Genomic DNA, 72,089 nt, shown 5'->3' with positions numbered 1-72,089 from the left:
CAATGGGCTGTGAGGTCAGTTTTTTAACTTAAAAAAGTAAACATAGTTCAGTAGAGTCATGCTTGCCACAACAGAGAATGTTACACGCAAATAAATGTCAGATTTAATGAAAGAAAATATAGGTACATGTCTTATCAATGCAAGTTCTTACTGATAATGTGAGTTTTACTAAATTAACCCTGTAATACCCAACCCATCAAAAAATAGCCAGCAAATTCTTTTTTTTTTGGAACTGAGATGTTTATTAACCCTTATAACAAAATCCACATTTTTTGGTATATCATTTTGTGTATGATATAGTTTTATTGTATATTTATTATATATTTTTTGTATCACATTTGATACATTGGGCGTTTTTGGCAAGTTTTTGTTAACAACAATGTTAATTTTAGACAAAAAAAGAGTTTTGTCCATAACATGGCAAGTATTGATCATATTGATGAGATAGAGGTCTCAGAAACTCATGTATCAAATATGATACAAAGGGCGTTATAGGGTTAAAGAACATAAAATTGGTCTTCATAACAGGATATAATGCTTTAAGACCCCTCAAGGAAATTTCTTGTTTTAAACAGATTGACTCAAATGGGGGTGCAGAAGACCAGAGTTGGGTTTAAGCTACCAAAAGATATTAATTTGATCCAGGGGAGCATGTGGTTGTGTTGACAGGCAAGCAAGAGTAGAAGGGCTGGCAGACTGGACAGGATCAGTAGATAGTGGGCCCAGAAAAGGGAATCTGGAGTCCAAACAAAATAAGAGAGCACTGGCAAATACAGGCTTTGAGTGTGACGCATGAAAAATTAGCAGACTTCTCACAGTTTTAGTTGAAGTCTTACCATTAAGAGTCTTCTTGATTTCAAAGGGCCTAATATACAGGGAGAACTTTTTTTGGAATTAGTTTTAAATGTAGGGTTGTTTTTTTGACTTGATAACTACTTCTTGTCCATTGTTCAGTAGTGGTTGGAAAATGTTTTATTACTGTTGGCAGTGTGGAGCAGAGCGACTCTGGTTTTCCAGAACTCTGAGCAGCAGAGGATGATGTTGTGCGGCTGAAGGTCTGCTTAAGCGTACATTAAACTCTATTAGAGACACTGACTGCTGAAGACCCAACGGCCAAATACTCATTCCTGTTCTGCTTCCTTGACATCTACTTGATATCCGTCATCCGTGTAGTTGGTACATTGTAATTTAAATTCTGTGGCTACACTTGATGTACACCTAATGGGCTCTGGGTTTGTTTGCTAACATGGGTTTATCATGCTAACAGTCTGATGACAAAATTTATATGACTGGGATCTGAGCTGACCTAGGGGACTGTGGATGTGGAAAGTATATATGCTTTAATTTGACCAGGCTGAGTGCAGGAAGCTTCCGAAAGGCAACCAAGTGAGCAACTTCAGAAGAGTGGTCAAAATGGATAAAAATAGTCATATCGGTGTCCAAGGGAGGAAAGTACACACACACACACACACACACACACACACACACACACACACACACACACACACACACACACACACACAGCTCTACTGAAAAAGTGATCTGTGCTAGATCACATGAACCACAGTGAGTGTGTGTAAGATCTAATTACTGTAGCACAGCCACAGAAACTAATGCTATTTCCTGTCTTTTATGTCTGACTGTTTGCACATTTATTTATTACAATGGAAATGGTTTAACAGTGAAGATTAAAGGATTTAGAGACTTTCCTGTGACCTTTTTTCCCCCTTCAAAGTGCTCGGACACACCGACATCCTTCATGTATGAGCAGCAGATAAGCGAGTTAGTAACACAATATAATGGATTCAATGCTAATGATCAGATTTTATTTTTATGTCAGCGTTTGTGTCACTGACAACATGCTGACAACAAGCTCTGCAGGTTTATTTTGAAAGGTCAAAGTAAGCAACTATGAGTCACACACACACACACACACACGCACACAGATATTCCTTTGGGGCAAACCGCAGAGAGCTTTATAAACTAACAGAAGAATTTTAAAGGGAATTCTGTATCAAACTGGGAGCTGGTGACAAGACTTCAATGTTGGGGTAATATGTTCAGTAAATGTAGTAAATGTCAGAACTCTGGCTGTTGCATTCTGAACAAACTGAAGTCGTCCTACTGAATGCTCAACAACAAATACAGAAAATAAAAAATCAGAGACGTAATTACTTCATAAATATCAGCATATATTTAATTTGAAACCTGTTTTTCTTTTTGTGACGCTTTTTGTGACGCTAAACTCAGTTTTCAAAATTTTGTAAGTGCTTAGCTGGTCACTATAATGCATCTTTTACTGCAAGGATCTTAAAGTTAAAACAGGCTGAATTCAAGTATGTAAGTTAGTAGCAAGATCAGACATATCTGCTCTGAGGACATCGGAGAATGCAGGGCGGGCTGAGGTCTTATTGGGATTACCTCTACAAACGTTGGTCATGTTTAATATTAAACACATAATATGCCCATTTGATTTAAATGGCCATAAACTAAAAACATTAGTTTGTTTTGTTAGAATTCCTGAGCTTTTAGTTTTTTAGTTCATTTTTTACAGTGCAGTCTGAGCACCTTTAACTGTTATGTTTCCTCTTCATAAAGATCTGTGCAGCACATGCAACGACTAACTCATCTCACTCACTCGGTTTGATTCAACAAATTCAACAAAGAGTTTTGACCTTTGGCACACACACGCACACACACACACACACACACACACACACACACACACACACGCACACACAAACCTGGGCTACACAAGTCTGTAATGATTTCATCATGTAGCAGGATATCCTACCACCATTATATAAACACTCCAAGAAGGTGCAGAGGTCTCCTCTTACTTCCCTACCCTTCCTCACCCCTCTGTATCCCACTCTCCTCATTCACTCTCTCCACATATCCCTTACCTCCTGAACCCAGACCTTTTGGGGGAGGTGGCAGCACGGCAGCAGTAGCTGTCTGGTACCTTTGTTTCTTCATTTTGGTTACACAAGGTGATGTTTTACTTTAGTCCAAATGGGTGAGGAAATTCCAACATCTCTTGACACCACTTTACTGTTTCCTTTACAGCTTCCATTGTCATGCAGTAAATAGTTTTTTTTAAAACTTAAACCCTGTAACGTAATGTAATAAGACCTCTACATCATCAGTGTGTTTTTTTTCCTGAACAACCTGAATAAATTGCATGATACATTTTCACGCAATAAATTACAGAAAAAAGATACAAATTAAAAGTCACATGTACAAATTAAGATTTAATTTCTTTCAACGAATTGTCAAAAGGTTCATCAACAGCTCAGTTAAAACAATTAAAATTTTCTGGAAATTATTTTATGGTTCAGGTTTTTCAGGGTTTGGGAGTTTTTTTTGTTTTCTCCCAGTCACCAAGTAGTGACTGGTGGTCACAAAAACAGTAGATTTCTATAAGAAAAAAGATCTCAGCTTATATGATGGGATCTCTAATGAGGTTATGTTCTTGGTCACTAGAGTCTTTTTTTTTTTTTTTTTTTTATAAAACTTGATGTTCATTCAGTAATTAATAATTAAGAACTCAGTTCACAATCAGAATAAAACAGGCATTAACCTCCTAAGACCTGAACTCTTCCACAGCATGCATTTTTAATTTCTCTTTGATATTCGGGCATATTGGGGCCCGATGAATGTAAAAACAAAGAATTACCAGATTCTTTTTTTTTTTACCTTATTTTTGTTTTTAAGAAAAATAAGAGCCACATATGAGGATATTTGTTTAAAATTTTTCATAGAACAGTAGCAGTATAATGTCCTTGTAAGTGGATATCAGGCCCCTGTAGAGCAAAATTGAGTATTTTGGTCTAAATAACCCAAAATGTGATGTCCACATATGTGGACGCCAGGTCCTAGGATTGAGATTGAGATTGTTTTTAACTAACAGAAGTTAGTTAAAAACAATTACGAGATTGGAGGTGCAGTGTTTTATATAATAAGATGAAATGTGATTTAGCAAGCCTAGCTTGTGTAGGAGCCACTGATTTTCGATTTGAGTTGGATGTTGACATGAACTGTGATTTATAAACCGTGCTGGATGAATCTAAGTTGCAGATAAAGTAAAGCTAGCATTAGCAAGCTTGCAGTTATTTTTATAGGCATATGCTTGCGCCAACTAAAAGGTGAAAATGAAACAAAATTGGTTCACATTAATAGCGATGTTGGTCTCAAAGCTACTGTAATTGTATTTATGAGGACTATTTTTAATGCTTTTTGGTTGGAGCATCTCATTGGTTGCTGTAACAGCTGTGTAACTAACAAAACTTAAATGTATATTAAAGTGAAAGGAATTCTGCCTGCAACAATATATGTGTCCAAGCCATCAAATCATTATTTTCTCACCTAAACAGAATGGCAATGGCAGTTTTATTTATTAGCACATTTGCTTACATGCAAACTCAATGTGCTTATCACAGAAGATAAAAACATTAAAACCAGTCTAGATTTAAATTACTTTAAGGCACAGTTTGCATATTCTTCGGCAAAGGGCTGAGATGTAAATTCCACACATTTGTGGGCAGTGAATGGTTCTTACAAATTTCAGGTCTTAGTGTAGTTCTTGGTGTGTAGGATCACAGACTTGTTGCATGCTTAGATCTAACAGTGTAATGTTAGGAGATGGTTTGTATTGGCCAACAGTGTGAATAAATTACTAAGTGGTCCCATTCCTTGAAGAGAATCATCTTCCACTCTGCCAGACAGAGAGGGCCTCACACACTTCCTTTGTGTGAGTGTGTGTCCCTCTTGGCTTAACACCTCCAGGCAGAGACAGGATATTGATGTCAGTTTCATTTTTTAAAGATTGACAGTCTGTTTCTTTTCTTTTTTTTTGTGTGTGTGTTTGTGACAGCTGGTGTGATTTTTAGCATTTGATTTTGGAAATAACAGCGATAAAATTCTGTCTTAAAGAGTGGAAAAACTGTAAATACAAGTGCAAATAATATGTTTAATGTAACAGTAAAATGTTCTGGTCTTCCTGGACCTGGAAAAGGCATTCGATCTGGTCCCTCACGAGCTGATTTGGCAATCGCTACAAACCCACGGTGCCCCAGAAGCTTATGTGAAACGGACTCAACTGCTCTATTGCAACGTTACAAGCGTGGTCCCATGATCGCCAGCCTTCCCAATCACCGTCAGCATCCACCAGGCCTCGGCCCTCTCACCCCTATTGTTCATCTTCTGTATGGACACTGCGATGGCCGACTTGCAATCACCACACCCATGGAGCCTCCTTTATGCAGATGACGTGAGCCTATTGGAAACAGAAGACCACCCAGTCCTGCAAACTCGAAGTGTGGAAAGATCGGCTCTCCAAAAACGGCATGCACCTGAACATCAAGAAGACTGAGTACCTCGAATGCGGCCTCCAGACTGACGGCACTATCACCATCAAGGGCGAGCCACTGACCAAAGTCACCAATTCAAATACCTTGGGTCCCTCATCACCTCGGTCTGCGAAACTTTACCAGACGCAGCATGGATGAAGTGGTGTCAGGTCACTGGAGTCCTGTGTGACAAGGGAATGCCAATCTACCTCAAGGGGAAAGTCAACAAATCGATCGTGCGCCCAGTGGCACTCTACGGCTCAGAGTGCTGGCCAGCGATGACCAAGCACGGGCAAGTTCTTCGCACCATGGAGATGAAGATGCAGAGGTGGCCCCTGGGTCTCACATGACTCGACCGAGTGATGAACGAAGACGTCAGGATTTTTTAGAAATGAATATTGTCTGTATGGACTTCCCCCCCAAAGAAAGTGCACATGTAAAACTGCAGTGACAAGCGATGCGGTTGAAAAATTTGAGTGCGCCTAACTTTTGTGCCGGTACGCCTAAATTTTTAAAGTTAGGCGTACCGGTGCGCCCATTTCAAAAAGTTAGTCTAGAGCCCTGAACATCATTAATCAGGGTGGTCTGAGGGATTGAGGTCACAGTTTTACATTTCACTCTCGTGGCCTTGTTGAAAAACAATGGATAGTTTGACGAGAAAGCAAAAATGTGTGACTGTTTAAATAAATGTTACCATTTATCTGAACTGAGACTATCTAGCCCAGAAGAACAGATGAAACTTCTTGCCGTGGCTTTGCTGTGAGCACTGCTAGTACATGTTGTCTGCTTCTCTTTATCTTCAGCATCTCCACTAACTCTCCATCTCTGAGAGCACCCAGCCATAACATGGAGACGTCCCACATGAAAAGTATGTTTTTGTGTGGTTGCTAGAGTGTGCGTGTACACACAGAATGCTTATTGCACAGACAGCCGTACCACACACACATAAAATTACACACGTGACCCCTATTTACCTTTCAAATGTAGCAGTTTGACTTCTGAGCCTGCAGATTGACTTTATCATCACCAGAACAGGATGGCAGGTCAACAAATGCAACGGAAATCTGGGGAAAAAATAACAACAAAAACCAAAAAGATGAGGTAAGCAGGTAACTGTCTCTTATTTAATAATAGTAATAATAATAAATAGATTAGGGGCCGATCCCAGCTGCTACTGTGAGGTCAAACTACAGAAACAACAGCAACCCCTACCTGCTATGTTCTTTGATCCAGCATCCTGTGAAAGAAAAGCAGACTGCCACATACGTAACCTGAAGATTTTTTTAAATATATAATTTAGTTGTGCATGTAAGAAACTATCTTTTTGTACATGAACTCCCTTATATTAGCATTCATCTATAATATCAAGTTTTATTTTAACCACTTTGGTGGCTTGGATAAAATCCTTTTTACAAAAAGTTACAGTTAGTGAAATTAAACGACCACCACAAAACAGCACTGAAGTATTAATTGTACAGGAAATGATTTTGTTTTTTTGTTTTTGTTGTTGTCTTGTTTAAGTTTGTTATAAGTAATCAGGTTTACATGGATGCCCTTCCTGACACCAGGCCAAAGGGATTTGGGTATCTGGCTGGAACCAGCGACCTTTCACTTGGCAAGTAAACATGTAAACACGGCACTATAAACCACTCTGCAGTAGTCTCTAATAACCATCATTAAGAACTAGGAACTAAGAACTAAGGCTAAAATGTGACAAGTTGGGAGTGAGACTAGTTTCACTAAAGGAAACTAGTCAAAGCTGTTGGTGTGTCTGCATATCCCTGACACACCAACAGTTTTGACTGAATGGACTCATCGATCACGAATCAATAAGCTGAAATACCATACATAATACCATATATACTTTTTAACACAATTACTTTTTTGTTTCACAAACTACTACTACTAATAACAATAGCTAATAAGTACAATATTACTACTCATTTGTAAACATATTATTTATAAATGTAGCATAATTGTTTAAATATGTTCTAAGGTTTAAATGACGACCAATTTAGTGGTAAATGGTAAATTGGTTGAAGATAAATTATTAGCCTACAATCCTTAATTGCCTTTTCAAATAGAATCTGGTTGATTAGATTATTTATCCTTGGAATATCAAAGTCAATAAGTAAACCTTATTACCGGGTCCTTAGTCTGACCTTTCCACATTTTTGAACTTTGAGAACTATTAATAAAAATTAAATGAAAAATTACATTGCCAGTTTGGACAAGGTGATTCACTAAAGTGTTTTGCTATGATATGAAAATAAGAATTTTGCAGTTAGTTGTGGAACAGTAGACTAGATTCATTTAGTTTGTGTGAGTTTTCTGGCCCACCAGACAATCCGGACTGTGTCACTGCCCAACCAGAACCTACTGGCCTATTGTTTGTATACCACCCAGCCAACTGACCGGACGTTTACCTCCATTACCTCGAGATGTTTACCTCCACAGTCGGACCAGAATAACCTGTCACTCAGCACTTACTATTCACCCATTTCCTCCAATAGCGTGACTCTGTCCTAAGAAGGGGGGGGGGACTGGATTAAAACAGGATAGAACGAGGAAAACAAGATGTGACAGAGAGGAGGGTTTCACAAAGGACAGGAAACACAAAGACATGTCAGAGAGAGCAGGATGGAGAGATGGAAGGACAGATAGAAAGAGGATGGCTGAGAGGGAAATAAGGGAGAAATGGTGAATGTGGGCTTAAGGAGGGAAATGTATGAGACAGAGGTAGAATATAAGAGAGGAGGAGGAAGGAAACTAGAAGGACAGATCAAGAAAAAAGAGGAAGAAGGTCCAGATGGTTTAATGAAGAAAGAAATAAAGAAAGGATAAAGGCAGCCAAAAATATTTCCCTACAGCTTTGAAGTCCACTTTTAGTTCCAAAGCGGTTTGTTGTGATTATGATATGATTCGATAAACAGCGGTGGCTTGCGGTGCGTGCCCCGGCAGATAAAGCGATGAAAGTTTTCTAAAACAGAAGTGACTCAGAGGTTATGGTTTTTAGCAGCGTTAGTCAGCAGACTGACAGACGCAGCTTTGATCAGCATCCAGGTCTGATGAAAAACGTCAGAATATTACACCCTTAAAAAACAACTGGAAGTAAACAAATGTGTCATTATCTGAATATTTCTTTAGAAGAATTAAAAAGAAAATAATAATTTAAAGATTTGACTTTTGACTTTAGGATTTTGTAGATGTATGTTTCATAGTAAGTATAAAAGGCAAGCAGGTTCACTGTATGAAAAGAGAATTTATTTAAAATATAACCAACAAAAGACAAACGAAAAACATTGTCTCAATGATGTTTTGTGACTGATACCCTGCTAGTGTCTTAGTAAGGTGCGTCTGTGTTCTTTCTCTTTGATTCTTACTGATTTTTCTCATTGTTTATAATAGTGATGGACGTAACTGATTTTGGGGGTTTCTTTCATCATCTTTATGACTGAAGTACAATTGGGTTGTAAGGATAAGTAAACAATTATTTCTGCATGATCTGGTCTCACTATAAATTTGAAAACATGGGAGATCACTGCCCAAGACAATGTTCCAAAAATCAGACATTCGGTGAGCCCGAGTGCTCTACTGATGGGGGCGACTGTCATCCCAGGAGAGAACAGTTCCATAAAGATAGGAATGCTTCATCACAGAGGTCACTGAGACCTGACAGCAAAACGCCCTGCACAGTGTTCTTTTCCTTTATTCTGTCACACTGCAGAACCATCTGATCTGCAACACTGGAGTGGCCCCCAGAGTGGCCACAAATATCAAAAAAATAAAACACTTAAACTGAACTTATTACACCAATTTTCATCTCTATATTTCTTGTTCTCGGACTCTACTACAGTAGTTGTGCGTTTCTTATACTGTGCCTTGGTGCAGGCGTTCAGTTCATTCTCTTTAGCTCCTATTCCTGTATGATAGTTTCATTTCACAAACTTTCTCCTCGTGGCTGGCACTCACAAACAGAAGGTGTGGACAGTGTTGGAATTTTATTGGAATTCCACATGAAAGACCAATACAAAGTGGTGTACACGTGAGAAGTGGAACGAAAATCATACATGATTCCAAACATTTTTTACAAATAAATAACTGAAAAGTGGGGTGTGCGTAATTATTCAGCCCCCTTAGTCAATACTTTGTAGAACCACCTTTTGCTGCAATTCCAGCTGCCAGTCTTTTAGGGTCTGTCTCTACCAGCTTTGCACATCTAGAGACTGAAATCTTTGCTCATTCTTCTTTGCAAAACAGCTCCAGCTCAGTCAGATTAGATGGACAGCGTTTGTGAACAGCAGTTTTCAGATCTTGCCACAGATTCTCGATTGGATTTAGATTTGGACTTTGACTGGGCCATTCTAACACATGGATATTTGTTTTAAACCATTCCATTGTTGCCCTGGCTTTATGTTTAGGGTCGTTGTCCTGCTGGAAGGTGAACCTCCGTCCCAGTCTCAAGTCTTTTGCAGAATCTTGGAAGAGGTTTTCTTCCAAGATTGCCCTGTATTTGGCTCCATCCATCTTCCCATCAACTCTGACTAGCTTCCCTGTCCCTGCTGAAGAGAAGCACCCCCAGAGCATGATGCTGCCACCACCATATTTGACAGTGGGGATGGTGTGTTCAGAGTGATGTGCAGTGTTAGTTTTCCGCCACAGGGTGGGCCATTTATATGGATACACCGTAATAACGTGGGAATGGTTGGTGATATTAAAGTCCTGTTTGTGGCACATTATTATATGTGAGGGGGCAAACTCCTCAAGATGGTTGGTGACCATGGTGACCATTTAGAAGTCGGCCATCTTGGATACAACTTTTGGTTTTTTCAATAGGAAGAGGGCCACGTGACACATCAAACTTATTGGTAATGTCACAAGAAAAACAATGGTGTGCTTGGTTTCAACGTAACGTTATTCTTTCATGACTTATTTACAAGTTTCTCTTTGTTCACAGCCATTGACATGTCGAAGAGGTTAACACATGAGGAGCGGATCGAAATTGTGTTGATATCTGGTGAACGCAGTAACCGGGTCATTGCAGCAGATTTCAATGCACGACACCCTACGAGACCACCCACCTCCCATGCTACAGTTAGCAAACTGCTTGCTAAGTTTCGCGAAACTGGTTCAGTGTTGGATTTGCCAAAATGTGGATGCAAGAAAACTGTCACTAATAAAGAAACATCAGTGGCTGTCCTAGCTTCATTCAGCAAGAGCCCACAGCGTAGCACTCGCCGTATGTCACTGGAGAGTGGCATTAGTCGAACATCCCTTTGGTGGATATTAGCTACTCACAAATGGCATCCTTACAAACTCCAGCTACTGCAGCATCTCAATGAGGATGACCCAGATCGGCGCACAGAATTTGCAGAATGGGCAAAACAAAAATTGGAACGGGACCCTCAGTTCATGCAGAAGATTTTGTTCAGTGATGAAGCAAAGTTTTATGTGAATGGTGAAGTTAACAAACAAAACCACCGCTATTGGTCTGACACTAACCCACATTGGATGGATCCCTCCAAGACTGTTGGAACAACAAAAGTGATGGTTTGATGTGGTATATGGGGTACAACGATAGTGGGTCCATTCTTCATCAATGGAAACCTCAAGGCCACTGGATATTTGAAATTGCTACATGATGATGTGTTTCCCTCTTTATGCACTGAAGCTGGCACGTTCCCTGAGTTTTTCCAGCAAGATGGTGCACCACCACATTATGGGTGCCAGGTACGAGCATTCCTAGATGAACAGTTTCCTGGAAAGTGGATTGGTCATTGTGGGCCAGTTGAATGGCCCCCAAGGTCTCCCGATCTGACCCCCTTAGACTTTTATCTTTGGAGTCATCTGAAGGCAATTGTCTATGGTGTGAAGATACGAGATGTGGAGCACCTGAAACTACGGATACTGGATGCCTGTGCTGGCATTTCTCCTGCGGTGTTGCTATAAGTGTGTGAAGAGTGGGAGAAGAGGGTTGCATTGACAATCCAACACAATGGGCAGCACATTGAACACATTTTATAAGTGTTCAGAAACTTGTAAATAACTCATGAAAGAATAAAGTTACGTTAAAACCAAGCACACCATTGTTTTTCTTGTGACATTACCAATAAGTTTGATGTGTCACATGGCCCTCTTCCTATTGAAAAAACAAAAGTTGCATCCAAGATGGCCGACTTCTAAATGGCCACCATGGTCACCACCCATCTTGAGGAGTTTGTCACCCTCCCTACCCCGGATCCAACGCCACCTCCAATGCTTACCTCCCCTCTGATGTGGACATCGGGTCAGTTGAAAGATTGCAGCGGTCCCAGATCAGATGTACACACTGGAACACTTTCCCATGTTGCTTGTCTGTGTTTATTGTGCTATGGTGTGTTGATATCTGTGCATTCCTGTATTATCCTTTTGTGTTACACATTTCGATGTTTTTTTCCTTGCTACCTAGCCTGACCTGTCTCCCCAATGTGATGTTTGTGTATTGTATGTATGGTCGGCAAGGTCTGTCATCTCGGTTGTGGGCAAAAGACCTGCAACTGACAAATAAAGGCTATCTCTTTCTAATGTGCCACAAACAGGACTTTAATATCACCAACCAACCATTCCCATTTTATTACGGTGTATCCATATAAATGGCCCATACTGGCCCACCCAGTATATACTGTGTATATATATATATATATATATATATATATATATTTATATATACATATATATACACATTAGGGGTGCAACGATACACAAAATTCACGGTTCGGTTCAGTTCGGTTCGATACTTTGGTGTCACGGGTCGATATTTTTTCGATACAAAAAAATGTTCATGCTTTTTTAATTTGTCATTTATTAAAATTATAAATATATATTTTAACTCAAACGTACAGTTTTTAAATTTAATGTTGCTGAAACAACAAAGGGATAAAATAATAAATCTGATTGAGAAATCACTCATCTTTGGAACAGAGAGTTTATTACAGAGAAATGGCTCTTTCCAAAATAAAAGCTATACTATACGCTTCTTCTGGGCTATATTCTCAGCAGCATATTAAACATATCAGGTCCCCATAAGGAGAATCATGTGCTAACGGCTGTCTAAATGACTCGGGTAAAGTTTGTAGCATGCGTGCTTGTTGTTTTTGTCTGCTTCCACTTGTCTTTGCACTAGGATGATGTCGGAGTAAATGTGCAGTGATATTCGTTGTGTTCCCACTAGTGCTGTCAGCGTTAATCTGAAATGACGTTAATGCCACAACACGGCAAATCTCCGTTAACGAGCTACCGCGGATCGCCCCGTGCTTGGGGCTGGACGGCGTCAACACGTTAACGAGCAAACTGCGCTAACACACTAGTTCCCACCCATGTAATTGAGCATTGCGTGGCACATCCGACATACTGTTTTACTTTTGTCCATGACGCGCTTACCTTCAGGGTCATACTTCACATGAAGACCAAAATAGTTCCAAAGCCCAGATCTGAATGAGGGTGGGGGGGGGGTTCAATTTGCCATGTTGCAACGAGCTTAGCTTCTGTCTTGCTAGCTTGCGCTGTGCTCAGTGGATCTGTGCTCGACAGTGCAGCCTAGGCGGAGTAGTCAAACGCAGATCCACTGAGCTCTCAACACAGACAGCATCATCAGAAGAAAAGTTGATAAAATAAATTAAAAATTTTGTATTGTTCGATACATATGCGTACCGAACCAAAAGCACTGTATCAAACGGTTCAATATCGATATTGAACCGTTGCACCCCTAATATATATATATATACCATTTAGTTTTGCATTGGAGCCTTTGCAGATGTATTAAATAAAGTGTGAGTGATAAGAAGTGCCTGTTTTAGATCCTCCAACATAGCTTGATAGGAATCCAACATTCTGTCCAACATACGCACACACAGCAGGGTGTTTTACTCGAAACGCTTCACAGCAACATATCTGTGTGTGCCAGTGGAGGGATACAGAAATGGGATGAAAATGTTCTGTCAGCACCAGCAATAGGCTTTCAGTGAGTTTGGAGTTTGTTTGTTCGCTGTGTCAGCCAATCAGCTGACAGACAGAGCTTTGAAGCTGAGGTTTCAGCTCTCAGCATCAGAGTTAGGCCTCAAGACAGACTTGGAAAGAGAGCTGAGAAAACTTGTGCTGCTTTGCGTTTTACTTGAAGTAAAGACTGTTTTGTCTAATATTGGCTTGAAAAGGACACCCTGTGACCACAGGTACACTGTAAACTCAACAAATACAGCAAGATTCTGGGTTTTAGTTCAAGGTAACAGCAATAACCTTTAAAGTGGGCAAATTGTGGAATAAAACGGTGACAGGAGTAGTACAGTGTTAAAATGTACTGTAATAATATTAATCATATGAATTATTATTAATATTATTATTATAGTAAGATATGCAAATGAGATTTCAATATTATTAATATGCTAACCACGCATGAAAATCTTTTTTATTTAGAGGTGTACAAGTAGAAAATAATAGTCACTGTGCAATAGCAATGTGAATAAATGTACTGTTATACTGGTCAGGACCTGTAATAAAAATATGAAAAATAATGGATAAAGTGTGGTGTTTAAACTTTAAGGACCTATATGAACCCTTTAGCTCAATAAAATGCATCCAGATGTTTGCAGTAGTTTGCCATTTAGTCCTTGAACTTATCAGTAAATGTGGTGCATATCTTGCTGTCGCCACACACTATGCATGTTCACAGTGCTGCATGCAGAAATGTTCAGCATATGCAGGTGATGATGGTAGTGCAGGTTACCATCATCAGGTAAAAAGCAGGGAACAGCAGACGGAGACACAGTGGCACAGAAATAGTAAAAGAAAGGAAGGGGGAAGACAGACCACAGGAGAAGACAAGGATACAAAACGCAGTGGAGCAGGAAGGAGAAAAAAAAATACTTTTAACCATGAAGGACCTTTAAACACCTTAATAAATAATATAGACTGTTGGAATTACTAAACAAACAAACAAACCCTTTCTCAAATATAAGAAGCAGTTTGCACCCAAAAGGCTCACAAACACAGCAAACATTTTAGTAAATCTTTTACTGGAAATCTAACATCACAGTAAGAGCCGAAAACTGAAACTCCAGCTTCACAAAACAGATGGTTGATGGCCAGAGTGAGCTGTGAGGTTATTTTAGAAAAAGCACAACTGGTAGCTTATCTTGTGTAGTACAAAACTCATTGTATTACAGTCCAGTGACATGCATCTGAGGTTAACAGGTGATTCTAAATGGTTGTCTATCTCTGCGTGTCACAGACTGACACACTGTGTACCCTGCCTCACAACTGCTGGGCGACACTCCAGTCTTCATTCCTAAAAACAACAGACAACTTTTTACAGTCTGTAGTTGTGACCTTAATATTTTTTTTGTGTTTTTTAATACAAAACATTTATTTAATGCCTATATATAATCCATCAAAAATATGATGATGGACATGCTTCAGTTTAACCTTACACTTCATAAATATGTAGACTGCTGTGTCTAAACTGGCAACAAATAAAATAAAATAAAAATAAAAATGCAGCTCTAGCATATAAAAACACTCTGGGGCAAAAATACTTTTTTTTTTTTTACACACAAAGCCTGGTAAAACTTTACTAATGCAGTAGTGTAGTAATGCAGAACTTCTTTCAGTTCTTAACCTTTTAACCAAATGCATCTGGGGGATCAGGAGGAGACAGTTCAGCTAGAAATTTAATATTTTCTTCCATTTGTTCTTTATTCTGATCTGTGCTTTTTAATTAAATATTGGATAATTTTTCTTCTTCTGACTTCAGAGAAAGGCATTGAAATGTGCTGTTTACATTGCAGACATCTGACAAATGACAGTGGAAAACCAACCACAGATGTGATGTTTGTCATTGAGCAACACCCCAAAATATTCATACCTGCTTGTTTAATCTTCAGAAATAACAAGAATTTTATAGGGTTATTTAAAATCTGACGAAGCAGGTAGTACTCATAGTGTAGTGGTTTAAACTCAACAAGCATAAAATCCCTGGTTTGCTTCCAGAAGGAGATACAAATCTCTAACCCTAACCCCATAAGGAAGTGTCAAAATCTGCCAAATAAATTTGCTGAGTTAGCCACCACAGTGATCCCAACACAGTGAATAAGGGAGCAGCCAAAAGAAACTTTAAAAAGCACAGTAACTATTTGCTGCTGCAGAAAATGCAGTGATGAGGGTAGTGCTCTAAAGTAAAGCGAATCAACGAGTATGTGAAAATTCTTCTTAAGTACATTTTGAATAACAAGCTAATGTTACTTTGTTTCTGCTATTCGTTTTTGCTTTTGGCCAGAACCATGTTTACCACTATGTAGCATCCTGTTATCTATACAGCAGTCAAAATAAGTTTAAAAAGACAGCACAGTCACAAAATTGCAAGTAAGACAACACAACTTTTGTGAATCACTCCTATTAGCGCTATTTGGGGATTGCTCTCACTTGCCATTTTGCCCTGTTTAGGAAATCTGGCCCATTGTGCGGATGGCAGCATGTATTTACCTTTCAGCACTGGTGATAAAATATTACACATTATTTTCAGCCTATAGTACCACTTAGCCTTCTGGCCTTTTGTTGTCCCTGTCCCAACTTTTGAGATATGTTGCTGCCATCAAATTCAAAATTTGTAATAACATGTTTCAGTTTAAACACTTCTATGTAGTATTGTATATAAAATATTGGTTTTATGAAATTTGCAAGTCATTGCATTGTTTTTTTTAACATTTTACACACTGCCCATTTTCACAGGTTGTTGGTGTGTTGTTACAGAGGGATACTATAAAAACAAAGAATTCAGGTCTTTTTAACCTCCCCAGATGCATTACAGCATTTTCCATTTCAATATGTGAGTGCCGACATCAAAGAGACTGTTGTTCGTTTCCACTGCAATACAGCCACTGAAAATCAGAGGCGACGACTGACTGCACTAATCTCAGTAGAGCACTAGCACGTTAGCTAGCCTCTGAGGAGAGCACACTGTTTCCTTTGGAGCAGAATGGGGAGCTTTGAAAACTCCACAGGGTGAAACGGAGATTCAGTGAGCTTGATGTGAATGACGGGTAAGCAAAACATCTCAGCTAAACTGAAGCCAAGAGAACACATGCAGACTCACGCTTGTAACACAGCAGGAGACAAAGTTAACCTCTTAATTCAGTCCGTTGCATTGTTTTCATCTCCTTTTTGCCACCTGAGAACTTTAGACTGGTAATTATCAATTTTATCAACATCTCTGTACAGTGTTCAGCACAACATCACTCCCTTTCAGCTAAAGATAGTGTACTGAACTGGAATACAGCAGCATAATGAATTGTATGCATCCATCCTCTTCCACTTATCCAGTTCTCATTTGCAGAGTGTGGGGGCTAGAGCCTATCCCAGCTGACGTAGGCTGAAAGGCGGGGTACCCCCTGGACAGGTTGCCACAGAGATTTATAAAATTTTTATCTTGTTAATTTTAATAACAAACAAAACTATAGAAAGACTTGATGAGAATAAGAAATTCTTCGATTGTTACATTAGTCTTTAAAATATTTTCAGTCTCACAATTGAGAACAAGCTGCAACACAAACCTTACAACCACATCAATATTCAGGCCAGTCTTCTTCCTCCCTAGCAGTTCATATCCCGCGAAGCAGGGTCCGCTGTTTTGCATGCCTTCCTCCACTTCTTCCTATCCAGGGCGGGTTCTGGTGTAACATTCGCAGCCTTCATATCATCTTTGATTTGGTCCATCCAGCACTTTTTTGGTCTTCCTCATGGCCTGTTGCCACCCAGATCTAATTGCTGGGCTGTCTTTGCGATGGAGTTCTTATCGCTACGGGCAACATGGCCATACCATCGGAGCCTCGCCTCCCGCATCTTGTCTGTGATCGGTGTCACTCCCCATCGTTTCCTGACATCTTCGTTCCTTGCTCGGTCTAGTCGTGTGAGACCCAGAGGCCACCTCAGCATCTTCATCTCCATGGTGTGAAGGGCTCGTTCGTGCTTGGTCGTCGCTGGCCAGCACTCTGACCCGTAGAGTGCCACTGGGCGCACAATCGACTTATAAACTTTTGCCTTAAGATAGATTGGCATTCTCTTGTCACATAAGACTCCACTGACCTGACGCCACTTCATCCACGCTGCGTTGACTCGGAGTCTGGCGTCTGGTCGAGTTTCGCAGTGATGGTACTGTTGGTCTGGGGGCCCCATTCAAGGTACTCAGTCTTCTTGATGTTCAGGCGCATGCCGTTTTTGGAGAGCCGATCTTTCCACGCTTCTGTTTGGGTTTGCAGGGCTATCAACATTCAGACCAGTACTCCCTAGAATGTACTTAGAGCCCTTGCACATGCAATCTGTCTACATAAAAACACCTGCATCGTGGTTGGCTCAGTCAGATATACTCGCGATCCTTACAACATGATCACATACACTACCACCCAAATGTTTTGGGACCTTTTTTTCCTCTTATCACTAAAGTGATAAAAAAATGAGTGTTAGAATTGTCAATTCAATTTTATTTATACAGCGCCAAATCACAACAACAGTCACCTCAAGGTGCTTTATATTGTAAGGTAGACCCTACAATAATATATACAGAGAAAAAGCCAACAATCATATGACCCCCTATGAGCAAGCACTTTGGCGACAGTGGGAAGAAAAAAGTCCCTTTTAATAGGAAGAAACCTCCAGCAGAACCAGGCTCAGGGAGGGGCGGGCCAATCCTAAATCCCCTTAATGATTAATTTGTCTGTGTACGTCCTTTTTCAGCATCTATTAATTGTGTTCTGTTACCAAATTTGTCCTGGTAAAGGACTGAAGGATCATTAGAAAATATTTTTCCGCCTTAGTGTCTGGTACCTCAGCCCTTGAGAATTAGTTTAAAGGCAAAAGAAAAAAAGAAAAGTTGAACTTGTCTTAAACTCATGTGAATATTCTTGTACATTGCAGCTCTTCCTTGTGGGAAATTGTAAAACAAAAAATCAACAACAAACAGACCAACAAACAAACAGACACACAGGACAAGTAGCTCAGGCTTTTAGAGAAACAGATGCCTTGTAGCTCCTCCACAGGCAGCTGCGGTATCCATACATCAGACTGTGCTAGTCTTTGAAGTGAAGTGATGCAAGAAAGCAGCTCATCATGCTTGTGTCAATGTTACTTTACTTTACCCATGTCTAGAAAGTTCTAATGCATTTCCTACAATGTTCTCTTTACACAATTTAACTTTTTACAGATACTGTAATTTAAATCTGCAATCTCATACATTTCCATTTTTGAAAGGGAATACATGAAGGAGGAAGAAAATAGCAAAATGATGAACGAGAGGAGGAGCATTCATTCATTCACACATTTATGCACACATTTGATCCTCTGAAATACAAGAAATACAACAAGGACCTAGCTCAGGACTGCAGTGAGACTCTCTTTACTGTATCAGTTAATGACAATCCCAATAAAATGAAACTTAATGAAATGCCTCTAGACCAGAAATGGCTCCCCGAGGCCCAGGAATCATCATCATTTCTCTGTATGATGTCATTTCCCTCTGTCAGAATACACCTCTACCCAGCCCCAAGCTGTGTCGCCCGGCAGAATACAACTCATCTGTCACTAGATAATGAGGCCCAGATGTGGTACTCCTCTGGTTACCTCGGCCCCTACCAACTTATCCTTGTTAGAGCAATACAGTACCCAGAATCGTGCTGTTTATTGTACTTGTCCCAGTGTCCTGGAGATTTTTTGGAGCTGAAATAAAATAAGAGAAGGTAATGATGTAGAGATGGACAAACATTATTTGCTTATAGACTATATGGCTGGCTGTGACTTACATTAGCTGGCAGTAGGGCTGGGCCATATCATACCGTTCACGGTAATACCAGTATAATGTTCGGCAACGATAGAAAAATGAAATATTGTGATAGAATATGGGTAAAATGCACATGTGCAGTGCCTTTGTTTTCATACGCACACGGCGGAAAAAGCATGGCGGTGAAAGCAGATCGTTGAATGAAGCGGATGAACCAGAATCGGTTTGTAAAAATGCTGCAAATTCAGTGGTGTGGAACTGGTTTAGCTTTCGTCCGTCAGATACACAACAAAGCACTATTTTTGGTAGAGCATGCTAGCGGGCCGTCGTTATTACTGTGTTTTTTGGAAAATATGGCACACTTAAAATCAATCCTTTGATTTTTCTGAAAATTGACAGTGCCCCTTATAATCCAATGGGCCTTATGTATGAATTCTGGTTGTGTTTACTGACCTCGAAACGATTTTATGTACACGGCGCTTGAAAATCTGTCAAATGTTTTAGTACGACTTTGCTAAGCTACGAACCTGCACCGCTTGATGGATTGTCGGAGCATTACAGCTATCGTAGGCAGGAGCCTCGCAGAGTGATACGTACTGTGCTTCAACATAATATTACCGTATGGTGTGTGTATAACCTCTTTTTAAGTTTTGTGGATATTATACATGGTTATGCTGAGGATATGTCGGCCAGTTTCCACTGGAAATGCCTTTTGGTTAAACTGTCAGCAAGGAATTTGCATTTGCACTGTTAAATTTTTATATAACTTTAATGCACATAAAAAACAGCTGCTTGTTTAAGTAAAAATACATTGATGTTTTTTGGGGTTTTTTGCACTAATAAAGTTGTGGAGTTGTAAAGTATTTTGTCTAGTGTCAATTATATCGTCAGTTATATCGTTATCGCAAATTTTTAAATGTATATCATGATAAATATTTTTGGTCATATCGCCCTGCTCTAGCTGGCAGTCTGTATTACTAAATTGCTTTATCCTATCATGTTTTTTTGTTATCATTTTGCATTCTCCCGTCAGTGCCGGTTGGAGCATTTTTAGTGGAATTACCTGGAAAATAAAAAATCTGGCTTGCTATGTGGAGCAGACATTTCAGACATTTGGTCCAAAAGTAAAAAAGTGGACTTGAGACATTTGGAGAAAATCGTATAGTGATGTTCACACTAAATGACAAGCAAAGTTTCACCACCTATTACTGATTTGAATACAGTCATGTTGGAAACCCATGAATATTCAGCTCAGTAATGTATTTGTTTTAACTTATGATGAATCCTATTATTCTGCTCACTTCTCTCTAACCCCCACCTGGAGAGCTACGCAAATTTTTCACCCAAGTTGAAAAGGTTTGACACGCACAAATTTGTGTCATACTAATAAGCCATATTTCACAGACTGTGTATGCAATCACGTGTCACAAAAACTTTGCATTTGGTGAACATACCAAGAACCTTGTGCTCTGAACGTTAGGTAGCTGTTGTGTGGCTTCAAAACTATCACATCACTTGTTAATTTCATACTGTTAATGTATGTCAGCGACCTTACCCCCATGCTTACTGTTTTTCATGGAAACATGACAAAACATCAATGCTTGTGGGGAAGAGAAGAGTAGACATACGGACACATTTTGCATTTGATGTCAAGGAAAATAAGAGGCTTTGTAAACACTACATATTTAAGTAAACTGAATCAACTTTAGATTTAGTCAACAATAATCTTGTGATACTAAATCAACTAAAACTTAAAGAATTTAAAAACCAACGTCAGCCATTGCCCTAAACTAAACTAAAATGTTCAAAACCTCTCAGCGCATCAAAATGAGAACATATTTCTCCCGTTCTATCGCCGCATTCTCTTCATAGGCTCTCTGTTAAATCCAGAATTGAATTTAAAATCCTTCTCAATGCATACTAGGTCTGGAATAATCGTGCCCCATCTTATCTTAAAGACCTAATATTATCATATTGATCAAATAAAGCACTTCACTCTCAGACTGCGGCTTTACTTGTTGTTCCTAGAATATTTACCAAGCTGTGCGTTTGTAGCTAGCAAGCTGTGCGTTTGGTGTATTTGCAGTTAGTGAGCTGCTTTATTGACCAACGCTTGAGTTTTGTTTGTTTTCCTTAAATGGTGATAGCGGCTTGTCCGTCTCTTTTAGTTGAGCTACTTTAATAAAACTATTTAATTTAACCCTTTTGCCTCCTTGACTCCTTTTCCTGACCCGGACACTTTTTGTTACTTCCCCCTCACCGCCTAGACCCCTCAGGGGAACGTAACAGTCTTTATCTTAAAATATAAAGCGCCTTGAGGCAACTGTTGCTGTCACTCTCTGTCTCACACACACACACTCGTTTTTATATCTTAGTGAGGATATGTAATTGACATAATGCTTATCCTAACCATCAAAAATAAAGGATTAACTCTAACCCTTAGCCTAAACCATAACCTAACTGTAACCCTGACACTAAAACCACATTTTGACTTTCAAAAATGCCTTCAAACTCACGAGGACAGGCACTTTTGTCCTCAAAGTGACCTTTGGTCCCCACAAGTATAGTAACATTCCAGTTTTTGGTCCCCACAAAGATTTCTAAAGAGGTATACACACACACATATATATCCACGCACACACAAAGTGCTGCCCTGCCTAATTGTAACCGTCTGTAGAGTTTCCAGTGTACAGAATGAAAGGACCACCGTCTTCCAGTCATGTTCTTCCATCCATACCTGTCACAACACTTCCTGCCAGGGGTCAGATAACCTATGGAAACCTAGCAGTTGGCGAGGAAGGTGGTCTCCTCTCTCAAGCACACGTTCAGTGAGCAGACATGATGCACGCAGTCCCAACCGATCTTTCAGCAGCAACTCTCTGACATTCAGCTAAATCATCTCAGATAAACTTGCACACAAACACACAAAGATGTACAGAGACACACCCGTACTGAGAAAACTTCCAAGTAGCGAGATAAGCCATAGCATGTCACAGGCAAATTAAAAGCAAAAGCTGCCTTAAACCAAAAATAACTGTGTGTTTTTATGATGCTGGGATGTTTATGACCAAAGAGGGAAACCAAGCCCATTGACAAACACTGCCACTGCTCACGAACTCTGACTTAATGACAGTAAACTTGCCACTGTGTAGGGGAGGGGGACAGGGCACTGGGCTTCTGCTCCTGCACAGAGGCCAGTAGTTATTAGAATATTTTACAGTGACATTAAGACAAATAAAACATTTGCTTGCATAGTGTTGATGCAGTTTTGCAGTAAATCATTGTATGTATGAGTATAAATGTTTGAGAACATCTCACATGTCCTCAACTGGAAGCTTCATTGACATGAGATTAATGCATATTGCTGCAAATAAAATAAATAAAGCCTGAAGAAAGCTGTAGTAGGTGCAGGGGGTAACTCTTTTGCAAAAACAGTGTTTTCTGTTTAAGAATGATAGCCATTCATGGCTTTGACTTAGCATGGAACACACTGTAGTTTTACTAAATGTTCATTAGCCTGAGCTTATTTTGGCAGAACATTTAAAGTGGATATTTAAAGTGAAAGGAAAGAAAAGCAAGATCAAACTAATTCTGCTACAAAGATTTTATTAGAGTTACCACATGTTGACTGTCCGACTATTAATTTTCAAATTTAATGTCAGATGTCATGCAAATGCAAACAGGGCAGTTTTTGGTTTGTTTTTTGAAGGAGCTGAACCATTCAGTTCCATTCAGATTTGTAGAGAAGAAGCAAGTAAGGGTTTGCATGTCTGTAATCAGCATCACTGGGAGATAAACATCCTCTTACATCAGCTTCAGTGTGTGTGTTTAAGAGAGAGAGATGAGTTACAGTAGAGTTATGTTTGCCCAAGGGAAACTACATCTTAGAGAGGCATTTTGGGTCTCTACATTGGGTGCTGATAGGGAGGTTAGGCCATTTTTCAAGAGTTTGTCCAATTACAATTACTCCCAGAGATTTTCTGGTAAAATTTAAAATCTTTTTATGTAAAACTCCATGAATATTCTAGACACAAAAAGACAGGAACTTTATTAGATTTAACCTTTTACAACATTATCTGTCATTTTGGTGTACTCTGAAGTTATAATGATAAGTTCCATCCATCCATCCAGGCTGGAGGCTGTCTCCGTTACCATAGGGCGAGAGGCAGGGTACAGCCTGGAGAGGTCAGTCTGTCAAAGGGCTAACACAGTCACACTCACATTCACACCTATGGGCAATTTAGAATCACCAATTAGCTCTGCCTCCCATTCAACTTTTTGGTTGATTTGGAATGTGTGAGGAAGCCAGACCACCTGGATGGAACCCACTCAGACACGGGGAGAGCAGGCAAAGTCCACACAGAAAGGGCCCAGTCACATGGTGGATTTGAACCTTCTTGCTGAGAGACAAGAGTGCTAACCACTGCACAAATGTTACTCGCCATTCCTCCAGTAGGGCAAAAAAATATCAGAAATGCCTGTTTCACTGAAAAAGTTATGTTCATTTTAATGACAGTACCATCTTATGACAAAGATACAATACTCCGTCTGTTAGACAGTTTAACAAGTTTATGTTCCTAGAAAGTGCTGACAAAGACCGTTCCATTTAATATGTTCATACATTCTTATAGCTATTTCAGAAAAAGTCCAGATGACATCCATTAATAACTGAATGTTTTGTGGTGCTGCTACTTTCATATTTCACATTATAGTTTTTAAAGCAGACTTTTCTGTTCAGGGTTAAGCACACATCAAGCCATTAAATTCCACGTCAAAGATACAATTTTAGAAGTCTGAGGGGGCTGCGGTATTGGGTTGCATATGCAGATAAGACCCGAAGGAATTCTTGACCTGCCTCTTGATTCTCCATTCAGAAAGTGCCCTCTGAGAATGTTTTCATTCATGCTTTTTCGACCCCAATCTTTGGTCAGCCTTCATCTTTACTTAATGTCTCATAGGGTAATCGTCAAAGAATGGATGTGTGTATGTGGGGGGGCACATCTCTTTTTTAAAGGGGACAATAAAAGGTACATGAAAAGTCATGAAAGTGTTGTGATAATATTGCAATAAATAGCTTAACTTTCAATATTTATTTGTAGTTATAAATATAGACACACTGTATTTCAATGCTGCACAGCAAAAGAACAGCAGGGTCACTTAATTTAATTCATTAAAACTGTTGTTCTAATGTACTGTGAGCAGTTTTGAAGGATTAAATCAACAACTTTAGCTGCTGCTCAGATGGTGTGGATGTCTAAATAAATATAATTCAGCGCCCAAACACAACCTGTGATGTTTTCTTTAGGTCCCTAATGACAAGGAAGGAAAAGATGAAGAGTGGTGATAAAGTCCGGCTGGGCTTAACTGAACCTATAAGTGTCTCTCACAAGAAAAGATTTATGAAGGTTCATTTTTGTAAGAAGATTTTCTCGAAGTGATGCAGCATGTTTTTTTCCAGGTTATGAGAAATAAACTAAATGATATAAACCGAAATCTTGTGATTCCATATAAAATCCTGGGTTAGATGTTTTCGACTGAAAAGCTGTCTGCTGTAAATTCCCTTTCTACACTGTCAGCGTGCAATTATTAACATTTTTCCCAAGTACAATACTGTAAAGTCGTTTTCCAGTAAATAACTGTATATTACATTGCGTCATGGGAATTTTCCAAATCAAATTCGTTTTACTGGACCTATTGCTATATTTTAAGCAAAAATGGGGGAAAAAAATGTCTTCTAAAAATTAAATTTTGGCTCATTTCTTTGTAATTTCAGTCAACAATTTGTAAATTTTCACTGACTGACATTGATATCTAAAGTTTTGAGGCCTTAAAGCTCACGATTCATCAATATCAATATAAGTATTTTTGTTCTTAATTTAACAATAACGATTTAAACCAATCTACCCGAAATGGAGTTCTTGCTACAGCGGGCGGTCTCAGACTAACGCAGTGGGAGGTGCGCCGGTCTTTCTCTGTCGGGTTTTTTTTTTTTTTTTTTGCAACAAGTGGTAAGAAGAGAAACAAACCTCTGACCGTCACAATAAAGCAGGCGAGTCGGCAGAAGCGCGGTGGACTAATAAAACAAGGAGGGTAAAACAGCGAACCGCTGCTGCTGTGAACATCTGGCTGAACGGGGATGCTTCATGAAAATGTTTAACTGTGTGTCCAACAGCGTGGTGAGTACAAATCTATCATTAAGTCACATTCTGTAAGTTAATCACAGGTAAAACAAACTTCGTACGAGCTTATAGTTATTTATTATTATTATCATCATCATTATTATTATTATGTTTATTTCGGAAAATGAGTTACATAATATTTTCAAACAGACTCGTTACATTTCAGCTGCCCTGTATCCCAGTGCTCATTTACAACGAACAATTGACGAATGTGGGCCAGCAACCTAAATTAGCTTAGTGAAATTTTAAGATACCCCAAATATAATGCAATATTTGAAGTTAGAGGGTTCAGCGAGCTTTTTGCCGGTAAAATATTTTGTTTTCGATAAAGTCAGGTACAGGCTTCTAAAAAAGTGACACATTTTCTTCTATTTGCATAAGTTCCGCATCACAGTACATAAATAAAATAAAATAAAACGAAATATAAATATTTATTCATGCAGACGTTAGCAATATAAATACAAAATAAAGACGGGCACCTTCACGTTTCATATTTTCGTAGCCTACGCCATGTAGCTACACTTTCAAAAAGGTAATAGAAAGGGGGGGGAGCCTGATTTGTGACCTGACTCTGAAAGACTGTTGCCAAGTGCAGACTGTAGCGTGACAAGCATACAGTGGTCTTTAGCCTGTGCACGTGCGTTACTAAACACACAATTAGTCAGAATTAAATTCAGCTGTGCGCGAGGCCGCTCTACATGCGGTCCCACGAGCTGCTAATTGAACATATACGTCCTCTTTTCCCCACAATGCTAATAGAATATTTTAAGTCATGTGTGGGCTTCCGTAATAAAAATAATATTTAGCTCGACACCATGACTGGACCCATGTCTACTTAAATAAAATAAATGCACACTCATACCTATAGAAAGCGAAGGCTAATCTCGATGGTTGTCATATGAGGACGACATAACTTTTACTAGGTGCCAGTCAGGCTAGTGCGTCACTCCAGACTTATGGCTGACACCATGTCAGAAGAAGAAAGGCCATCGACGGAGGTTGTTTTCACTCAGCTACAACAAGGACATATTTATAGCGACACAGTAGGTGTTTCACTGTCAAATTAACTGCGTTTTCTTTTTCCCGTGGGGATAACAGCTTGAGACAGACACAGAAATTGCAAGGAGCACGCGTGAGTGTACGCATTTGAGTAGCAAATGTACATAAAACAAACGCAATTAATTTTTAAATTGACTTATGCTCCTAAATTTCGTGACACATTTGAGGATATTTTTAAAAGTGTAAAGTTCTTTTTTTGCTGTCCCTTTTTAATCATTTTGATTTATATTTATTTTTTACTCTGGGGACTGTTATTTCTAATAGGGCTCCTCTGGTCCCGATGATATTTTTGATGAGGACTCTTACTCTCCGTCCTCCCTTTCCTCGTCCTCTTCGTCTGCGGTCCCCACCGAGGTCTGTGTGCAGGGGAAACCGGTGTGCACCTCCTGCGGCCTGGAGATAGTGGACAGATACCTCCTGAAGGTCAAACTAACATACTGTGTCTGGCCAAAATATCACTGACAACACTTCCAAACTAGGCCAGTTTTAATACAAAGCAGTCCAGTTATCATTCTTAGAAAAGGGGGGAAAAAGTAGTTCAGATATTTTCAGCACTTGTCAGCTTTCTTTTAATAGAGTTGTACAGCAAAGTTGCCTCTCTTTATAGCTAAATGTGGATTTGATTGTCCTACAAGAGGAATTAAATCATTTTGAGGGTTTATTAATTTTGAAAACTGATATAAATATATGAGCTAGCCTAAGCAGAACAAGTATTTCTGCAATTTCACACAGCACATTAATGCTTCGTACTAATCTTCACCCTCAGAAAATAAAGTATTTAATTTTGCCCGTAGGTTTATGATCGCCTTGTCATTGGGGTCACAGTTCTTAAGGTACAGCTGTTGAACCCTTGGCATGGGGTCCTCTTTGTGCTTTAGAGGGCAGTACTGATACATTGACTTTTTTTTTTATTTTTATATTTGTGTTTGTAAAATTAAGATGCATAAATCTCATTGTATCTGTACTGTCCTTTAAAGTACTCCAATGTACATTTGGTATTATTTTGGAATTGGAATCACACCACAAAAGGCTTATTAATTATCAAATGAGAACAATAATATCTCATTGCATTCAGAAAAATAAAAGCATTACCAATAATTCCAGGAGCCTCTATGGTCTTTAGTAATGATGATAGAATATACTTTGGAAGGGTATTGAAATAATTCTAAACTCTGTCAAAATTTGAAATCCTAGGTCAATAATCTGTGCTGGCACGTGCGCTGCCTCTCATGCAGTGTGTGTAAGACTTCGCTGGGCCGACACGTGAGCTGTTACATCAGAGACAAAGAGGTTTTCTGCAAACTCGACTACTTCAGGTACATCACACACGCACACCACCTGTGTCCTATATATGCAGTTAGTTCTATTCTAAATGTGAATTGTATAAAATGTCAGACTGTGGGAATCTGGGACTCAAGAATAGTTTAACATTATTGGTATATGATTTTTTTTTTCTGTCAAGCAGTCAAAGGACACACAGGTTTGCTATTCAAAATGTAATAATAATAATAATAATAATAATAATAATAATGGATTGCATTTGTATAGCGCTTTTCGGGGCCCTCAAAGCGCTTTACAATTACAAAAATGTAGCTTTCACTTCACCCCAAAAGATCATAAAGATTTTATCCAAAACATGAAGGAATGGAAAATGAGCTTAAACAAAACAATTTGGCTAGAAGAACAAGAACACTATAACAAACTGACCTAACCAAATGCTTATCCTAACAGAGGAAACCATTCTGAATGCAAAGAGGTGGGGACTATGCCCCCAGGTAATTTTTTAATATAATTTAATGTAAGATTTTGTTGCATATATAATATTCATATTTTTATAGTACACATCTAGTCTTTAAGTAATGATATCAAAGAGCATAAAACTATCTGATCTGTGTGTTACGTGCATGAATTAATTTTAGTCAGAATCGACTGACTGGTGAAAATATTTAGCACCTCGCAATTGGGCTGCCTTTTGCTTTCAGTTGTTTAGAAACTTCCTGTCATTTCCATCCTGTTTAAATTTTGACTAATAGTTAATATTTGGCAGAGGGAGACTATTCCAACTGACTAAAACATGACTCTTAAGGAAGTCCAAATAACGTATGACACATCAACTTCTCTTGTTAGGGGATAAGAAGGGCAAGCTGCTGCAGCTTATCCCCAAATGCATCACTGGAGAAGAATATGTTTGTTTCAAATGGATTGTCTGGTCATATTCATCACATCTGCGATCAGGTACACATGCACTTTGATCTCAGATGATGACTGATATCAGCCCTCATGCAGGCATGTCAGGGCCGGGCTGCTACACATGCAGCACATACTGGGGCATGTAGGCAATGTGGGTACAGTGAACTGACAGGAAAGGCTAAAAATGTCAATGGATTATGCCTTAGACATTATAATTGGTAACAAAATCTTGTTTGGGTGAGGGTTTTCATTTTTGTTTATTTTGTTTGTTTGGTTTTTTTTTTTTATTTTAAGTACAGGAAAAATGTAAATGACTTTTTTTTTTTTTTTTTTTTTTTTTTAAATGGGGTATCAAGGATGGACTGAAAACCTGAAGAAAGTCTTTCATAGATAAATACAGATTTTTTTTTCTTTTCTTCCTTTGTTCCAGGCGGTATGGGACTCGCTGTGCCCGTTGTGGGCGTAACATCCATTCTAGTGACTGGGTGCGTCGGGCGAGAGGTAGCACCTTCCACCTGGCTTGTTTCTCCTGCACCTCGTGTAAACGCCAGCTTTCTACAGGGGAAGAATGTGGACTTCTGGAGAATCGAATCTTCTGCCGGCCACACTATGATATTATGATGGAGAATCTCAAACGAGCCAAGGAAAACAGTGAGTGTATGGATGGACAAGGGTCCGATCTGAATTACAGCAAACAGTAAAATTATTGTGAAACTAATATTACACCCCCCCCCCCAAAAAAAAAAAAAAAAAAAAAATTTAAAATTCAACTTTGCCATGTAAACTATTTTTTGGAAGGCTTTCCAAAAAAAACTATGGTTAGAATACTCCAGACATTACAGTTCAATGCCATGCTTGCTTGCATTGGCATTTTAGTTTCACTCGAACATCAAATACTTGAATAAATGTCTCAAGGATAGAAATGAAAATATTAGAAGTTCTTAGTAACACCCACTTTGAAAATATATCTGTACTGCTAACATGAATGCTTCTGCCTGTCACAATATCACACCGAACCTTAACAAACTCTGCAGTGAGACAGCTGAATCCTCCTGTTACCACTATGTCACACATACTGAAAAATGATATAGCCTGACCCTGTACAAAAAGACACCTTTCTAACACATGGGTCTTCTAGATGGAACTCGTGTTCCGCTGATGTCCGCAGGGCATCTGATCTCAAATGGGACCAGTCATTTAAAATGTCCTTTAATCCTGTTTTTCTTAAAGAACAACCAAAAAATGAAGAGATGGCAGACAAAGATGACCTTAGCATTTTGCCCAAGCCAGCTAAGAGGGCCAGGACCAGCTTCACTGTGGACCAGTTACAGGTGTTGTCCACTTTTTTTTTTCTTCTTTTTTTTCTGTGTGCTAACTCCTGCATTGCCATTAGACCATTTACACTTAAAAGTGTCACAACAAGTGCAACCACTAGCATGAGTGACTAAAATAATAGCACTTTGTCTTTTTTCATGTCTACATTTTTAATATCCAGTGAATACTTTGTTCTTCTGTGAGAGAACACTGTTAAGTTACTGTTTTAATATTAAAGTGATGGCTGTGTATGATTGTATGGTGACTAGTGAATGTTACTGGGGCTCTGTTTGCTGAGTGTGTTCAGAGGAAAGAACAATATAAGCCAGTGATATTTGTTCAGCTTATTTTGATGTTTTTCTGCCCTCTAGTGGCAATTGAACACCATAGCACTCTGCTACCATGGTCTGTTAAAATAACAGTGAAACTCATCTTAGATTTCAGTGATGTAAACATTTACTCATCTGTCATCTCCACTTGTTTAGGTGATGCAGACCCAGTTTGCTAAAGATAACAACCCAGATGCACAGACGCTGCAGAAGCTGGCAGAGAGAACTGGACTCAGCCGCAGGGTTATTCAGGTAAAGCAGACCTGAATGACAATACTAAACGACTGCAGGGAGGTCCTGCAATAAGGTGTCACAGGATTAAGTGAGCAAATTTAGCAGTCCCTTTGAAATAATGCATGCTTAGTTGGTTGGAGTGAACAAATTTTGGGTCATAATTAAATTCTGTGGGTGGCAATTTTTGTAAGAATTTTAAAGTTTGCAGTAACTGTCAGATTTCTTCATAACTGGTCATAACATATGTGTAACTTTTGGTGCATTGCTTTGCGCTAATTGTCGGATTAATGTAAACAGTTAGAATCTGGAGCTAAATCCAGAATTTAAAATGCCAGCAAGTAACATAATGAACTTGCAATGTTCGAGTTTTCCCTCAAGTTGAGGATAGTGAGAAATCCAGGGTATTTGCACTGTTGATGTCTGGACATTTTTCTGTGTGAAGAAAAACAATCCCCTGCTCTTTCAAGGGAAACCATCACTCCAAGACCAGCGAGTAATCCAGGCTTCTTTCATACAGGTTTGGTTTCAGAACTGCCGAGCTCGTCAAAAGAAGCACATTAACCCAAATCCTGCCCAGTCAACAATGATGACATCACTTGCTCCTGGTCAGCTGTCTCCACCGTTGATGGATGATCTCCAGTATAGCACCTATATTTCTCCAGATGCACCTCTCCTCACCACACTGACCTATATGGATGGTAAGCAGTGTTGTGAGGGTTACTTTTAAAATGTATTCCATGACAGAATACATGCCCCAAAATGTATTTTGTAACGTATTCCATTATGTTACTCAATGAGAGTAACATATTCTCAATACTTTGGATTACTTAATATATTCTCATGTTTTTTACAACTACATGAATGTACTATTGCTGTGTGATTTATTACTTTTACTGAAGGTTATTTGCCATACCAATACCAACTAGATTTTAAATCTTAATATAAAATGAGTAACAGTAGGTTGACATTAGGTAAGGCTGCACTTTTTGCAGCGATCTCGCATAGAAAACTATTCCACACTTGTAAAACAGGTTCGCGGCTCTGAGCTGTAAAGGCGTAAAACCGTAAAGGGACCTCTGGCTAATATGTCGGGTTCGTGTCGGGCTCGTAGCTGAAAACTAGCTTTACTTTGTTGTCTGGGTCAGCTTTGCTAGTGAGAGACAGAGAGAGGCGTTGAAAGGCTGCTCCAAAGGAACTTATTGTTTCGGAGGAAAACACGAACACAGTGTACAGTTGAGTCTTAATAGCGTACTTACAACTGGGCTCGTCAGGCACTCTTTTTGTCTGCAGTGGTTATTATTATATTTACGTGCTTCCATCTCCGCTTTCTGGTCGGTGACAACTCGTACTTTTCAACTCCCCTTTTTCTCCCTCCCTCACTCACAGACACATAACGGGTATGGCAGTCCATTCTCCCTGCAGCACGGACTACACTGCCCATGAAGCTACATTCTTTAAGGCGATGCTTGTAACACGCTGCCTAATGCTTTCATATTAAATCATTTTTGTGAATAATTTTTTTAAAAAAATATTTCTTCACGTCATTATGCGGTCTGCAAGTAGAGGTGACATGAGCCGCGAGATTGAGACACAGACATTAGAGCCTCTTAATGCGCGTTTTGTTTGGGTGTCCACCGGCATGGAAAACTAAAAATAGAGAGAGCATAGCCTAACATATGAAACAGGAAAATACTGCCTTGTAATCCATTCATTTGAACAAAGTAACTGTATTCTGAACAGAGATAGGCAGTAACGCCTAACGCGTTACTGTAATCCGAAAAGTAAGGGATTACTATTGCAAAAACGGTAATTAGATTACCGTTACTTTCCTGTAGGAACGCTGCGTTACTAAAACCGTGATTTTTTTTTTTTTTTTTTTTTTTTTTTTTTTGCTAGAATGTCTCATGACAGTGACATAAGCAAGTGCAACGTTTGTGACAACAGCTGTGTGCAGATCAACAATGGATAATATATCGAGTGCAGAGAGAGTATGAGCGTGCAGCGTTTAAAGCGTGGAAGTACTGACCTTACTTTAAGTTTCATTCCATAAAAAGTGACAAAAACATTAGCATCCATTGTGCCTGGAAAGAAAACTTCTTTTTACAGCGAAAAAACCCCCTAAACTTCCAAGCAAGCACCGAGTGCGCTATGACATAATGGGAAATTCACAGAGAAACTCGCGGATTCTTCCACTGACAGCTGCGGCACACCTGCACCAGGGTAAACCTCCGCCTACCCCACTCCTGCTTTACAGGTGAAAACAGAGCAATAGGACCGCGAGTCTTTCATTTTATTTATTTTCTGCTGTGTTTTACTTGCATCTATTTGAAAGAGTGAGTGTAAACACACAAAAAAAAATTATTATTTTATGTGCTGGAATGTGCAGAAAAAAGGTTTAAATATTAAACAAATTTCTTCCAGTCAGAGAATGTTGCATATAATTACATTTTTGCTTGATGCATAAAGTTAAAAGATTAAAACTAATAAAACAAGTTTTAAAAAAGGAGACTTTTCCATTTGATTACATTTATACGATGGATTATGTAGAAAAAGTAGAATTGGGCTGAAAGATCTAAGTAACTAAGTAATTCATTACTTTTGAAAATAAGTAATCAGTAAAGTAACGGGATTACTTTTTTGGGGAAGTAATCAGTAATTAGTTACTGATTACTTTTTTTCAAGTAACTTGACCAACACTGATTCTGAATACCACCTTCTTAAACAGTTGCGTATTTAAAATACAAAATATGAGTAATGGTGGTACATGTATTCTGTTACTCCCCAACACTGATGGTAATACGGTCATTGCTATGCTGATCAGTCTTTGAATCTACCAATACGCAGGAAACTCAGAGCTAAGGTAATCTCTGCATCACTTGCTGATAGTTTGAAGGAATCCCATTTTCAGTACTGGGAATCAATTATTGTTGTTAAAATCAAAGTCTGAGATCTTGTCAGAAACCATGCTTATTTACCGACATCTATGATCATTGGATAACTTTGAGTTTGTTACTTCCACAGTCCAAACTCCAGACCCACTTCTGCTGCAGCCACACATGTCCCATTCACTGACACAACTGCCAGTCAGCCATGCCTAAGCTTCAACCTGCTGCGTGAAAAATAAAGCCACTGGTTCCTTCATGGTTGGATGATGAGCAAATAATAGAGAGTCAGAGGAGTTGGTTTAAAATGAATTCGCAAGGACTGGATGGGTTAAATTCATTGTCCAGCATATGAAGAGTACTGAATTTACACTGCTGCCTAATGTAAGCAGACACTTCATCAGCTCAAGTTACTGCATTAATTTCATGAAATGAAATGGATGAGAATTAATGTGAAAACTGATGTTTGTAAGATGAGACTTTTGTTAATGTGTTAAATTTAATTTATTTGAAGGATTTGATGAGATAAGGCACTTTGTTTGAAAATGATGTAAAATTGCTTGTTTGCTTTTTTTTTTTTTTTTTTTTGAGTGATGTTTTTGTTAAGGTTAAAGAACAACTGGGGATGGGATTTAAAATGCTTTTTTTCCTGTCTTATGACTACTAGAAAAGTCAGGATTGAGTTACACTACTAACAGTCTTTTTTTTGTTGTTGTTGCAAAGATAAACATGTAGAATACATGTTTTGTATATTAAAAAGCAAATGTAAACAAAACGTCAGTATTCTCCAGCTGACACTGAAAGTGTTATTGACTAAAATTAAATGAACACTTGTTGCTCAGTAGTGATATTCTTAAGAAAAGTAATACAGTAAATGTGTTTAATAAATGAATGCTAGATTCTAATAGAATCTGTATGAACTACACACTGAGTGAGTGTATACATATCCATGCACATATCCAATACCACAAATATACAGAAAGCCAATCAAAAGTCTACACTGCACTCTTGTAGGATATAGAAACTATGATTTGATAATTTGAGTGATGGCTGTTGGAACAACGTTGTTTTTATACCGTGGTGTTCTTTGGGAGTATGAGCTTTTATAAAGAAGAACGAATATGAAACTATATAAAGGGTGTGTGTTGTAAAGCAGCTAACTGCTGTAACTGATATACCAGGGATTTTCAAAAACCCCTTAATGGACCACACACACACACAGAGAGCAAAATCTCCAGTGTTAAATTAACACTAGAGAGTGTCTATATGGGTCCACACCTCTGAGTGTTAAATACAACACTGTTGAGTGTTAAATTAACACTTTTGACAGTGTTATAGGTTTAAAAGTATAACCTAGTCAGTTTTGAAGATTAACAATGGCTAACACTGAGCAGTGCTGATTTTCTAACACTGGAAAATAACTCAAAATGTTAGAAATATTCCAGAAAATCAGCACTGCTCAGTGTTAGCCATTGTTAATCTTCAAAACTGACTAGGTTATACTTTTAAACCTATAACACTGTCAAAAGTGTTAATTTAACACTCAACAGTGTTGTATTTAACACTCAGAGGTGTGGACCCATATAGACACTCTCTAGTGTTAATTTAACACTGGAGATTTTGCTGTGTATATATATATATACATACATACATACTAGGGGTGCAACGATACTCGTATTGATATTGAACCGTTCGATACAGTGCTTTCGGTTCGGTACGCATATGTATGAACAATACAAATGTTTTCATTTATTTGATCAACTTTCCTTCTGACGATGCTGTCTGTGTTGAGAGCTCAGTGGATCTGCGCTTGACAGTGCAGCCTAAGGAAAGTTGATCAAATAAATGAAAAAATTTGTATTGTTCATACATATGCGTACCGAACCGAAAGCACTGTATCGAACGGTTCAATATCAATACGAGTATCGTTGCACCCCTAGTATGTATGTATGTATATGTATGTATGTGTGTATATATATATATATATATATATATATATATATATATATATATATATATACACAAACACCCCAGGACTGCGCTCTTCTGGACAGAGATCTCCGATGTTGTTCCTGGGATCTGCTGGAGCCACTCGCCTAGCTTGGGAGTCACTGCAGTCACCGGAGACCACCGTTACCTTCACCCTCCACATCCTCTCGAGCTCTTCTCTGAGCCCTTGGTATTTCTCCAGCTTCTCGTGTTCCTTCTTTCTGATGTTGCTGTCATTCGGAACCGCTACATCGATCAGCACTGGCATTGTCCTGTTGGACTTGGACAGGCTTTGTTGTAGAAAAAAGATGCTCAAACAAAATGTCGACTTTCAAGCTCGTTGGAACAGTACAAACTACTTTTTAGATCCTTACACTAGACTTTTGCACAGTACTTCAGGTACATTTTATTTTTTATTATTTATCTTTACGTGCGATGACATAGTCCCCTACTTTTATTTTGAAATCAAATTATCAGGAAGTGGCGCTTGACATTCGGCATGCGCATATTACCGAGGAAGAAAAGCTGCGGAGTTAAACAACCGACGGCTTAAAACTGTAAACATTAAGAGCCTGGCTGACTAATGTCTGTGGTTGGGATGGAACTCTAAGGTAAAACCCGTTTCGTACACTCTTGCTTTTTTCCTACGTAGTTGTCATTGCTTATAGTATCGGTATATACCGCTCACTACTGATTTAATTAATGTTAGCACTACAGTTTATAATATTCAATCCGTGGCTTGTGGGCTGATGCTAAAACAGCATCTCTGACGACCAGAAATACTCTAAACGCTTTGGATTATTCTTGAATGTCGTTTATAGTTTAAATTTGTTGTCTCTGCTTGTATTAGGTTGTTTTAACGTTTGTATTGTGAAGGGAATTCCCTATCTCAGTGCTAGCTGTAGCACTAGCTTTCCCACATATCCTCGGGAAGTTAAGTAGCGTTAAGAAGCTAGTCCCGATTTTCAGTTTTTTGGAACGCATTTAGCCTCGGAAGATGTTACTTCTCCTTTTATCTCCTCTTTGGCTAAGTCACATACTAACACAACTCTTACCACAGCACTGGAAATCATTAATCGCCAACTAGTCTGGTAACTGCTAATGCAGCTATCAGCCAACAATTAGCGTGTCTTAGCTAAGCTACATGTCGAAGAGCTAAAAATAAATAACTCATAGAGAGCTGCCTTGTGTTAATGTAGACCGATGGAGTAATATTGGGGATATTTCTGAAATAAAGCTTACGTTAAAATGAGCCTTCTAAGCCCGCTACTGTCTGGATGAACCCACACAGCGCTTTCCATTTTGGGGTCTTGTTTTCTGACTTCTCTCTGAATAGGTTAATTTAATGTATATCTCTGATTAGGTTAATTTAATCTAGTGCAGCAGCAGCTGGCTGAAACACTTGACACCTCAGTGTAACCATATGACAAAAACGAGAAGGAAAAAAGAATGTGTGTGTGTGTGTGAAGGAGGGACTCCAGGTTTTGAATGAGTGGCATCAACTGGAAGTAAGGCCAGTTGTTGTTGTTGTTGTTTTGTTGTTGTGTGGGGTTTTTTATTTTATTTTTTGAAGAGGTTTACTTTTAGACAAAAGGTGCAACCGTTAAACTATGTAATGAATTAGCTTACTTTTTTAGTTAACTGTTATTTACATACATAAAAAATCTTGATATTTAACTTCAGCTGTTCAGCTCATTTCTGTCCACTGATCTTCACTAATTACAGTAGGCTTAAGCATTTACTGCTGTCACTTTCCATCTCACTGCAATGGTAGCAGTGTGTTTGAAGTTTGAAACAGTGAGAGCTACTTGTAGTATGATGTTTGGAGATAGATAGCAGTCTGTTAACTCAACAGTTGGTGGAAGCCAGCTTAGCATTCTGTGCCACTCGTGAGACAGAGAGCTGCTGGCAGTGCTGAGATATTTATTTTTATTTACAATATTGATATTTTATTTTTAGACTCAAGTGTGTGATTTTTATGAAATGGATAAGCAGAAGAAAATGAATGAATGCTTGGATGGATTCTTTCATATAGGGAAATTTAGAATGGTCATTGATGGTTGACCAGTTAGAACATAATTTTAATAATGTTAAAATCACTGAGGATAAGAATTTGATCATATTTTGGAGTAAAATATGATAACTTCTTGGGTAAAACATTGTTTGGCTTAGGTGGACTGTAAAATATTGAAATCATTCCAGGGTCTTCAGAGTTTTCTGGTAAAGCCAAGATGTTCGAATGAAGTTATACTACACAGTAAAATGGGAATGCATTAAATTAAAAAGAAAAATGACAGCAATCCCCACCAGCCAGGGTTGGTGTAGGTGTGCCTCAGGTAAGAGGAAAAGAGGACTATGATTGCCTATAGAGAGCCATGCTTTAGTGAGTATCAAAAAAGTTATTGGATGTGAAAAAAAACTTAAATTAAGACTGGCAGCAGAGGGGTGATACTGGTTGATATAATGATAAAAGTGTTTGATAGGAAATAATTGATGGAATGGAAGAAGGCTATAAGAATTTGTTATAGTGGAGTGAGATGTGAAGGAAGCAGAAAGGCATTGTGAGTCACCAGTTCCTGAACATTTACAGAGAGAAGGCTGCGCACACATAGTGTCAGCAAAACATGTACAAAGGTAGGTTTTATTGCAGGATAATAATTTGATAGCAGTAGATTGTTTGGTTTCAGTCTTGCTGACAGAAGTGGTTAATTTGGTAGGTAGGATTGTGGTGTGGAGTAAATTACAGGAAAAAATGATTATTCTGCTGTCACAAGAGGTTGTAATTTTTTCCCATCAGCAGGCAGGAATCATAAATCAGATATAAAAAAATACTAGTTTTTATCTTATATTTGTGGGGGTAACTGCAGGAAATGCTGATTTGTGTTGTTTTTCTTCACAGGTTAACTTGAAAGTATAGGACCAAACATTGTTCTTCAGTGCATGGATGCAAAGCCAATGCGCAGGTAAGTGTGGTAGTTTTCTGGGAAGAATGGCAAAAATATGTGGCTGTTAATTCCAGATTCTTTGGTTACTGTTTACTAGAGCAGGGCGATATGACCAAAAATATTTATCACGATATACATTTGAAAATTTGCGATAACGATATAACTGACGATATAATTGACACGAGACAAAATACTTTACAACTCCACAACTTTATTAGTGCAAAAAACCCATCAAAGTATTCTCACTTAAACAAGCAGCTGTTTTTTATGTGCATTAAAGTTATATAAAAATGTAAAAGTGCAAATGCAAATTCCTCGCTGACAGTTTAACCAAAAGGCATTTCCAGTGGAAACTGGCCGACATATCCTCAGCATAACCATGTATAATATCCACAAAACTTAAAAAGAGGTTATACACACACAATATGGTAATATTATGTTGAAGTACAGTACGTATCACTCCGCGAGGCTCCGCCTACGATAGCCGTAATGCTCCGACAATCCATCAAGCGGTGCGGCTTCGTAGCTTAGCAAAGTCGTACTGAAACATTTGACAGATTTTCGAGCGCCACATAAAATCGTTTCGAGGTCAGTAAACACAACCAGGATTCATACATAAGGCACACGGGATTATAAGGGGCTCTGTCGCTTTTCAGAGAAATCAAAGGATTGATTTTAAGTGTGCCGTATTTTCCAAACAACACGGTAATAACGACGGCCCGCTAGCAAAAATAGTGCTTTGTTGTGTATCTGACGGACAAAAGCTAAACCAGTTCCACACCACTGAAGTTGCAGCATTTTTACAAACCAGTTCAGGTTCATCAGTTTCATTCAACGATCCACTTTCGCCCTTCTCATTCTGCGTCGCCGCCATGTTCGTATGTAAACAAAGGCACTGCGCATGCGCGTTTTACCCATATTCTATCGCGATATGTCATTTTCCTATCGTTGCCCAACATTACACCGGTATTACCGTGAATGGTATGATATGGCCCAGCCCTACTGTTTACCAATTTTCTTTTTAGCGGCAGTATTATATCAGATGTGATAGTCATGGAAATCCTCAATCAAATTCCTTCTGTGTGAGAGTTAAAGATCCTCCATGGCTCATTGACACCTTGTTATGTCACCACATAAGCTTAAAAGGCAGAAAAATCCCTGCCTTACGGGATCAAAGGGGCTGGTTCAATAGAAGTTCTACCCAGAACTCTCTATAGCACTTGGTGGTACTGACCTTAGCTCTGCTGCTTTGTTGGGCTTTTAAATTTAGGTTTGATGGCCCACTGGAGAAGATAGGTGGTGTCACGATGCAGAGCAGGAGTCTGTGAAACAAGACTGGCTAAAAATAAACTTTTCACAGTAAGGGGAAACACCAGAGCCACTATGCAAAATGAAAAACTGTGTTCATGGAGTCTGTTGTGCATGTTACAGGTGAAACGGGATGGACATTAGGTTTTTTTTTTTTTTCTCTTTTGGGTGGGAAGAATGATCAACATTAGCATTTTTGTATAATGTAACATAATAGTGTATAAGGGCTGAGGTCCCATCCAGATTATAAACATGAGCTGTTTCATGCATGTGTTGCAGCCATGAACTCGTGCAGTCCAAGCAGAAACCACACAGAATATTGGAAATGTGACTGAGGTGAACTCTTTTCTCTGTTCTTTCTGAGGAAAGAAAATATCCTGACCCGATTTTCCGGAAGTTTAATTGTAAAGGCAGTTTTAGTGTCATTAATGTGAAATGAAACGGCGTAATTCTACATTTGTCATATAAAACAAAAATAGCAGTGTGTAATTGGGTAGGTAGGACCTAATTTAAGACGTTAACACTAAGACAGAATCTAATTATTGGTTTATGCTTTATAGTTAAAAGTTTCCTGTGTTGTGCAACCAGCAGCTTTAAAGGATACTCGTTAGGTCAATTTTCAGGTCCATAATTGTAATCTTTGGCTACTGGAGTAGTTTTGTATGAGTCATTGTTCAAAATGATGCTTATTTATCTTATACTACCTTGTTGTGGCCCCTCAGTTCATCTTCTGTCTGAAATGAGCTATTTTAGCCCTCTAAAGACCACCCACATTTTAAGACACTTTGATCTGATTGGCTGCCACTTATAAACATAAGGTTTGAACATCAGATCGGTGGGGTGTCGCCAGAGCCAAAGCTAATCGTGTAGGAATGGCGCCTACTCTGACATCATCCAATTATAGGAGTAGAAAAAAATTCCCGAATGTCTCTGATTAGAGTCTGGAGCAGTTTAAATTTAAATCAAAATCTCTATAGGTGCAGCATTTATGTCTCCTCATTTACCCCACTACTTTGACTCCAGTCTTTAAAACGTTACACCTACTTAAGCTTTTTAATTTTGTACTTTTACTACTGTTACTGTTAGGTCAATTCAAATGACATAATGAAAGGTCAGAATGTTTTGAGTGAAAGCATTAGAGCCTCAGTGTATCATGACCTTTTCTCCTCAGGCCAACAGTTCCTGTGAATGCTGGCTAGATGAAGTTCCTTTTTTAAAAATATCACAGCTGTTTTGTCTTGTCGCTGAGTTGCCCTGGATTACATTGCATTTTATTTTCACATTATTATGTGAAAATATGTCACTTAAAGGATATTTATTTGCTGATTTATTTTTTTTAATTTTTAAAAAAAAATTTTTATTGACTAAGATTTGAAACTTTACATTATGTATTAAATACAATCCACAAAACGTCTTTAACAAAGGTCATGTATGTGCAATGATGGAATTTCTCCCATCTGTAATGGTAAGGACACAAAGTGAAGAGGATGCGTTCAGGTGTTAGGAATTCTTGGCCAGTACTGGGAACATGAGCTGAAGTAAATCCCAAACCCAAAGTCATCCTGGGATTTAAAAAGATGCAGGGGTACACCAAGTCAACCGACCGGTGTGGATAAGTTTACACTGGCTGAGGCACATGCAGGGTACTGACCTTGCTATATTAGGTTCAGCTGATGGCCGTAGACTGACACTGTATTCAGTTCAATTCAATTTTATTTATATAGCATGAAATCACAACAACAGTCGCCTCAAGGCGCTTTATATTGTAAGGTAAAGAGCCTACAATAACACAGAGAAAACCCCAACAACCAGACGACCCCCTATGAGCAAGCATTTGTCAACAGTGGGAAGAGAAAAACGCCCTTATAACAGGAAGAAACCTCTGTCAGAACTGCGGCGGCTACCATCTAGCCACTTTTTACCGGTATTTTATTGATAATCCTGCACAGAAGCTCAGAGACACACAGACACAAAGGGGGAGGAGTTTCAGCTGTTTGAAAGCCCGAGTTTGTGCAAATAACTTTGCAAAAAAACCCCAAAACCACTCAACAAAGTCTTGGCTTCATGTTTTGACCTATTCTCCTCCTTTTCATTGTGAGCAAAGCCACCCTTGACGCCTTAAGCCTATTGCAGCATAACTAAAGAAGGATTTAAGGTCACCTAATTCAAGCCTAACTGTAATCTTTATCAAAAAGTAAAGTTTTAATCTTAATCCTAAAAGTAGGTGTCCGTATCCCGAATCCAAACTAGGAGCTAGGCCCACAGAAGAGGGGCCTGAAAGCTGAAGGCTCTGCATCACATTCTACTTTTAAGTATCCTAGGAACCACAAGTAAGCCTGCAGTTTGAGAGTGAAGTGCTTTTTTTTTTTTTTTTGGAGGGGGGGTGATATGGTGATATGAGGTCCTTGTACATGCAGTGCTGCCGTCTTCTGTTTCAGTCCGTTATTACACTCTTAAATCCTACTACTTATTCCTGCGTCTTTCGGGAGCTTACAAAGCTTCAAACGACGCGTCGACTATTAAATCAGTCGTCGACGATTTTAATAGTTGACGTAATCGTGACTAATCGACTAATCGTGGCAGCCCTAGCATGTACTCGGAACACTTTTCTTGTAAAGTAATGCACTATATAACTTAATTACTCCCACGAGAAAGTAATTTGTTACTTATGTGTTTCTCTGCAAAATGTCCTGAAACACATTGTCTCGCACTTGTCATTTACAAATATAAACCTATAAGCTACAGTCTCACACACCAACACATCCTAATGAGAACACACATGATCTTTTCCGTAGTATTTAGATATTAATACAATGCAAAGATGAAAACGAGCACAAAGAGACTTCAGAGTGATCACCACAGTGATTGTACTTTAGAAACATGAGTGGTAGAAATGGAGGGTGCAGCCTGACTGCTCATCACTTTTGTTACCTGTTAAAGTTCGTGGTCCGACTGCCTGGCTGGGGTCAGCATTCTCTCAGCATTACCATCACTGTGGGTTCCTGGCTAGCTTATTCTAATTTAAATTAATTTAATGTAACTAAGAGTATATTCATATGTACTAATGTCAGGGCCACCAGCGCACGTCAGGACGCCACTGGAATGGACATCACCAGCCGCTGTACTCTGGGGGACCCCAACAAGCTCCCTGAAGGGGTCCCCCAGCCTGCACGCATGCCCTACGTCTCAGACAAACACCCGAGGCAGACCCTGGAGGTGATCAACCTGCTGAGAAAACACCGGGAGCTCTGTGACGTGGTGCTGGTGGTGGGTGCCAAGAAGATCTACGCGCACCGTGTGATCCTCTCTGCCTGCAGCCCCTATTTCAGGTATGAGGAGACACTGTGTGATCCCACATCAGGCTAGTTTATTTACAGCTAAATTCCTGGGCTCCAGTGATTGCTGTGACACAAAAAATAATGTCATCTTTCTTTTTCCCGTTCTTCTTCAGGGCCATGTTTACTGGAGAGCTGGCAGAGAGCAGGCAGACGGAAGTGGTTATTCGTGACATTGATGAGAGAGCCATGGAGCTGCTGATCGACTTTGCTTATACATCACAGGTAGGGATGGTAGCATGCTATTAGAATTAACCGCAGGTGCACATTAAGTTAAAAAAAAAACAAAAAAAAAAACAAACAAACAAAAACTGATGAAACTGCATATTGAATGTAAAAAACTTGTCCAAACAAGTCTATGGCAAAGTTTTCAAAAAGTACGAATCAGGAGAGCAAAACCTTTGCAAGCGGCTTTATTTCCTGCAGAGTACAGTAAGGTCTATGATTAAAATGAAAAACATGTTTCTTGGCTATAACCTTGACTGTAGCAGAACTTTCTCAAAAGATGTGAGGAGACTGACATGGAGCCACAGTTTGAATGCATAAAAACGGAGGAGCTGTGGAGACCACACATTGTGATCAATCAGTTGCTAAAGCTAAAAAACTCAGTGTATCTGATGTCCTGATCTGCACCCTTTCAGGTGACTGTAGAGGAGGGGAATGTCCAGACGCTGCTCCCTGCAGCCTGCCTCCTCCAGCTTGCTGAGATCCAGGAGGCGTGCTGCGAGTTCCTTAAGAGGCAGCTGGATCCATCTAACTGCCTGGGCATCAGGGCCTTTGCTGACACACACTCCTGCCGCGAGCTGCTCCGCATTGCAGATAAGTTCACCCAGCACAATTTTCAGGAGGTAAGAACCCACATACAACTGTTCTCGGTCGTTTATAATCGCTGTATAGTGCTACGTGTTACAATGATTCTACATGTTGCTTTAGATTGAATGCGCAAAATTTACATTTAGTATACATACATTAGTATACATTTAGGATATAAAGATTTCTTTCTGTCGTGCCACATGCGTCTGTTATAAAAATGGTTTACATTTGTAAATGATCTAAAAGTGCCATATCATGGTGTTGTTGGTATAGTAAGGCCATACATTTACGTTCTGTGGTGCGCACAACAAGAAGACAAATGCAGGTAAAGACGACAGTTGGAGCTACTTCAAAGCTTCAGACTTTAAACCAACAAATCACAGTACATAAAATAGAAATCTGTTCCTGCTAAAGGTGAAAGCATCACGTTCTCCACTTCAGGCAAAAACACACTGTCAAGTACAAACAGGCTGTGAAGGTGCAGTGCAGATACTAACAGCTGGTGATGTGCAACCCAGATGTAACTGCATCAAAAACTATTTTTTCAGATATCAGTGACTTAGTTAACTGGTTTAATAATATATGCTCTTCAATTCAGCATCATGTCGCACTGTTAAAAGTCAGATTAGCCCAAGTTACCAATTCCTCCGTGGGTCAGTGATTGTATCTGCCACCAAAGAAGAGAATGAAGAAAGACGGAGACGGAAAAAGACTGCTCTCCATATTCCAAGTCTCTCTCAAATAATCTCTTCAACAGATATTTTGAATATAGTCTCACACTTGTGCACTTCACCCTGCCTGTCAATCGGTCCCTTTCATCTGGCTGGATTCCAGCCAGCGTCGTCCCTCTACTAAAAAACAAACCTCCTTAGATCCCACTGATTTAAATACTTATAGGCCAATTTCCAAACTGTTTCTTTTCAAAATCCTTAGGAAAGTTGTTGGTCGTCAACTCATTCGGATCTTAGAGTAAATAATATTTTCTATAAATTCCAATCTGGTTACAGACACAGCACTGAAACAGCGTTATTGAAAATTATTAATGATGTCCTTATGCACTCGGATAAAGGTGAGCATTCCATTTATGTCCTGCTTGACTTATCTGAAGCCTTTGATACTGTTGATAATGCTACTCTTATTAGCATACTATGAAGCTGGGTTGGGATCACCGGTACTGATCTTAAATAGTTTTTTTTTTTTTTCCATACTTATCAAACGGATATTTTAGAATTCATATTAATCAATGCATGCTCTAATCTGCACCGCTCGTATGTGGAGTGCCTGGGGTTCAAGCCTTGGACCAATTCTGTTTCTTTTTATTTATTTATTTTTATATGTTACCCCTGGGTCACCTAGTTAATGGTTTTAATAGAACAGCCTCTCCTGCCTCAAGGAACATTTCTCTGCCGTTACTAATTGGATGTATTGCTGAATGCTGAAAACTCATTTTTATAGGTTGGCATTTCCTTAATTCCTTCCCCTTCATTTGTTTGAAACCACACATGCATGTATGATGGAGTGAATGTCAAGAAAATAAGATTAAAGAAGATTATCACAACATAACCTTCATATGAGACATGGTTGCTATAAAATTTGACATTTTTTATATATATATATATACACACACACACACACACACACACACACACACACACACACACACACACACACACACACACACACACACGTGTGTGTGTGTATATATATGTATGTATACACACATTATATATAATAATCAGAAACTGAAGCGCCAGTGTTATCAAAGAAGACACCCCAGTGGAATTAGCCCAAGGCTTCAAAGACAAGGAAAATACTGAAAAAGATGGTGAAGATATTTCGGCTGTTTAAAGGGCCAACATATCACAGGGCACAAGAGCCTTCAGGCAACCGGTGTTGTGATTTGGTGCTTCATAAATAAAATTGAATTTGAAAGTCTGAAAAAGAAGCTGAATAGCATGCACTGCAAACTGTCAATACCATGTTTCCACAAAGGCAACGAACACCACAAATATACCCGCACAGTGCAAAGCATGCATGATGCAAGACCTTACCGTCCTTTGAAAATGGTGGCTTTAAACAGCTGATTAAAGTAATTTAACCTAATTACCAAATCCCTGACCATAAACCTTTCTCTCAGAAGGCATTGTACAGAAAGTATTGTCCCTTCTAGAGACATATTTGAACAGCTGTGTCATCATCCTTTACTTGATCAAGCTGTCTTGGCTAATTATAGACCAATCTTTTCCCCGTCCTTTTATTTAATAAAAAATCTTTATCAGTTATCTGTTTTACAGCTATTCTTTCATCTGCAGAGGAATTTCAGTCGGGTTTCAGATCTCATCACAGTACTAGTGAGGGTTACAGATGATCTTACTCTTATTCTCTGTGCTGCTAGACCGCAGTGCAGTATTCAGTACTGTTGACCACAATGTTTTACTACAGTGGTTTGAATCTTATCTTATTAAATAGGGAGTCTTGTTCACACACAAAAGGGTTCTGTGCTAGGGCCATTTCTATACGCAATATTATTGTAAGTTATAGCTTGCATTTTCATTGCTATGCAACGATACCCAGCTTTATCTATCCATGAAACCAGAATACACAAACGAATTAAACTGTAGGATGTCTTAAAGATAAAGAATGACCTTTAATTTCCTGCTAAATTCAGACACTGAGGTTATTGTACTCTTTCCCATAAAAAAAAAATATCTTCCGAACGTGGTGTCTAACCATATACTTACTCTAGGTGGCATTACCTTAGTCCACAGTAACACTTTGAGAAAGTGTTATAGCAGTGCTGTAGGTCTCCTTTTAAAACTTCTCTCTTAAAGTGAATTTTCTGTTTTCAGTACTGTAAGCCATTATGTTAAAAATAGCACTTTGCTACCTCAAGGCCCAGATTCCTTCCAGTCCATGTTCATGCAATGATTTCAAAGTTGTGCCAACACATTTTACAGAGCAATGGCAATGCAGGCATCAACAGGGCAATGATCTTAAGTGGAGAAAGTCAGGATGCTAGCCCAACTAAAATATTGTGAAATGAACTGATGAGAGCTATTCAGTCACCTCACCTCAGTTATTTTTAATGTCATCAGCTAAAAGCCAATTTCTCTTTGGAAAACAAAGAACAGAGAGAAGAAAAGACAGAGCGAGATTATTCCCCGTGACAGGTTTTGCTTTTGTTAGTGTAGAAATGAGATTTCACATCATGCTTTTGTGAGAAAGGTGAATTGCTTTAAAAAGTGTGAATACAATTTATTTGACGTTGATGGTAATGAAAATTGATTTGCTGACTGATGTGCTGAGACCTTTAATGAACAGTTCTCTCTTTGACTGTCTGTTGCACTTCATTTTTGTAGGTAATGGAAAGTGAGGAGTTCATGCTTCTGCCTGCCAACCAGCTCATTGACATAATCTCCAGTGATGAGTTGAACGTGCGGAGTGAGGAGCAGGTTTTCAATGCCGTGATGGCCTGGGTGAAATACAGCATCCAGGAGCGAAGACCTCAGCTACCCCAGGTTTGTCGCTAGAAGCCTGCAGTACATTCAACATCTCCTTTTGGTTTAATTCTCTTAGTCCATTTTTCCTTGTTAGTTTAGTTTGACTGTTTTTCTGATAGTTTGTGAACTACATTTTTAGTTAGTTGTCCTATTCTGACTAATGTTTCAAGCTTGACTTCTTTAATTGTATTTGCTCTGCAGGTCCTACAGCATGTCCGCCTGCCACTCCTCAGCCCCAAGTTCCTCGTGGGCACAGTGGGTTCAGATCCACTCATCAAGAGTGACGAGGAGTGCAGGTGAGTGCTGTTTGTAAGGGGAGTAGTGGTAAAAATCCTGCTTGTGCACATATAATCGAGGAAATTTATGCTATTGTGGTTAATATGAAACTGTTTACTTTGGGGTTAATGTTACAGAGACTTGGTGGATGAGGCCAAGAATTACCTGCTGCTACCACAGGAGAGACCGCTAATGCAGGGTCCCAGAACCCGACCCAGGAAACCCATCCGATGTGGAGAGGTCCTTTTTGCAGGTCAGTATCTTAGGCACAGAAATTAAAACCATGATTTCCTAATATTGCATTTTTATTTGTTTTTAATTTAAATCCTTACCAGTCGACTGTTGGTATTTTGTAGTAAAAGCCTGATTTTTATTTTTTACTCTTTCTTTCTTTCTTTCTTTCTTTCTTTCTTTCTTTCTTTCTTTCTTTCTTTCTTTCTTTCTTTCTCTCTCTCTCTCTCTTGCAGTTGGAGGTTGGTGCAGCGGTGACGCTATTTCCAGTGTGGAGCGCTATGATCCGCAGACTAATGAGTGGCGGATGGTAGCTTCAATGAGTAAGCGGCGATGTGGAGTTGGTGTCAGTGTCCTGGATGATCTGTTGTATGCAGTGGGAGGTCACGATGGCTCGTCATATCTCAACTCTGTGGAGAGGTCAGCGGCAGTCCCTGAGGCTTTCACTGTAGATATTCACAGCTTTCCAACAGTCTGTTTGTGTGTGTGTGTCTTATTCTACTTACGTGATTACCTCCACTTTAGATACGATCCTAAAACCAACCAGTGGAGCAGCGATGTGGCCCCCACCAGTACTTGTCGCACCAGTGTTGGCGTCGCTGTACTTGGAGGATATCTGTATGCAGTGGGAGGGCAGGATGGAGTTTCCTGTCTCAACATAGTTGAAAGGTAGCAGATTTCCTGTACTATACTATTTGGGTTTCCAGTTCCATTGGTGGCTACTAGATAAAAGTTAGTTTAATGCAAAAATGATTCTTTGGAATTAAATGGCCAACCTGGCTGTGTTCAGGTATGATCCCAAGGAGAACAAATGGACTCGTGTCGCATCCATGAGCACCAGGCGACTGGGTGTAGCTGTGGCTGTACTGGGAGGATTTCTATATGCTGTAGGAGGATCTGATGGAACATCTCCATTAAACACAGGTGTGCACTGAATCATGTGTAAGCATGGACTGTATAAAAAAGATGGAGAAATACTAAGTCATCTGCTAACCTTAGCAAGATTTGGTTATCAGGTACCTGCTAATTGGTGCCAAGTAATAGACTAATCTCAAATAGTGGCATTTCACTCACCAAATGAGAGCATAGATTGTCTATACCAAACAGCAAGCAGATGCAGCCCCATATGGCAGCACAAAAAATGATCGAAGGGGGGAAAATCCATAGGAGTGTAAACAACTTCTTTGTTTTTATGCACTTTATTTTAACATTTTAACAGTCATTGATGGACAAATGTTTGGAAAAGGCTCAAATGGCCACTTCGGGAACTGCAGTTTTTGGCACTTCAGAATTGCCTTCAGTTTTCTCCCTGGAGGTTGTTCAAGTCTTAATGTCTGAAGTATTGCTGCCAGAACAGCTCACAGAGCAGGCGAGCCACATTTAGATAAAGACTACTGCAGGGGCCTGGGTTCTAGTCTGGCTCTGGACATTTCCTGTGTGTCATTCACTGCTCTCTGTTCCTGTCCTCTATAGCAGCGGTCCCCAACCCCCGGGCCTCGGACCGGTACCAGTCCGTGAGTTGTTTGGTACTAGGCCGCGAGAGTTGAGGCTCAGGTGTGAAATGTATAGTTTTCAGGGTTTTTATCGGTTTTCAGCGTTATTTTGTTATCGTTTTTATCGTTTACTCGGTTTTCCTTGGTCTTTTCACGTGTGTTATGAATAAATTTTGTTTTTTTCGGTACCGGTACTAGTTTTATTTTGTTGTATTTATCCGCGACACCTTAAAGGCCGGTCCGTGAAAATATTGTCGGGCATAAACCGGTCCGTGGCGCAAAAAAGGTTGGAGACCGCTGCTCTATAGTGTCAAAAAGGCCTAAAAATAAATATTTTAAATGTCAAAAATACACAGAAACTAATACAAATGACAAACATGCCTCAGTTTGGATGGGTGTCAAATGTCTTAAATCTTTCTTCTTTTTTTTTTTTTTTCTTTAGTTGAATCGCTATAACAATTTCCAGTGTACAGTGTCACATTTTGACTACTATAATTACTAAACATAACTAGACAGATTTTAGTTGAAAAGCTGAGGATTAAAAAAAATGCAACATTTTTAAAATACTTAGATTAAAAGAATTTGTTTAATTATATTTGTATGTAAAAACTGATACTTTATCTCACAAAATGCTGTAACTTATGTCTAAAAGCAGTGTAATAAAAACTGAAACTTTTTCAGTTAAGTTTGACCAACAGGGAGCAGTTTAGGGGTTGCAATTTGGGGCTTGAATACAATTACAGAGGCTTGATGATGATGATGATCTTTAATGACCAATAGCTCAGGAGTTACACTTACTCTTAGTGGTTAAAGTTAATGGTAAAGCAAATCAAACTGTATGTAAGTGGTGTTTCTTGTTTCCCATTGATAACCACATTTGAACGATGTTCTTAGTTGAACCAATGATTGAAATCTGTCTACATATTTCTGTCATTTTCTCCTGTTATTTAATCACCTCATTCTTTCCTCTTCAGTGGAGCGCTACAACCCTCAAGAGAACCGCTGGCACACAGTGTCCCCCATGGGAACCAGAAGAAAGCACCTTGGCTGTGCGGTCTATCAGGACATGATTTACTCTGTGGGAGGTAGAGACGACACCACAGAGCTAAGCAGCGCAGAGCGATACAACCCCAGGACCAATCAATGGTCTCCTGTAGTGGCAATGACGTCCAGACGGAGTGGGGTGAGTGTGTGTGTGTGTGTGTGTGTGTTGGAGAGTCATGATGGATGTTTATGTATTTTAATGCACACCTTAAATGATACCATATGTTGTATGAGGCATTGGAGTAACTATGTGTGTCTGTAGGTGGGCTTAGCAGTGGTTAATGGTCAACTGATGGCAGTTGGAGGCTTTGATGGCACGACGTATCTGAAAACTATAGAAGTCTATGACCCTGACGCCAACACATGGAGGTAAATGGTATTCTAGTAGGATCAGTTCTTTAGTTACTATACATCAAGTACAGCTGTCAAACACTTAGCTATGCGATGTGTGTCTACATGTGTTAAATAAATTCATAGCTGTGACACTGAACACAAATGCTAATCTTAACTCTAGTTGCAGCCACACAGACTCCTGCAGGAAACTTCAAGCTGCATGATGCAGTGAACAGCTGTGATTAGTACATGCAGACATGTGGACAGGGGCTGAGTTTTAGGGAGTACTTGAGTGGCTTTTTCTTTGTGTTTTCAATGGCAGAGCAAGAATTTTAAATATTGCTCAAATGTGATTATATAATTGTGGGAAGCAAAAATGGTGATGGAGATTACATTTGGATTAATTGTGCAGCCCTGTGTTTGCACTGTTGACATTCTTTGACTTGTCTCCTTTTTTTAGGTTGTACGGAGGAATGAACTACCGCCGGTTAGGTGGAGGAGTGGGCGTCATTAAAATGACTCACTGTGAATCCCATATTTGGTAATGCCACCACCGCCCCTCTCCTTCCACACACACTTCTCATCAGCTGGCGCTTCTTCTGGCTGACTCTTGTGCCTCCAAAAGAGACATTGTGAACCGGGTGGACATGTGAGAACCATGAGGAGGACGGGGAGATGAGATGACAATAGAAGGACAAACTTTTGAACTTTACTTCACCCCCAACCCTCAAATTCAAAGTCATTAACTGACTGACCACGGTCGCCATGAAGTGCACTGAGAGCGGAAGTCTACCAAGTACCATTAAGCTTCTAGTTCAGAGAGGACGAACCTTTTTATTTTCCAAGCGTTGTGGTCTGGATTTAAACCGGTGCTTACCTTTGGTCAAGAAAGCTGCTGGCAGTGAGTGTCCTCTGAAGAAGTTTAACAGCAGCCGAAAGCCTTGCTCACCTTCCTTTTGCTTTATATGGCAGCCCCCCCTAAACTGCTGCTGCTGACCACCCACCGCCTTCAGTAAGTTTAAAGAACAGACACCCAGTGGGCAAACATACTTTCTCTTCATTGTGAGATTTCCTGGTGATACAACATTGCATACTGACTGTAAGAGCTCAAACTCCCTCATTCCGTTTGGCATAGGCTTTGAACAGCTTTCCTCTGGGCCTCATGTGTAGCATTAATCAGTAACAGTCAGGCAGCTTCCTTCTGAAGGCATCTGCATGTGTACTATGGACACACAGAGGAAAACCATATTTTGGTACTGTAGCTGTTTTTGTTGATTGAGGTCTTTAAAGATTTTATTTGTTTTATTTAGAAGAATGTAATTCACCCCAAGTGGACCGAGACATCAAAAATCAACCTCGAATGTTACTTCAGCACTTCAAATGATTAGATTTGTGCCATGAAAGGAACTTCTTTTGTTTTTCCCAAAAAGGCTCTCCATCTTGGACTGTATTTTCTGGTTAGAGTCGAGTCGACCTTGTGACAGTTGTCCAGAGTAGAACAAGAACTCGTGCTGTCCAAGATGGTATATTTGGATGAGCTTGTTTTTTGGAAGTTGCCTGGCATCAAAGACTAGAACAGCTGCACAGCTATGGACCAAACTACTGGGTCACCTACCATAATACCTGTAGGAGCTGCTCAGCCATAGAGACCTATGCTATGATCTCCTGGCGCACAATTTTTGTGCCGAGTGTTGGTAACACACCATGTACCTCAGCACCTGGTGACCTCACTCTGTAGCTTGATGTGGTCTAACACTCTGAGGCTGCAGTTCCTAAATGCTTAAAGTTTGGAAGAAGACGATTTGCAGTTGATTGTGGAATATCTGAGAGGGAAGAAACATTAAACTGGCTTATTGCAGTGTCATGCTTAAATTCAATAAGCTCTTTAGGAAATGTTTGTGAAGTCAGACTGCATGGCTAGATGCTTGATTTTTACAACTGCAGCACTAGAACTGGAAACCGCTGAATTCAAAGTTTAAAAAGTGTGGCCCAATACTTTTGTCCATGCAGTCTATTTGACCAGGAAGTAGGAAAACCAGAAATAGGAATAGCCAAGGCTAGCTGATTAGCAATGGTTGAACATTCGAAATATGAGTAAAGATGTTGCGTACTAGAAATTCAATCACAGATGGCACTGTGCTCTCTGATTGATTTTTAAAAATAAAGTTATACCCCCCCCCCCAAAAAAAAATAGAAAAAGAAAAAAAAAAGCAAACATAAAGTACTTCACCATATTTACAGGCAGCCGTTAATGTCTACATAGGAAAAAAAAAAAATTACTTGGGAACACTCGATGATGCTTCATCACACTGCCGGCACCAAGAGTCTTTTGCCAAGAATTCCATCTTGTTTGAATTTATTTAAGGTTTAAGATCATGCATACAATTTCAGGAAGTTTCCTTGATTTTGTTCAATGTGCAGTGTAGAAAGAAAGAATTGAAGAGCATTTTAAATTGCACACACAGAATGATGTTGGAGAGCGCTCTGATGCACAGCAAACAGGGTTGCTTGACTGTACTGGACACTGAGGCCACTGATCAAATGTGGACACAGCTGATTGGCGTGTCTGCGTGTCATTACAGTAAAGCTCACAGAGAAATCTGTTCTTTTTAGCCACAGCCAGTGCAATTTAAAAAAAAAAAAAAAAAAGAATAAAATTAGTTCATTTTAAAAAGAAATCAGCATCATATTGAAATATTACAAACATTGGATAGCTTACAGATGGACCTGTTTGTAAGCCCTCCAACTGATTCTCTGTGTGACAGCTTTACCACAACTTATGCTGCACCTCGCAGACTCGCATAATGATTTTGTAATTAATTCAAAATCAGAAAGGACTCTGGTTCTGTAGCCATACTGTCCCTAATCACAGAAATCAGGCATCTCTCATGGAAGTGGAGGAGAAAAAAAATTGGAGTTCTGTTACCTTCTTTGCAGTCTCTGTTTCAAATCTTCAGAGGGAGCCCTGTTGTGCGAATAGCCTTTTTAAAAATGCAGTAAAACAGGATGGACCACATGAATAGAACTGTTAACTATAAAGTAATTGCTACGTGCGTAGTAGTGTGACAATATATATTTGTTTACAGAGCCATAGGTCCATTTTCGTTCTGCTTTCAGTTCCCACATCCTTGCTTTTGTTCTGTCATCATACAGTGTAACAGCACTGCCTGCTGGTGGACGCTCATAATGCAGCACTTATACAGAAAAGGGTGATAGAGATGAGTGGTACATGGTTGTACAACTGATCTCTCACAGAGTTTAAATAGATGGTGAAATTTAGTTTCGAATGAATCTTCTCCGAATTTATTGCACTGTGATTGGTAATGTATTTTAGATTTTATCTTTTCTTTTGTTTGTTTCTTAATTATATTTTATAAAGGTGTTTCCAGACATTGGGATGGAAAAAAAGAATCACAGGTCAGCTGGGGAATCATACATTTCAGGCATCGCTGCCTTGATGCTGTGCAGAAGCAGTTTTCTTTTCCCACATGCAACACTACATGTGTCACATGCAGCTCATTACAGCAGCTCTGCACTTTAAACTATGGAATCTGATACATCCTTTTTTCCTTCTTTCTTTCTTTCTTTCTTACTTTCTTTCTTTTTTTTTTTTTTTTTATATAAACTAAAATGTCATAAGAGAGCGAGTCACAACCTGAATGTTGGTGTTTTTTTTATTTACATTTTTTTGGGTAGTTTTTGGATTATGTTCTCTCTGCTAGCACAGGGGAGGATTTCAAGAGGCAGAACTGCTGTCTGTGTAGTTACTCTTTGCAGAGCTCCACTTTAAAACAAAATGAATGTTTATGCTTCAGAAATGCTCACTTGAAAAGATGAATCGTTGACCATTTCATTCTTTTTTTTTTTTTTTTTTTTTTTTTTTTTTTTTTTTTTTTTTTTTTTTTTGATGTTGAAGAATTGTGACACATACGCAGTTGCTGAACAAAAACTGTTTGCCTGCTTCTTGAAGACTCTTCCAAAAACATTTTGCTATTTTCAACTGCCACAGAATTACAAGGAAATGCCACTCAGTTTAAGAGTCCATGCATCTTATTACTTTGGTTGTCATAATTTTGTTGTAAGAAGCATGTTTATTATTTAAACCACCCAATTTTTCAGCTGTGTGACAGCATGCTTGTTCTAATGAGTGTTAAGTCCTAGATTTATAAACAACTGTGATTTTCAACCTTTTAACGGAGCAGTTATTAATGGAATTAAAAGTACAGAAGGCAGACCAAACCTCATTTTTGGAAAAGATTTTAGACCAAAGCAAGAGAAATATGGTTCCCAGACTGAGTGGTATTTCTGTCATGTGTTCTACTAATGATGCATTGTATTATAATTGTCAGCCAGCCTTCAGTCGGTAGCCTTTTGAGAAGCCTCACCCAAAACGTGGTTGTAATTGCAGATGTTTGTTTTTGTGTATCAGAGAGCTGTCTTAGCTCACCATGTTCACTATGACAACGATTAAACTTTTTCCCGGAAGAGTTTCTCTCTCTCTCTTTTTTTTTTTTTCCTGTTAAAAGTAATATAAGTCTAAGTTTTTTAAGTAAGTTTAATTACCCCTCAGCCTCCTTTAGCAATAATGATGCTTCAATGTAGCCTGTTTGCAGCTCTGGAGGCCAGGATCACTGAACTGGAGACTCTGCTTTGCACCCTCAAAATAGCCAGGTCCCTGTAGCCAGTGGAGCCTAGCTGTCCCCCTGCAGACTGTCCCGAGCAGCTGGGGAAACCGGATGGCTGGGTGACAGTGAGGAGGAAATGTAGTTTAAACAGAAGCCTGGTACACCAACCAGTTCATGTGTCTAATTCTTTCTCCCCACTCAGCGACACCCCCCGGCAATCAAACTAATTGGCGATTCTATTCTGAGACATGCAAAGCTATGCCACCAAACACAGGTAGTTGTCTTCCAGGGGCCAGAGCAGGCGACATTAGGGAGAATTTAAAAATGTTGGTTAAGCATTTCTAGAAATCTGTCCAAATGTATGATCAACTTATCTCTAATAATAGGCTATGTACAACAGGCCTTCAAGCTAGCAGTAGTTAAACCGTTACTTAAAAAGCCATCTCTAGACCCAGCAGTCTTAGCTAATTATAGGCCAATCTCTAACCCTCCTTTCATATCAGAAATCCTTGAAAGAGTAGTTGTCAAACAGCTAACAGATCATCTGCAGAGGAGTGGCTTATTTGAAGAGTTTCAGTCAGGTTTCAGAGCTCATCACAGCATAGAAACAGCTTTAGTGAAGGTTACAAATGTTGACCAAAATATCTTATTAGAGCATGCAGTAGGTATTACAGGTACTGCGCTGCACTGGGTTGTAGTAATCTATCTAATAGACTCCAATTTATTCATGTAAATGGAGAGTCCTCTTTACACACAGGTAAATAATGGAGTTCCACAGGATTCAGTGCTAGGACCAATTCTGTTTGCATTATATATGCTTCCTTCACGCAGTATCATTAGAAGACAGCATACATTTTCACTGCTATGCAGATGACACCCAGGTCTATCTATCCATGAAGCCAGATAACACACACCAATTAGTTAAACTGCAGGAATGTCTTCCAACCTCCAAAGAGCCCTAGCTTTCTGCTTCTAAATCCAGATAAAACTGACGTTACTGTATTTGGCCCTAAAAATCTTAGAATATATTATCTAACCAGATACTTAATCTGGAGTCATTTTTGAGCAGGATAAGTCCTTCAATGCACATATTAAACAAATATCTAGGACTGCTTTCTTTCATTTGCGCCAAATCTCTAAAATTAGAAATATCCTGTCTCACAGTGACGCTGAAAAACTAGTTCATGCATTTATTACTTCTAGGCTGGACTACTGTAATTCATTATTATCAGGATGTACATCAAACTCCCTGAAAAGCCTTAAACCTTAATTCAAAATGCTGCAGCATTTTGGCTTCCCTTCATTGGCTTCCTGTTAAATCCAGAATTGAATTCAAAATCCTGCTCCTCACATACAAGGTCTTAAATAATCAGGAACCACCTTATCTTAATGACCTTGTAGTACCATATCACCCTATTAGAGCACTTTGCTCTCGCTCTGCAGAACTACTTGTTGTTCCTAGAGTATTTAAAAGTAGAATGGGAGGCAGAGCCTTCAGTTTTCAGGCCCCTCTTCTGTGGAACCAGCTTCCAGTTTGGATTCGGGAGACAGAAACTATCTCTACTTTTAAGATTAGGCTTAAAACTTTCCTTTTTGCTAAAGCATATAGTTAGGGCTGGACCAGGTGACCCTGAATCCTCCCTTAGTTATGCTGCAATAGACGTAGGCTGCCGGGGGATTCCCATGATGCATTGAGTTTTTCTTTTTCAGTCACCTTTCTCACTCACTATGTGTTAATAGACCTCTCTGCATTGAATCATACTTGTTATTAACCTCTGTCTCTCTTCCACAGCATGCCTTTATTCTGCCTTACTTCTCTCTCCCTAACTGGTCGCAGCAGATGGCCCCGCCCCTCCCTGAGCCTGGTTCTGTTGGAGGTGTTTTCCTGTTAAAAGGGCGTTCATCGGTGATTGTTGGGGTTTTTTCTAATGCATTATTGTAGGGTCATACTCTACAAACTTATAAATAACAAGATGGTTTTTAAAAACAATTCAGGCTTAAGGGACTTCCACATTGACTTCTCTTTTTAGACCTAGAAGCCCTTATTAGACCTTATTGGAGCATATTAGAGGACTTTTGTGTGACACATTTTTCAAAACATTTTCAGATTTATAGTGCAAGTTGAGGTCAATGAAGAGATTTAAGTTAATTCATTGAACTGAGCACAAGCATACACCCTTATACAGGGTTGTGCAGTTCTATGGCGTGATACTTACTGGACTGGTTTCCATAAAAGAGCCAAGCAGACAACTGCAAAAAAAGAGTACATTTTTAGTCACTATCTGGCAAAATTTGAAGGCAAATTTTAAGAGTGAAATGTAGATCTGAAAACAAGCTATATTAACACAGAAGAAGTAAAAAATAGCATAACTACTGGTGATACCCTTTTTTCTTATACCTAATTCATTCAAATCAAAATTGAATACATTACAGATATTGAATTACTAACTGTACTCGTTGCACAAGACAACTGGTGCATGTCTAGAATTGGACTTACCATCACTTGCATTAGTTGCCACTCCTTGTATGCCACAAATTTCTAAAGAATCCAACACAAACAATACCCATCTTATTATTAGAACAACATCTGTACTATAAAATGCATGTTTGTTTTTTTCAATCAACTTACCACTGTTAGTTTTTTGATGTTATAACCAGAAGCTTAGGATTAGGTATAAAGAAATTTTGGAAGAACACAGAAGTTTGACATGCTCCAGGCCATTACTGATTGGTCAGGTGCTATCCATGTGGTTTCAAAAAACAAGACTGGTTTCCCATTAAATTACAGCTCCATATGGTTGCTAATGTCCAAGGTTTCACAGTTGAACCCTGGTCTCTGCTCCGCATCCCTTGCAGTTTAGTTTTGGTGATTCTGATTCTCTTTATTGTTGAGAAGATAAGAGGTAACCACTGAGGATCAAGAACTGGTTAAGGATCAGCAGCCTGCTCTTTGTCTCCCAACTAATGAAAGGATTTTTTTTAATGACAGAAGAGAAGTAAAATGATGTTTAGTCACAGCAGCACAACAGACGGTGGTGGTGTTTCTTTTAACTTTCTTGTTGTTGTCAGAGAAAAGATCAGAGAAGAATTTGCTTTTGTTGTCACAGAAGTTGCTCATATAATGATCTTTTTTATTTCTCTGTTTTTATCCAGGGGTGTGGCTAAAGGTAGAGTCTGGTGTGGCACTGGCCCCACTGGAGTTCCCATCAAAGCTGTGGTGTCATGTCAATCGGTGTAAATTATGGGTGGAAGAGGGTTTATTACACATCCTGTTTTTCTTGGGAAAACAAACAGAGTCTGAGTGGAGTCTGAATCTTCATAGCAAGTGATCTCAACTGTGATGTCCCATCTTGTGCCACCTCAAAATTCACTCAGAATGCAGAGGTTTTTTGCCAACACTAACTCAGAACTCACTGCGTCTCCATCTACTTCACTAAAAGCTGAATAATCACTGTATGGTACTGTAACATGGGTTGTATTCAGTGGTTGAGAGGAGGCGGCAGTCAAAAACTCACGACCACACTGGTACTGGGTATTCCACAGTACTTGTTCTTTAATAAACACACTCTTCACAAACCTTACAAGGCCCGATTGAACGGCTGCTGTTTTATCATACGAAGCGAGCAGTGTTCATACAACCTGTAACGCTACATTGAGTTTGGGAAGTAAAGATATGAGGACCATCTCAGTCCACGTGTCCATATGCAAGCACGTTTCTTCCATACTCACCAGAGGGCAGTGGCGCATGCTTGTGACATCACTAAACATTAACTTAGGTTGTCTTAAAGAGACACCACTCAATTGCGACTGTTACAGTACGCTGAAGAACACTGTCCACGGCAGAGGCACAGGTACGAGGAGACGTCTGCTGAGAGATCTAAAACAAGCAGCTGTGATGGAATCTGTCAGTACTTGCTCAAGAAGATAGTCTTAATAGGGGGATATGCCAGAAATCAGCCCATCTGCACAAAAATTTAATAAAACTTCATATAATATGCACTGAATGCATTTGAAAAATTGTACTTCACGTGCCTTACAGTGAGTTGGTTTACTCCCTTTCATTCTTTTGCCCATTAATTTGCAAAATTATACTTAAAAATCATGAAACATGTTTACTGAGGTACCCACACTGTGTTTTGTTGGGGCTATTTTTCTGAATTTTGTATTTTAAAAAATTAATTTTTAATCAATTTTCAAGCAGTTTGATTTGTTAAAAAGCCTCATTTATGGGCAAATTATTGGTTAAATGAAAATGCATTTCATAGAGGTTGCAGTAATATTTTAGTAATGTCATATGACAGAATTTGTGACATGTATCTGCATGCCAATCATTAGTGAATTTCTTGTGGTAGCCCTTCCAATAGCTAGTGACTGACTCAGTGGTTCCAACTTTGGACCCAGCAATAATATAGTGTGTAGAGCTGGTGCCTGTATTTTTGTCACCTGCACCAGTTCGGTGGGGGAAAAAAAAAAGAGGAAATGTGTGAAACTGCCTCTGGATTGGACACCCAACACCCTGTTGAAAAGGGTCATATGAGAGGAACTACTGCAAGAATTTCACAGATGCTTCACAGGAAAGGGAAGATTAAAGGAAATTGCTTTCCCCTCCAAGTAATCTACACACAGAAACTGCGAGGTAGCTTTATTCTATAGCAGAAGTACTGCTAGACATTTTCATTCGCAGGACAATTAACTTGCTAATAGTTTATTTGGTGATTGGCTGTGTAACATCTGTGTTATTGCTAAATCAGTAATCACTCAAAAAATCATTTTTGTTCCAGGACTAACCACTCACGGAGACACAGCTCAGCTTTTTCACCTGCCAGACTCGAGCCCTCTCCTTGCTGAAACCTGCTAATTTAATTGCAGTGGCCTGGCCTCAGGATGGTCATTACTTCTTGTGCCAGACTCTTTAGTTCTTTAGAGTTTTAAAATGCAACAAAAACACTGATTTTATTTTAAATGATATATTTCCCAAATGTGGAGTATTGTCATGCATTGAATCGATATGTTCACTGAATAGATAAAAATGAATTGAATAGATAAAAATGATAGGAAGCTTGACTTTCTGGCCTATTTTAATTAGTCAGGATTGATGACGACCCCGTCTAATCATAAACCAAGGATTTTGGAGATAAGCAAAAAAGAAGGTTTTGGAAAAAATGGAAATAGTTTTTGATGCCTGTAAGAATGATTATTTTATTGACGGAGAGATCAAAAAAAATAATAGACAGCAGCAGTCTGTTGAATCCCCCCCCCCCCCCCCCCCCCCCCCCCCCAGATGAGCTGTGACTGAATCAGGTACATTCAGTGTTCGGCTTTAAAGTCTGATATGGTTAAAGGAAAATACACAGGTATGAAAGTGGCATCGAATTTATTAAAATTATGTATTAAATTATAAAAATATAACATATTGATATGTAATTTATCAATCAGGTGAATAAAATATATTAAACTCAACTAACTTTATTGAACCATGACAATTTTTTCATTGGACACTTTTCATGGAGGTTTTGCAGGAAAATATCTTTATGCAAGAATCCAGTTTATATAACAGAGACCTTAGTGAATGTTACAACATCAGATAACTTTGCTGTGCTTTGTTCTAAAACTATCCTAAAGTTTTGCAAGCATTTCCACAACACATGTGCTAGAAACCTTGGTTTGTAAAGCAGCATCCATGGAAATGTATGGGTACAGTGCCCAGACACATGTCTACTGCTTATCTATAAAAAGTCAAATATAAAATACAACAAATGAATTGCTTAAGCAAAGGCTTGTTAGAGTGTCATACAGCTGCATAGCAGGCCGCATTACTTGTGAGTTAAAGGCACAAACATGCTCATGAGGTCAGGCTGACTTGAGTTAGAGGAGCTGAAGTGTAGCAGACGGCTGCTGTCTGTGTCAGCACACCTGTCTCATTTGAGCCCCATTAAGGAAAATTAATATTCAAGAAATAAAATATTTATCAGCTGGTGGGTAGCTCTTCTTTGTGGGGAAGCAGACTGGGAGAACAACAACAACAAAAAGTTTGCTCCTCAGCGAGATTCCAATTTAACTTCACAGCAGGTAACAAAATATTTTCAAGGCTTGCAGACTGTGTTCTTACTGTCTGGCCTTCAAAGAGTATTGATTTGTTTTTTAAGCCTAAAATTGCAATATGTGAAAAATATCTTGGAGAGGAAATCCATTGAGATGCCCTCTAAAGAACTCAATACATTTATAATAATATTTCTGACATTAAAACACATTTTGGCAGCTTCGAGTACAGATCCATTACTGAAGGCATTTGGACAAACCACAGGAAAGTTTCCCAGCACGCTGCCGGATTAACTTCTCTCCTTTCAAGCATGAAAATACATATTCACTGCAGTGGAACTGAGCATGTGCTTTAACTCAAACGCTGTTGCATTGAACCTAAAATCAGCTGATAGGATGGTGGGGATGATGTGATACTAGTGAAGCCTACACACCTGCAAATGAGAAGAACATGTTTTATGTTCAGTGTTGTTTCTCTGGTCCAACACAAAGTACTGTTCATTCTTCCCCTATTTTGAGTTGAAGTAATACAATCCAGAGTGCTTTTCTCTTCTACAGAAATACACTTTAAAGTTCATGTAATGAGACTTCCTATTAGTGTGTACCAAAGGTTACTGAGGTATTTGAATATAAAGGTTCCTCTTTTGTTGTGCATCGGTTTCATATGTGCAACCATATTGCAGTACAAATATTGTAGGTAGGTATGTGAGTGAAAAGGAAAAGCATGCAACACAGAAGCAACACCATGCCATGGAGAGCTAAAGATGGACAGATAGCTGACACCCCTACAAGCACACAGTCAGACAAGACAGAACTTACTGTACACACATCACTGCTCCTCGCTTCTCCTTTTGTTACAGTATTGCTTTTTTTTTTTCTCTCTTTCTCCTTTTACTGTCTCATAAATGTATACAGGGCCAGTGGCTGCAGGCTATTCTTTACTGAATCATCTTTGGTTCACTGCTTCTGTCCCAGAAGACACACCCAAACTCTAAAATATACACTTACCATGAAACCTTTGCTCTGGGCACAATGCCAAACAATCTCAATTGCACTTATGTTGTTTTGTGGTTCACTTGGATCTGGTTTCTGCTCCAGTGTATATACTGTATATGTTTGTGTCACAGGGGTTTTACAGCATTGTGTTGGCAGATATAACCTAAACATTGAGCCAGAATTACAATCCACTGCCTAGTTTTTCGTGTTTCTGACCACCTCTGCCATAGAGAATATCTGAATAGAAGATGAACTCTTGAGGGTGTAAAAGTTACGTTTATTTTTCTGGCTGGGTAAACAGTATATTCCCATATCATAAATTAGGCATTACATAAGTCTCTTCTTGCTTTGTTTGCTATGTGCCATTCTTCATAATTTAAGCTATGAGAGACTTAAAAAAAGAAAGAAGAAAATCCAGTTTACTAAAGCTTTGCAATGCAAAGAACAACTTGGGTTTTGGAATAATGTGAATTAAAAAAATTATCAAAAGTCTTCATGATGACTGTAGCATTAGTCGGTGTTACTGTCTTGCTGCGACATTTAAAATGAAGATGATTTCCACATCTTTGGAGGGTGTGATCAGAAAGCAACAAAAAGCTCCCATTAAAAAGCACAAATCATACTTCATTTAAATCTGGCTGATTCCCCCTTCAAAGTTCTCTCCTTGTGCCCCTCTGGGCCACTTCCAAAAAATTCTAAGCAGGTAAGCAGGTGCACAACAGGAGGCATCACATTTTAGGGTTTAGTACCCAGTGTTCTCTCTCAGCTGCACCAAGACACTATACAGCAGGAAGGAACATTGACCATCTGACACTGGGTTTTTGGCAACAGTGCAGTTGGCAAAAAGGCATCCGGAGACTGAACATGATTCATTGAGATACAGAATTTGATTAATAAGATATTTGGCAATTAGATAAATGTACGTACTGTAGCAGAGCATGGCCTCCTGAAGTCTAGACACTGGTGGTGGAGATAAAGATGGAGGCTTGAATGGTGAAAACCAGCATGACCAAGGTGAAGCACTGAGATTTACAACACGCAGAGGGAGGAAAGAAGACAGAGAACCCACACAAACATAGGGAGACCATGCAAACTCCACACAGAAAGGAGTTTCTGTGTATCCCCAGGCAGATGGTGGAGTCAAACTTAGGGCCAACTTGCTATGAGGCAACAATACTAACCACCAGGCCAAACAAACAATATATGAAACACATCATGGATATAGGAAACCTCTGTTCTATAACCTACCACACTAGATCTGCTAAACTACATTACACACTAAGTGGCAGATCAGTGGTGAAAACAAATGAGACATCACTACCCAACAGTGTCATGAGAAAGACTGAAGCATTAGCTTAGTTACAACCATTTAACACTTTGATTACTTAAATTTTTTAAGTAATCAGCTTTTTATTCTACCTGGCCTTGGTAATCATTCAGTCCACAGTAAAATTATTGAAGCTTTTAGGCTCTTATTTAAGAAACATTAGAGAAGCCAGGCAGGTTAGCACTATATAATATTGGCTATTTAAAGGACCTCAGAAAAAAATAGTTTAAACTTATAATTAGCTGACTTATACTGATTCTGAGGTTATCCAAAAAAAAAAACAGGGGTCAGCGGCTACTGAGGCACATAGTGTGCAGAGGTTGCCAACTTTCTGCAGAATCAATCGCTACAGACCTCCAAATTTCCTGTGGTCTACAGGTTAGGTCAAGAACAGTGCATAGTGAGCCTCATGGAATGGGTTTCCATGGCCCAGCAGCTGCCTCCAAGCTTTACATCAACAAGCACAATGTAAAGCTTGGAAGCAGCTATATAAAGCATGCCGCCACTTGGGTAATTTCATGCTCCCAACTTTGTGGGAACAGTTTGGGAATGGTCCCTTCCTGTTCTAACGTGGCTGTGAACCAGTGCACAAGCAAGGTCCACAGAGACATGGATGAGTGAGTTTGGTGTGGGAGAACCTGACTGGCCTGCACAGAGTCCTGACCTTAACCCAAAATAACTCCTTCGGGATGAATTAGAGCAGAGACTGGGAGCCAGGCCTTCTTGTCTAATATGCTGCAATGGTGAAACATTCTCATAAACACACTCCTAAACCTTGTGGAAAATCTTCCAAAAGAACTGAAACTGTTACAGATGCAGAAGGTGGGCCGACATCATATTACATTATGGATTATGAATGGTATACCACTCAAATTCATGTGTCTGAGGGTGGATGAGCAAATTCTTTTGAGAACACATTGTATATATTCAATTTGACAAACTTTTTCCTTGATACGGTTTTATCTTCTTTCATTACCAAATATGAAAATATAAGTTTTTTATCCAATGCAAACGTTAGCTGCAGACAAGCTCCTGGGATTTGGTCTTGGCTTCTCCTTCTCAAAAACATCATGAAGGTCACTGAGTGATGAGTGCTGATTATACTGACATGCTGATTATGGAGTGCTCTCCTCAGGGTTTAGAGAGAGTCTGCTGCAAATTGGTCTGGGTCAGCGTTGATCATAAGAAGAAAGGAACGCCCTCTGAAGGGTCCCATTGTAAAAAAAGAAAAGAAAAAAAAAGCATGACCTGGAGCTGCTAAGTCTAAAAAACAGTGGTTAATAAGGCTCTCTGTAAGCATTAAAATAATAGTTAAAACTGCTATAATAAAATTCTGTCTCACACAGATGATTACATTTGTTTTTTTTACTGACTTTTCATATGATGCTTTTTTGGATTACAACCATATGCACTAACATCCTCTAGACAAGGAACGCACTGACTAATGCAAAGTGAGTCAGCCCTTCAGATGTTCACTCAAAGGTTTATTATTAAACGAGTGAAAGGAACAATATGCAACACTTCACCTTGAGGCTTTCTGCCAACACTCTGTCATCTTGATAAGCTGTCTACCTTGAAGTGCTATCCAGAGTGAGGTAACTCCCAGAAATCAAGGAAGCACAGATGTGGAAGGAACAAACAGCAAATGCAGACAATCTGTTGCCGTATTGATCTTCCCGAGTTCCACTCAACTCATTCTGTAGTTTTTAAAATACATTTCTAAAAAAACAAAATAATGGAGACAAAGCAAAATACACAGGAGAGCAGCTGTGATTTATAAACTGTGTTTTAAGCACTCTGAGTATATGACATAATCTGTGTTTCCCCAGAATAAAGCATAACTATACATGTCTGTAACAACAGCAGAATATCAGCTCCAGCTTTTTCTACACGTTTCTACACAGATAATTTGGTCTCTTTTAGCTCATAGTTTTGGTTTAAACTTTTCACCAAAACAAATGGTTGGGGGTTACGGGTGGTCACTGTTCCAAAAAACAAGAACTTGGCCCTTCTTGCTTGGATTTATTGATGATGATGACGATTGATGATGGTGGTCAGGATGGGTACTTGTTTGTTTTCACTTAATATTATTTACCCAGTGTTTTTTTTCTCCACTTCACGCCACAAACTCCCAAATGAGAAGACTGCCAACGGAGAGCAGATGAAAATGTCTGATATGGCTGCATGTGAATCAAGATTAACCTCTGTAATAGAGGGCGACTGCTCAGTTCTGAGACAACTCCCTTTGGAGATGTTCTAGTCAAAAACCAGAGGAGAGTAAACAGAACATACCTCAGTTCTGTGTCCACTTTGATTCTGAGCTTACAGAGAAATGCTTTGCCTGTGCACACAGAGGCATCTCAATACTCGCTGATTTGCAGCACAAAGTTTAATCACTTCCTTCTCAACAGAATTGACTCTGCATTCCCTACTACTTATTTTCCATTATGGCTGAGGATGTGGGAGCACATTTACTACTAGTACTGCAATCAGAGATTCTGTCCTGGTAAACAGATGATAAGGATCCTCAATCAGCCCACTGTCCACACACACACACACGCACACACACACACACACACACACACACACACACACACACACACACACACACACACACACACACACACACACACACACACACACACCAAATGTGAGCTCTTTAATCAGATGTCTCTCAGCAGGGCTGCTGTTTTGTGCTTAGTAAAGCCGCTGAGAACCAGTAAGTCGATGGAAATTCGAATGCAGCATTTGGTGTGTAAATGATCAAATCTTTGAAACTCCTTATTAAAACACAAGGACTTCATGTAGGGTACCAAATTGGAATTTAACCCATTTGTAGTGAACTCCAACAAATACACATCTCATAAGAACCCCGCTACCAAAATAAGCTGTCATTTATTCACTCTGCCTGCTGTTCACTTCATCCCGCTTTATGTCAGCAGTCAGAAACTCAACTACAGTACATTTTAGGCCTTTTCACTTAAATCCTCCTGTGTTGCAGCCTAAAAGCACATGCTGTGCAATCGTTGAAGAAGATTTATTCATAACACATGGGAAAAGACCCAGGGAAACCAAGTTAACGATAAAAACAATAAAAAATAAAGATAAAAACTGACAAAACCCCCCTGAAAACCATAAATTTCACACCTGAGCCTCAACTCTCACGACCCGGTACCAAACGACTCACAGATCGGTAGCACTCCGTGGCTTTTCATCTCTTTCTTAAAGACCTCGTATTACCATATCACCCCCAAAAAGCACTTTGCTCTCGCACTGCAGGCTTACTTTCAGGCCCCTCTTCTGTGGAAACAGCTCCCAGCTTTGATTCAGGTGACAGATACCGTCTCTACTTTAAGATTAGGCTTAAACTTTCCTTTTGGTTCCATTTTAGAGTTAGGGCTGGATGAGATGACCCTGAATCCTTGGTTACACTGCAAGCTGGTGGGTGCTTCCCACAATGTACTTTCCCCTTTTTTCATTCTGCATTTCCACAGTGTGTCTGTTGTCCTGTCTCCCTACCCCCACCTCCAAACAGTCACAGCAGATGGCTGACCCTCCCTGAACCTGGCAGAGTGCTTGCTCAGACAGGTTTGTGTCTGTATTTTTTCTAGGGTTACAGTATAAAGTGCCTTGAAGTGAATGTTGTTGTGATATTGCATCATACAGTTAAAATGAATTGAATTGAATTGAAAAATAGTCTTTAAAAGTTTCCTTTCTGTGAAGACATGAAGAAGGAGCAGGAAAATTCTTGTGAACAATGATAACTTCCAAAAGCGCCTGCAGCTCTTTTTGAGATCATTGAATAGAAAGAACTGACTCAATGTCCCCCTAAAAGCTGCTGGTTACAATCCACAACTAAAACCGGACAACAACTTTCTCCAAGAGAAAATGAAACTCAAACTTGAAGATTGAAAATATCAAGTTGCTCTCCTGCTAAACATGAAAATATCTGCTAAGCCCATCTGTTTAAGAAAGATGGATTCTGATACGCTGGATGTAGTCTTATGATGTATGTGAGATGGAAATCGTGGACCAATTATGGTGCATGAAATCCTTTTGGATGAAAAAGAAAAGTAGAGGAGGACTGTATTAATGTGGTGGATGCTAATGTTTGAAATTACACTTAGTGAAAAACATTTTATCATGAAAAGGTTGTTTGAGACACACCCTCACCTCAAAGTGCTGCTTACGGGAAGCAGAGCTTTTCACAGCAACCACTTACAGCTTAGAGGAGCCACACGAACATCGTAAAAGGATCTATTCGAGCCATGATCTTCTCCTAGACATAATCAAGTATTTTATTGCTTGAATCTAAACAAAATATCAACTGAAAACATCAAAAGCGTGTTTAAAAAAAGAATCATGTTAATTCACAGCAACTTAAATAAACTGAAAACAAACAATAGACAACCCCCCCCCCAAATAACAACAACAATAATGATAAAAGCAGACAGGACAAATCATGTATTTACAGTATTTAACTCCGAATGTGGTCTTTGTGGCTCTTCAACTCTCTGAAACTACAAAGAAGTTGTAAAAAGAAGCATCCATGTCATGTGACAGTCACATGACATGGACATGTGCAATTTAAAGAATAATCAAATAAAATTGGAATAAGTGACTTGTTCTGATTGAACATTTGCTTTTGGGGTCTTTTGGTACATCAATATCTTTGGCCAAGCTGGGGTCCATACACTGCTAGTTTAAAAACAGGCTGCATGCATTTCTTTGTAGATGAATAGTCCTCCCACTCTTCTGTCAGAGAATAAAGTGAGAAATGAGGAGAGCTGATGTGTGAATACATATCGGGGGAGGAGTGACATGCCAACGTGTAATCAGCACTGCCTCTGATAATAAGCCTATAAATACCAGAATACATGTGAAACACATACATGTTTATGTAACAGTATATGCAATAGCGCTGCACTGCAGGATATTATGACTGCATAATAAGAAAGCAGCTTGGCTTCCATAATACCGTGAAACACATAATGTGTTCCTGTACCTATATTAACCATTACACTCTGCTCATTTATGAACCGCGGGGGAGCCACGTGGCTCAGCACTCCATTTGCACCTCATAGATTGGCAATTTAGAAACCTATACCATCTAAAGATCCCCATAATAAAAACATTGCACATGGCTCAACACGTGCAGTTATATCACACTTACAGAGCAAACGCAGTTACATACATTGGGCTGAAACAAACCAGGAGCACCACACAGAGGTAAGAGAATAGCAGAATATTTTCATCTTCCCAGAACCATTCTGTTCGGGACTACCGCCTGTGGCCTTGAACACACACCTGATACCAGCAAACAACAAGTCCTTGTCAGCTATCAACAAACTTGCTCAACTTTCTTGCTTCTTGAAACAGGAGAAAATAGAAGTAAATCTATCTATCTATCTATCTATCTATCTATCTATCTATCTATCTATCTATCTATCTATCTATCTATCTATCTAGATGGTGTAGATCTTTTGATGGTGGTATAGGTTTCGTTACTGGAATTGGATAGCTAAATAGGCCTGAGAGGCCTGTCAATTTGCTTGAAATTTTAATTATATAATTATTCTCACGTTAGAGTTTTTCTGTTAAAACCTTTTGCATTTGGATGTTTTAAATAGGTAACCATTCTACTTGACGTTAGCATAACCTAAACCCTACCCTTAAAGTGACAGTTGTGGTGAATTACCGCTATACAAATAAATGTGAATTGAACTGAAATAAATTGATTTGAAGTTATACTAGATACATCACCAGTGACTTCATGTATGTTGAAGAGGTTAGGAAGTAAAATGGAGCTTGGTGCTTGCCTGGGGTGTCTGGGTTTTAGTATGAAAGGTGGTAATGCACCAACAATGTTTTCAGTGGGGAGTTCATACCACAGTTATAGAGCTAAAACTGAGAACAGCTTTGAGTTGACCTCGCTTAGCTACAGTTTTTGAAGTAACGATGCAGTAGGCTCAGCAAAATTCTTGACTGTCACTGCATAATAATGCAATTAATGGCTTTGTCAGTCCAGTAGATGTTATGTGTTGTTGAGGGTTTGTTTTTTTGAATAAAATTAAAAAAATTTAAACTAAAAGTATGGACTTATTTGGGATGTTTTAAAAACAAGGATAGAATGACAGAGATGGGTATGACACGTGGGATTTGCAAGGAGTGTTGTATAAAAGTAAAATACTCTGGTAATAATATTCTTATCTGTCAGGTCACCATCTTGAGATGATGTTAGCCTATGATGACGAAGCTGGCCTACACAGGAAACACTTAAGCGTGATTTAGACTTCTCTGGGAAATCTCTGTCCTAACTTATGATGTAACTGCAAACGTCTTTTATATGGCGTTATTTTTGTGCCACAATTCTGAGGGCACGTAAAAAAAAAAATTTGAGCGCACGTAAAAAAATTTTGCAGGTGCAAGTGTTGCATTTTGAGTAGACATTTATTTTGAGCAAAGAAAAGCTAAATTTGAGTGAACAAAATTCATTGCTGCGTGCAAAAACTGTATTTCAGTGTTTGCTATTATCCACACACACACACACACAATAGCAGCCCCTCTCGCTCAGTTTTTGCATTTGCGCTTGCTCGCAATGTGTTGCTCGTGCTCTCAACATTTCTGCCCGTGCGCGCTCAACTCTTTCTGTACACCGTTATATTTGTGCCACAAAACCAGCCAATCACAGACTTGGATGCAAAAAAATCTGATTGGCTGTTTTGGTCTCCAATCAGCTCGAAATGACGAAATGCAATATCCCAGAATCCATTTCGTCCAAAACTCAAACGAGGCAGTGGCGGAGGAACGCAGAGTGGCGGAGTTTGAAATATTACTCTTTGTGGGTCACAAAATAAACTTTTAAGATATTTTCATGTGAGAATGTAGCTGTGTGAACTTCAAATATCTGCTCGATTTATCAAGACATCACATATTTGCAAAAGTGCTCTAATGTTTTCACGAATAAATCTTCGTTTTTTTGGTACTTGTTTTATTTTGTATTTATCTGCGACACCTTAAAGGCCGGTCCGTTAAAATACTGTCGGACATAAACCGTCCGTGGCGCAAAAAAGGTTGGGGACTGCTGCACTACAACACTGTGGAAACAGCAGCTTTTCTTACATGCTCAAGACACTGGAACTGGAAAATGTACGTGACACTGTTGCAATGTTGGTTTCACAGGCACACAAACACACCCAGGCTCTACACAGGAGTGAAGCATTAACTTAAGAAAAGTTTGGATATAGCTGAAAGGCTGGCATTAACTTGTCACACCTGGACATAAGCTATGTTTTCCTTTCTCAGACCCTATGTTTTGGAGAAGGGCTTCTTCTTTTGGCTGTAGCTACAGCTAATAATCTGCGTCCATCTAACCCTATCCACATCCATATTCAACATCCTATTGCCCAATATATCCACTATCCCACCTCTGCACATATCCAAACGTCTCAGCCCAACTTTGTCTCCAACGTGCTCAATCTGAACTGTCCCTCTGATGTCTTGTGGAAGTCTTAACATCTTCAACTCTGCCACCTCCAGCTCTTAGTCCTGTTTTTTGGTCAGTGCCACTGTCTTTAAGGCATTGATAATAGCAGGTCACAAATCATCCCTAACAGTCGTCTTTACCCACTCTGTTCTCTTCCTCACCTCTCTTGTTTTATTTTAATTTTTAAAAAACAAAAATACATTTTAATGTGTGTCACAAAGAATAGCTTTTATGTTCCCCGGCAACACTTTGGAGAATGACATAACAAAAGCAAAATTACTTACTCACACTGCAAAGGATTAGAGTTAGGATTGTGATTAGTGTTTGGGTGGGCACCAACTATGATGATTTAGAATCACCAGTTAACCTAACCTGACTAACTGCACGTCTTTGGACTTTGGAAGTCGGAGTACCCAGAGAGAGCACATGCAAACACAGGGAGAACAAAAAGGCCACACAAACTCAGGACCTTCTTGCTGTGAGGCAACAGTGCTAACCTCTGTGCTGCCCACAGTGGTTATATATCTATCAGTGTAATAGCAGTACTTAATCTTTCATAGATCTAGCAAAGTACAAACTTCACCCCAATAAATAACATTTAATCATTTAATGTTGAATAAAACATACAGGCCCAGACCTTAACCATACTGTAAAGTTTTGCTTTCCAAACATGTCCAGATGGTGAAAATATTGCACAAAAACAAACAAAAACAGAGGATTCATAAGTTAAAAGAGCACCTGGTTAGTGACCAGGAAACTCGAGTAATGAATGTGTTTCATGTTTGTGTTTCTTGAGCTTATAAAGGATCAACATTTGACTTTACACTGACCTGTAAAGACCCTAGAGGTAAACATCAGGTAAAAGGCAGGCATTTTTCCATCACAGCCTTCACATCACTTTGAAGGTGTTTAAGAATTATATGGTATGTAATAAGCGGCTTCTTTTTCTGTTTACCACAAAATGCAGACACTTCATTATCTGAGCAAGGAGAAATATTTCATGTCTATTTTTG

At 39.2% G+C, this 72,089-nt stretch overlaps 2 protein-coding genes across 3 annotated transcripts; both read left to right on the top strand.

The window, feature by feature from the left end:
* Positions 1 to 25,222: 25,222 nt before the first annotated feature.
* On the top strand, positions 25,223 to 34,219 carry LOC146367058 (LIM/homeobox protein Lhx8-like). 2 transcript variants are annotated; one of them, XM_084913500.1, is made up of 8 exons: positions 25,223 to 25,325; positions 26,652 to 26,810; positions 27,582 to 27,703; positions 29,008 to 29,228; positions 29,808 to 29,908; positions 30,377 to 30,472; positions 30,972 to 31,152; positions 33,476 to 34,219. In XM_084913500.1, the coding sequence occupies exons 1-8, from the start codon at positions 25,293 to 25,295 to the stop codon at positions 33,550 to 33,552; spliced, it is 990 nt and encodes a 329-aa protein (XP_084769626.1). In that variant the 5' UTR covers positions 25,223 to 25,292; the 3' UTR covers positions 33,553 to 34,219. The 2 variants fall into 2 exon arrangements, with proteins under 2 accessions (XP_084769626.1, XP_084769625.1); XM_084913499.1 differs by lacking the exon at positions 25,223 to 25,325 and adding an exon at positions 26,107 to 26,371.
* A 1,587-nt stretch (positions 34,220 to 35,806) lies between these two features.
* klhl20 (kelch-like family member 20) lies at positions 35,807 to 55,088 on the top strand. Its single transcript, XM_084912516.1, has 14 exons — positions 35,807 to 35,936; positions 38,225 to 38,288; positions 42,650 to 42,907; positions 43,030 to 43,138; positions 43,555 to 43,761; positions 47,086 to 47,244; positions 47,428 to 47,522; positions 47,640 to 47,755; positions 47,970 to 48,153; positions 48,259 to 48,402; positions 48,524 to 48,657; positions 50,201 to 50,409; positions 50,533 to 50,639; positions 51,064 to 55,088. Exons 2-14 carry the CDS (start codon positions 38,266 to 38,268, stop codon positions 51,146 to 51,148), a joined length of 1,830 nt encoding a protein of 609 aa, XP_084768642.1. The 5' UTR covers positions 35,807 to 35,936; positions 38,225 to 38,265; the 3' UTR covers positions 51,149 to 55,088.
* Positions 55,089 to 72,089: the final 17,001 nt, after the last annotated feature.

This window comes from Perissodus microlepis, chromosome 18, assembly GCF_051167445.1.
Source record: "Perissodus microlepis isolate ML-2025 ecotype Zambia chromosome 18, ASM5116744v1, whole genome shotgun sequence".
NCBI lineage: Eukaryota > Metazoa > Chordata > Actinopteri > Cichliformes > Cichlidae > Perissodus > Perissodus microlepis.
This window is presented reverse-complemented; position numbering and strand designations above follow the sequence as displayed.

What these genes read in the sequence shown, in the direction of transcription:
- klhl20 (XM_084912516.1), top strand. Translation starts at nt 38,266, where the DNA reads ATGGATGCAAAGCCAATGCGCAG. An exon ending in ACTTTGCTTATACATCACAG is followed by an intron (nt 43,139 to 43,554) that starts GTAGGGATGGTA and finishes GCACCCTTTCAG; the next exon opens with GTGACTGTAGAGGAGGGGAA. An exon ending in CCTGACGCCAACACATGGAG is followed by an intron (nt 50,640 to 51,063) that starts GTAAATGGTATT and finishes TCCTTTTTTTAG; the next exon opens with GTTGTACGGAGGAATGAACT.
- LOC146367058 (XM_084913499.1), top strand. Translation starts at nt 26,285, where the DNA reads ATGGCTGACACCATGTCAGAAGAAGAAAGGCCATCGACGGAGGTTGTT. An exon ending in TCACTGTGGACCAGTTACAG is followed by an intron (nt 29,909 to 30,376) that starts GTGTTGTCCACT and finishes CCACTTGTTTAG; the next exon opens with GTGATGCAGACCCAGTTTGC. An exon ending in CACACTGACCTATATGGATG is followed by an intron (nt 31,153 to 33,475) that starts GTAAGCAGTGTT and finishes TTACTTCCACAG; the next exon opens with TCCAAACTCCAGACCCACTT.